Source organism: Aphelocoma coerulescens, chromosome 3 (assembly GCF_041296385.1).
Source record: "Aphelocoma coerulescens isolate FSJ_1873_10779 chromosome 3, UR_Acoe_1.0, whole genome shotgun sequence".
Taxonomy (NCBI): domain Eukaryota; kingdom Metazoa; phylum Chordata; class Aves; order Passeriformes; family Corvidae; genus Aphelocoma; species Aphelocoma coerulescens.
The window spans coordinates 112846101-112918189 of NC_091016.1; the positions used below are offsets into that span (position 1 = coordinate 112846101).

General features: G+C 37.0%; 1 long non-coding RNA gene across 1 annotated transcript; it reads right to left on the minus strand.

Moving 5' to 3' along the window:
- Positions 1–28578: 28578 nt before the first annotated feature.
- On the minus strand, positions 28579–37191 carry LOC138107407 (uncharacterized). The gene is made up of 4 exons (XR_011149497.1): positions 37004–37191; positions 32630–32695; positions 29299–29381; positions 28579–29202 (listed from the first exon to the last, which is right to left on the minus strand). It is a non-coding gene; the product is annotated as an uncharacterized lncRNA (long non-coding RNA).
- Positions 37192–72089: the final 34898 nt, after the last annotated feature.

The window sequence follows — 72089 nt, forward strand, 5'->3', positions numbered from 1 at the left end:
TCTACCCTGTACAATTTTGAATTCCACCACCTCTCCATCTCCCAAGCTTGGGATGCATTTTTCAGGGTTATTCTTTTTAATAGCAGTTCTATGCACGAATATGTCTTCTTGGTTGTCACATCTTGTTATAAAGCCATAGTTTTATTTAACATTATACCATTTTACTATTCCTAAAGACTTAGCTACGGTGATCTTTTCCTTTTTCCAAGTGGCTGCTGTTTTCTGTCTTGCTGCGTTCTTGCTTTCTCTTTCGCTTGCTCCCGTGTTGGAATTGCCAGGGCTGCTAGTGCTGCCAGGGCCACTGGAGCTGCTTATGCCTGCACGCTCTTCCCAGGGTTGCATTCGGGGCCACACGGGCCGGGCTGGGCCGGGCTGCGCCGCTCCGTTCTCCGTGCGTCGCTGCTTCTGGTCGCAGCTTCGCTGCCGATGCCAGGTGCTGCATCCACGTCTCGGCCAGGCCCCCGAGCGATGATCCCCCTGCGCCCTGCTCCAGTGCACATTTTGGCTGGGCGCGGCTCCACTCCACCACCGCCGCCGCCTGCACGTCGCCCCTCTCAGTCGGGTGTTCACGGGGCTCGCTCCACCACGCGCTGTGCGGGACCAGGTGGGCACCGCTGGATCGCACCACTCCCGACACGCCTCACTCTGCCGCTGACACTGCGGCTCGCGTGGCTCCGCCCGTGCGTGGGAACTGCCTCGCTGCTGCTCAGAGAGGGCTCGGTCCACATGGCAAAGGCCGCACGGTCCCTGAGCCAGGCTTCCCTTCACCAAGACACAGCTGACATTGCTCAACAGTCTTGGTAATTAAATAATATTCGTGAAAATATTCTTCCATTAGCATATATTTTGACTCAAAAATTAACTGTGTCCAAAAGTCTTTGGTAAGAATTAAATCTCAAGAAACATAGAAAAAGTTCTTAAACAACCATGAAGTGTTTCAGTTCCTTTTGAGCTTGAATTAAGCTGAAATTTACAAATCGTTGTTCAAGAATTATTTTAAGTTTAATATAAATGCCCACATGCAGCTCTGAGAGCCAAGGGTCTTTCCACGGTTCCTCCATAGTTTAGATATGGAATAGCAAAACAAAAACAAGAAGAGGAATCCAAAGTTTCTTTACTCACAAATCAGTCGCTGCCCTTAGGGATCGGGGATGGTTCTGCCTGCATTATCCACCATATGCTACAGTGGGGAACACTGTAACACAATGTATCAAACAAGGAGGCTGTGAAAAAGAAATATATATAGACCAATTCTTGATAGATGTTTCAGAGAGATGTTTATTTCTCCAGCCGCATGGCCGGGATCTGCCGAGGAACTGTCACACTCATGGGACCCAAGGGTCCTTGCCCGCGCAGGGGAACACAAAACAACCAGTGGGGAATGAGGCTGAGCAGGGGCAGGGAAATCCCGTGTCTCTCTCCCAGGGTCCCTCTCCCAGGGCTACATGGCGGGGGGAAGGGACCCCGACACAGTATCTTTCCTAGCAGCCCTCGTGGTTAATAAAGAGGGTCTGATGATTGCGTACTGAGTCCACAAGTGTTAGCTCCTCACACTTTTTCCAGTACTCTGAGAATTTTATTTTCTTCTGAGTATGAATGTTTGTAAATTAATGTTCTATTTTCTTATATGTCCATATTGAAAGTTGCTAGTTTTTCAAGATTCATGAAAATGGTTCATGAAAAGGATTAAAGAATTGGTAGAGTGTCTTTGTGACTTTACTCAAGGAACAGTGATGTTTCATCAAACCAGATCTTATGTGAGAACCACAGTCAGAAAGACCTTGCTATAAAAATGACAAAGTCTTCCAACACTTCATTTTAAAAACTGTCTTGTGGTTTGGCATTGAATGCTGAAGATTCCCTCCCCATAGTAAAGGCCACTGTAATTTTCTATAAGGTGCAACACCTGTGAAATTGAATGTTTTCGGTATAACAGGGCATGGGTGGATTTTGCCCTTAGTGAATAATTTTGTACCTCTGGATCCTCTGCAATTTTCTACTCTCAGAAATAAGGCTTTTAAGCTTTGATCAGCCAATCAAGATATTCTGACCTACTGAACTGTACGTCTTGAAAAGAGAATCTGCAAGACTGAACCATGGAGCAGTAGGCCAACAGAGCCACCCTAGTGGGAGAAAGGAGGTAGCATTAATTTTTGAAATTATTTCTAAAAAAAAACCCCAGAACTAATCTCAAGAGTATTGCCAGAACAATCAAAGCCATGTTCATGCTCTTGAGGTGTTAGGATGGATTTAAGCAATTCTTTTCTCCTCTGCAGCAGTTCACACAAAGTGGTACAAAGACGGAATTCAGAGCATAGCTGCATGGTAATAAATGCCATGGAAAATAAAAAGAGCTAAAGTGGGGGGAGAGGATTAAAAAAAAAAAAGAGAGAACCAGAGAGGTTTTTATGAGAGAAACATGTCAAGAGAAGACACAATAGCTTTCTGCAAGTAATTGAACTAATATGAAGAGGGCAGGATTCAATTATTCATATTGACTACATAAGAATTAAAGACAAATAAAGTATAGAAATGTTTGGATGTAAGTAAAATAAAGGAAAATTATTTGGAAAAAAAATGAAATGATAAAATTAGCACTAAAAAGAATATTACAGTGATAAATAAAACTATTCTAGGGTTTTCTTAGTAGGTTTGTTTTCTTATCATGGAAAGAGTAAAATGAGTTAAAGCCAGTCCTGCCATTAGAGAAACGGACTTGATAGCCCTGATGGATCTCTGACCTAATGGATTGCATGGTAAATTCAGGGTGAAGTTAAAAATAATGGTGTTTGCATTATCATAGAACTCAAAGACCAGTGACAAAGTGGAAAAAAAAAGTTGATTTGAGTCATTCTGTGCTAGCCATGTGCCCTTTTAAAATGTTACAATATCTAGATTATGTACTTGGAATAGGCAGCTAGATTATCATCTACACAATTCTTCACTTTCTTTGAGGTAGGTAAATCATTATCAAGAGAACAATAGAAGAATTGTCACACTGGTTCAAGGGAAAAATCCATCTCATAACAGGCAGTGTTAGAGGCACTGAGAAAGAACGTCTAATCTGCAGTTTCAGTAATACTCAACACAAAGTCTTCTTGAGGTAGTGGTTCAAGATATTTGCACCTTTATGTTTAATGGACGGTGTATTCAGAAGGGATTTTTTACCATTCTCTTTTTTAGAAGCTGACAAGTGTCCTTGTCTCATGAAAATGCTCTCATGTCAGGGCTGACCCACAGAACCTGAGTCTGAGGTCAGTTTTGTTTCTTTGGGCTTTTCAAAGTCCTTTGCCGTTATTCTGTTGTTTCTTCTCGTTAGTAACATGAATACTATAATTTCATGATCACTTTTGCATAAATTATTTTACCTCCATCTCAATTTTTCAATCAGTCTTTGGGACTTAGTCAAAATCAAATTATAATCCAATGTAAAATAACTGATCTGTGTTACCAGCCCTTTTTATTTCCTTTATTACTTCTGCACTTTACAGAAATGTTGGATGTGTCTCTTTTTAAAAAAAAAAATGCGATTTGGTTAATGTTTCTCCAAATTGTAATCAAGGAATGAATGTTTGTTGCTGTTACCAATATATTTATCCTATGGCCAAAGAAAAACATAATCTACCTGGTAGTGCAAGGTTCTAGGATAGACTTCTGCAACATGAGTTTCCTTCCGGGAAAAATCTCACTGTGCTTCCCATCTCATATCTCTGGAGTGCTCTATATACAATGTTTTCTCCTTGATATCTTTGCTGATCAGACTCTATACTAACATTCCAGTTCAGACGTTATCTCACTAAACCTAAGTGATGCCAGAGGGCTGTTTTTATATTTTCAGTTTGTGTATACTAACATTAAGATTTCTCTTTGTCTTTTTCATATAACATTGCACAGATAAACAAGATTTCTACAACTTATATTGCTATGTCCCCTTGTATCTCTGATAATCGTGGAGCTATTTCTATTGTCTTTCTCAGTGAGATTTCATTCTATGAGCCATACTGTTTCTCTAGTCCCCTACCCATTACTTAAACTTTAAACTGATTCATAAGTCAATGACCTTCCCCTATCTCAACAGATATATGACCATGTTTCCTGGCAGTCATCTTTCATGGAATATCACGCAGTGTAACACAGGAAAGAATTGTCATGGACATACCAGTGAAAAACACCTTTGGTGGTTCCTGAAGAATTTCTCTTTGCAAGGGAAAGTAAAGTTCCTTCAAAATGTTACTTGTATTGTTGAGCACATGATGACAATGTCACCTTTTCCAGTATCTCATTTGCTAAAAATGACCAAAAAGTGAAACTTTCCTACTAATTCTTCATATTTTCTTAGCTGACTTTCAAAAAGTTCTCTCAGGGACTGTATCGAGGTTTTTACATGAATAACAGTTTGGAAAGAACATCCAGTTCATAGAAAAAAAAAATGTAATAAATAAATGAATATCTTTAAAGCTGCTCTGTGCTTCTGCTGGTCATTTCAATAAACAGCAGTATTTGTCTTGGGAACTGTGAAAGTCTGAAGTAAAAGTTACATAAAACAGTCTACCAGACAGTTATAAATAAGCTAAATGGCTATGAGCTGTTGAAATTTGGTGGAACTGTGAAAGTCATACAGTTTCTAGACTTATCTTTGAACTTCATATGGAATAGCCTACATAAAAAATGAACACTAGAAAACAGAGGAACCAATAAAACTATAATGTTCCCAGTGTTAATGTAAGAGAGAGAAGTAAAGCTCTCCCACAAGGAGAGGAACTTTTAGACCGGGAGATGAGAAGTAACTTCTGTCAGACTGTGAAATGGATGCCACCATCCTAAAGAGGACAGAACAGTAATGTGGACTTGTGACATTACACACAAAAAAGGGCACAAAAAATGTACAGCAAAATCCCAGGAAGGCTCAGAGCACATCTGTAACATTCATCACACTATATGTATGTATCACATACTGTGAAAGCAACAGATTATGAAATATTTTATGCCTCACTTCAGGAAATGACTGACCCTCTACCAGCCTACCTTCATTAGAGTGAAATGATGGCAGCTTTGCAAATGTATCCACCTGATATTCCTCTTTTCTTTGTTATATTCCTGGATAGTTGATACTCAGCAGGGTTGAAGAATACCTGAACTCCATAACTGTCTTGGGGTGACTTTATGATGTTGTATCCCCTATCGCTGCTCTATGCCCAGAAATTAATTTTGTGTCTACCTGTGCCTTTAAACTGAGCCTGAGAGGGGGGAGAGGAAAAAAAACCGAGCGAACTTTTCAAAACAGTTGTTCAAGGACACACATACACACTCCTCTGCGTTCTTCTGCTGCGGTAGCAAGAACAGAGGAAGCACCCTGCTTGCTTTTCAGCCAGCCTCCTTTTCTCTGGAGGGAGATGGAGAGTTGAACTTTGTTTTCCTGGGACTTTGGTGTTTTCCCTTTGTCTCTTCTGGACTGTTTCAACATCAGAACACATTGGGAGAATTTTCCACCGAGGCCCCGGAGGTGGGCCCACGACCCAGCTCCGAGGAGGAGGAGAGAGACCACACCTACAGAAGGACTCTGAAATCTTACCAGGTTTCTCTCCACAGAGAGAGGTTTTATTATTTAGCATTATTATCCTTTTTCTGTGTGTTTGTTAAATAAATAGTTTTTATCTCTTCCACTTTCCTCTGAGGAAAATTTCTTTTTTTTCCCGAACTTGGTGAGGGAGGGGTGGTTGTAACCTGCCTTCTATCAGAGGATATTTTCCTCCAAATTTGTCCAAACCAGCACAATAACAAAAAAATCAAACCAATCAAATTAAAAAAATTCAAATAAATAGGTAGCTTGTTCTAAACAGAAAAGCAGAGCTTGTTTGTCATTCTTTACAACTCTAATTCCATATAAAGGCGATAAGTTACTGAATTCTAAATAAATATAAAAATCCAACTCATTGTCATCTCAAGACTAAGTCTTATTTAATGACAACAATATATTTAGCCTCATTTTTTGGACAATCTTAAAAGAATATGGAAAAGGTTTTTCTGCTCATAATATTAATGAATCAGTTTTGGTCAGATGTTTAAAATATTTTTTAAAACCCACATTTTTTCAATCAGTAAAAAAGATATTAATTTAAGCAAAATATTAGTTAGCATCTTCTAAATCTAACAGGATGAAACTTCCAGGGAGCTAGAAATTTTGTGACAAATAGAAATTATTTTAACTTTTCAAATAGTTCTGTTTGCAAGAACAGAGAGAATAGGAGACCAGATTAATTTTTACAGAAAAAGTTGGGACAGAAATCATGCAACACCTACACAGAGTAGACAAAAATAAATGCTACTGTTACATCTCTTATGGGACCAATTCTCTCCTTTCACACCAGATGTGTGCAAAGAATACACTGCCCAGCTGCTTACTCTCGTGAATACTACCTCCATTAATCTGACACTGTTTAGTCATCTAGCAGCCACACAAAAGGCAAAAGTAGAAAAGAAAATTAAACTCTATCTCCTGGAAAAGTCTAGACAGCTCTGGTCATTCTGCAACTACATTATAGCCCACAATTCCAAGATTTCTTCTTACAGAAACTAAAATATATGAGGAAGGCTGAAGAGGAGGAGAGACCTGGGGATGGGCAGGTACAGTTTCTAGACCTTTGTTTCCAGTTCACATGGGATGGAATAGCTCCACTGTAGGATTGGAAGGGGCCAGAATACTCACTCAAGACTAGGTATTTAAAAGTGCTCCAAACCCATCAGTTTACAGTATATGCCAGTGTAAGCTGGGCTCTGGGACTCCATGAATGCAAAAAAGAAAGGAAACAACAAAGATGGTCTTTTTGCCTCTGTTTGGCCATGATTATACCCCAAAGATCCCCCCCCCCCCCCATGGTATTTCTATCCTGATAACTTAACTAAAGAAGTGCAAGAGCTCATGGTGTCTTCTACACATCATCTCCTTCTTCAGGGACATCTCTTCAGGTATTCATGCAAAGCTCCTGGAAAGAACATGTTTTATTACCAGATCTTTTGAACAGCCAGTGCCAAGACAAATGGGTGCAAAATGTAAATTGCTCTGACAGCAGAGTGTTTCTCAGCAGGGTTTCCCTTTCCATTCTGTAGTCATGGCTATGAAAGACAATGAAAAGTACAAGATGAATTGGAGGCTCCAACATTCTTTGTCCATTTCAGCAGTTGAGGAATTGTTATTTCTAGGGCAAACCTGAGCAGAGAGCTGAAATGGCAGCTTCAGCAGACCTGGGAATATGAGCCAGCTGCCTGCTTAAAACAAACAAGAAAAGGGGAAAGCAATTTGGGGAGATCAAGGAAATCTGAAGGCAGATTAACAACCTGTGCATAGTCCCTCAAGAGTTTTACATGGTCCTCTGTATTTTGGGACCCATGCTGCTTATGATCAGACACCTACAAGTACAGTAACATGCTCCTAACATCAGGGATGCAAGGGCATTTTGCAGTGCTGCCTTCTCTCAAAATGATTCTCCACATACCAGCTGCAATTCTGGTAGTAACCTGTATATTTTTAAAACATTCCTCTGCATGACACCCTCTTCAAATGCCAAGACTATACCAGAGAAACTACTACACAGGGACTCTGAATAGCTGATAACCCACAGCCTTGAAGTTCACCTCTCTGTGACCAAAAATTCAGTTTTGTGAGTCACAGCTGTGCCATATTGGCTCAATTTTACAAAGAAATCTGTTTCCTAAGCTGTAAGACAGAATATAAGGTAAAGCTGTGCAAAATAAGAAAAGTAAAAACACAGAAAGAATGCTGAAAGACTCATGGTTATCAACTGAAAATGAGAATATAAAAAAGATGTAAAACTCAAGGACAGAAAATAATAGTGAACCAGAAAAAAAAAAAACAAGTTCAAGGAGGAATTGCCCCAAGGAAAAATGGAGGTTGAGTCTACTCCAGCTGGCTGCTTCCTGCCAGCTAACAGGGACTCATGGGGTGGCTCAGTGGGAGTGGGGAACATATTAATGTCAGTAAAATGACAATCCTTGCCATCTGTTATTAACAGAAAAAAACTTGCCATGCATTAGCAAGTTATATGAATCTTGCTTGTAGAAACTTTTTGTACGTGGTGAAAGATGGGCAAAAAAAGGGGCTGGTACAGGGAAGATTATAGGCCTGCACATGAGTAAGTAAACTATTAGGCAGAGGACACAGCTTCAGCAAGACTGTTCTAATTTGGGTGGGAAACCAGCAAAGGGGGCTGAGATTGATGCTGTATGCATTCAGTAGTGATTATGATCAGGGTAAAGAAGTGCATTTTCAACATGAAGTCACTGCCAAGCCAGTACTTATTCCAGCTTACTGCAGGAAGGTTCCTCACTGCAGGATGCTCTTCAGGCCCAACCCAGGCACAACTCTGATAAGGAGAAGCTAAGGGTTGTTTACCCTGGACAAAAAGAAGCTCAGGGAGGACCTTATTGCTCTCTGCAACTACCTGAGAAAAGGTTGTATCCTGGTAGGGTTTGGGCTCTTCTCCCACTTAACAAGGAGTAGTACAAGAGGAAAAGGCTTCAGGTTGCACCAGAGGAGGTTTAGTTTGGATATTATGAAAAATTTCTTCACAGAAAGGGTTGTCAAAACTTAGGGCAGGCTGGTCAGGGAAGTGGTGGAGTCACCATCCCTGGAGATATTTAAAAGATGTGTGGTAGATGTGGCACTTAGAGATGTGGCTAAGTTTGGAAGTGTCCTGTTAGTGGTTGCACCAGATGATCTTAAAGGTCTTTTCCAACCTACACAATTATATGATTCCATGATTCTGCTAGTTTTCTACATTCACATCACCTGTGAAACCCAATCTTGGTTTGGCCTATGATGTTCACTTGAAACATGTGGTTGCAGACATTGTCAATAAAAGTTACTGAGTTAAGAGTTAATGAAGTTTTAACATTATGACAGGTTGCTGGACTACCTTGCATGGTACATACTCTCCTGTGCATTTTTTCCAGTCTGACTAGGATTTATCTGTAGTTGAGGTAGTTTCCTTCCTGACAGCTGTGGTCAGGTCAACAAATAAGAGGGAAAAAAAACTACCTGGACTACAGAGTTCACAGTGGATAAATATAAATTAAATTGAAACAAGATAAAAGAGTTCATTTTGGATTGCTTATGCATTTTCCAGAATTGAAGTTTTGTTTACCAACAGGGTCTCTGCCTTGTTTTATCCTGCAAATGATTTCTGATTCCCTTAAGCTCTAAATAACAGATTTGCATAAAGTGATTTAATTTATAAACTTCTGCACTGAAACTGCTTTCTTACAGTTTTTACACAGCACTTAGAAAAATAAAATGCTAATTTCTGATATGGTTTTAGATATTTTCCTGAATTAAAAGTCATTACAATTAGAGTTGTACAGTACATACTTATTTACCTATTGTTAAAGTCAAGCCTAGAAGGGTACCACGGAAAAACATCTTATAGTCTTCATATACATATATATGTATGCAAAATAAGATCATCTCTCTAGAGGGCACCTGAGCATGCAAATTGTGGAAGTGTTGATCCAGTTATCTTTAGTAAAACAAGGACATGAAGTGGGATACTTGGTTCTTGAACACTCATATTCAATTTCATCCCCTTTAGCTTTGTTTAAAGTATAATTGTCTTCAGTAACACTCTTGCTCAAAATAAAGGTAATCGTTATAGATAGAGTGCAAATAAAAAGCTGAAAAACCTTCAGTTGTTTAAATGTACATCAAAACTTTTTACTTTCAAACCACTCATCTCTCTCTTGCTGGAGGTTATTTTTTTGAGGCAGTGGGGCAGTGATGAATGATGCACAATGATAACTGAAGAAACTATTGAATCAGGTGCAGGCAATTAAAGACAGTCCTGCAACAAATGTCTGTCCAAACCTATAAGCCTGAGGCTTGTTCTGATTACAGACTGAGAAGCACTAAGCTTGTGGGGACTGTATGATTTCAGACACTTCTTTGCTATCATTTATAAATCTGCAAGGTTTCTACCCATCAGCCTCAACTTTTCGGTTCATGCTTGAGGGGGTTCCATTTTCTCTTTGTAGTTCTACCTTTTTTTGCTCTTCTGTCAGACCTGATGATGTGCTTTTTACTTGCATATAGCTATCGGAGATCTCCAGGCATTCCTTAATCTTTATCACAAACAGAGGGACAGATTGGAGGACTGCTAGCTTTGCAGGCAGCATGTTTGACAATCCTTGCAGAGCTGAGGGATGTCAGTACAAACCACAAGCTGGCACAGAGTTCTTGTTAGGTGTACCTGAGTCTGGCCAGGTTCAATCATGTGATGCATCATATCTTAAAATAGAAAGCAAAACCCAAAAACGATCAAACTTTAGACCCAAAGAATGGAGTTTTTAGGGTTGAAGCCAATCACACTAAGCTCCGCTTATGGTGATTGTGAAGTTACTTCCCAAGAAGATAATTCATCTCATGTTTATGAAGTATCTAACTGAGATATCTGGCTTTATCATTACAAAGTTTAACATAAAAAGTGTCAGTCAGAGACACATCCAATGATGGTACCCTTTTCTGGTTTTAAGATAATATTCCAATGTCCTCTTTCTACAAATCTTAAAGTCCTGACTGCAGAAACAAAATATCTGAATAATCTTCTTCAATTTGAATCATTTGTGAATCCTTTAGCTAAAGGATTCACACCTCCCACTTTACAGATTTAAAGGAAGAGGATGACCCATACCTTGTATGCTGATGCTGGGTTTTTAAGCAGCTGGCAGCACCAGAAGATGCAGGTGGGAAAAAAAGCAAATTACAACACAAATGTTGTGTAAATTTTAGGTATGCAGACTGTCTTGGGGTGACTGTGACACAGCTTTAATCTAACACTAATGATGGCTGAACTCTAGGAAGCACTGCCATCATTATCTACTTGATTATGATGTCTTAGACAAAGTATAGATAAGAACAAGGCCAAAATACAAAGTCCTGGGGTTCTAACCTCAGATGTCAGGCACCAGCTCTGAATCTGCAAACCAAAGGTCTCCCCTCCTACATCACAGAGAAAATGAATTTTGATAAGAATACACTGGGTATGAACATTTTCTCCAGAGCAAATTTTTCCCTGAAATGACTGCATGGGGACTGGTCTAGTTGACTGTGGTCCTATATCTGTGTAAACAATGCAGATCCAGCTGAATATGTCAGATTGCATAGGATTTGAAAGACTTGTTTTTTACTGACTGAGGCATGCAAGCATTTAGCATCCTGTCTATTTAAAGTCCCAATACATAAATAAAACTTCTACAGGAGCCGGGTGTCAAAGGCATCCACTCCCAGCACTGAGTGCCTGTATTGCAACACTGTAGTGCTAAATATCGTAATGCTTAAGGTTTAAAGGGGAACTAGTCTTAGGAACTTAGCAAGTTATGGATCCTACAAAACTTAATAAAGTCTGAAACCTGAATCATCTCCTGGCCAAATGTGTAGCCAAAACTGCATGTATAGGGCACAATTCTTCATGAAGGAGTTCTAAAACAGTGTCTATCATTGCAGAAGCTAGAGTGAAGTACAGCCAATTCAGACAGCTCTACGTCTCACCACCTTTCACAAGCTCATTTTATAGAAATAGAAACTAGTTCTTAGGGAAGAATCTCCTTAAGGTATCAGGACAAATCAGTGGGTCAGAGGCTGACGTGACTATGATATTCTGTTCCCATTGGTCATGGGCAAGATTACTGTTGAATTCAGTGAACACTGAATCCTGGGAAACATTAGTCCCAAATATCTAAAGACATATATTTTGTGGAAGTATTAACATGTTATTTGAGTTTGAAACCCCACATTTTGCAGTCTGCACTTTCAGATATAGAATCGTAATGAATGAAATCGACTCAATATGAGCAGCCAAGGAAGCAGTTTTTCTTGTACATAATTTTAATATATTGGTCAGCAAGTTTGCCATTAATGCTGAAAAGAGATAAGCTTGGGATTTCATTTTCACATGAAGGCAGCATTGTGCTCTTCCATTAGCATGTGCAGGAAGGTAATAGGAAACTAGTAATGTATTTTATTTTTGCTTGCCCTGCTGTAAAATAAACTGTATAATGTAAATGAAAACAGTACTGAAGGCAAGACAGGAAATTGCATATTATTGCATTGAGGAAAGAAAAGATCAAAGTTCAGTGTTTTTCTTTTCTTTTCCTGACTACATAGACCTCCAAAACAGAGTTAGTTTTCCAGCATAAAGCAACAGGTCCAAAAGAGTAAGGAAGTGGAAAACATTGTATGGTGTAAAAAATTCAAAATCCAAAAAACTGCAAAGACAGAGGAAAAATATTCCACTAACAAATAATCTCCTTTTCAGACAAGAATAGTTCTTGTAACATTGAAGAGTGTGTTAATAATTTTACCTATAGCTGTATGGAAAATGTATTTTATTGCAAAATGAACACTGAGCAGATAATGGAACAAATGGCAGGGCATTTTGAACACATGTACTGTGACTAGTTTTGCTCCAGATTTCTTGCTTTTTTTTGTCAAATGTCAGATATTTCCATTTTAGAGCATTTTATATTTACTTACATATCATTTGACCATCCTCTTGTTTAGCCAAAATCCAGAAGGAAAGAAGTGTGAAAGTTTCTTTGTTGCTCCTATCCACTGTTTTAAATATTTCATTCCAGTGACTCACTGCACAGCTTTAGAGCAATTTCATGAGTTAATGAAGCAAATCACCAGGTCACATGTGTTTTTTACACTCATGAATGAGGACTGTGGAGTTAATCTATACTAAATTTACCTATACAGTTTTAACTGGAGGTTTCAGTGTTTCAAACCATGTTGAGATAAAAATACCTAATTTCTATTTTCTACCTGTAAAGTTACCTACTTGACCATAAGAGCATTGCACTAGAAATGGAGGAAGATTTTTCACCCACTTCACATGCAATCTGCAAACTAGAGTACTTTGGAACTAATCCTTCAATTAATCTCACATTTCACAAAGTTAACATAATAATTAATATGTCTTATCACTTTCCACTTCAATCATTTAGAGAAACTAATGAATATAACACTGACTGAAACTGCACCAACACTGTTACAGCATCTGTTGAAGTGGCAGCTAACAGTAGGTTTGCATTTCCTGAGTTGATGAAGAGCACGAAAGATTCTCGTTTTCCGCTAGTAGTGTGAAGAACAATAAAATATTCAGTAGCATAGTACATATCTGAATAATTATTTCTGATAAACTCGTCCAGTATTCAATGATATAAAGTGTGTTTTGGTCTTATTCAAACAATTTCTTAAGACACAGGTGAAGGAAAGACTGAAGCAATGTAAGGATCTTCAAAGAGGGCTGGAATCACATTGAAAAAAAAGGCAGGGAATTTATTTACGAATGATGTGGCAAAGATAACAAGGAGGAAACTCAAAATTTGGAAGAATAAAGTGAGGTTCATAGAACAATGTGTATATGAGAGATGGGCAATCACCAAACATATGAAGTTCAACAAGGAAAAGTGATGGATTCTGCACCTAAGATGGGGCAACCCTGGATGGACAGATAGACTGGGGAATGAGAGGCTGGAGAACAGCATGAGGAAAGGGACCTGGGGGTCCTGGTCGATGGTGAGTTGAACAGGAGTCAGCAGTGCCCTGGCAGCCAGGAGGGCCAAGAGTGTCCTGGGGGGCATCAGGCACAGCATCACCAGCCGGGCAAGGGAGGGGATTGTCCCACCCTGCTCTGCACTGGGGCAGCCTCACCTCGAGTGCTGGGGGCAGTTTTGGGTGCCACAATACATGAAAGACATTAAACTATTAGAGAGTGTCCAAAAGAGGGTAACAAGGATAATGAAAGGCTTTGAGGGGAAGCCGTATGAGGAGCGGCTGAGGTCACTTGGTCTGTTCAGCCTGGAGGAGACTGAGGGGAGACCTCATTGCAGTTACAGCTTCCTCATGAGGGGAGGAGGAGGGGCAGACACTGATCTCTTCTCTGTGATGGCCAGGGACTTGAGGGAATGGCCTTAAGGTGTATTGGGGGGATTGGGGGAGGGGGTTAGGTTGAATATCGGGAAGAAGTTCTTCCCCCAGAGAGTGACTGGGCACTGGAACAGGCTCCCCAGGGAAGTAGTGACAGCACCAGGCCTGACAAGAGTTCAAAGACCTGACAGAGTTCAACAACTGTTTGGACCATGCTTTCAGGCACATGGTGGGATTCTTGGATGTCCTGCACAAAGCCATAAGTTGGTCTTCATTATACTGATCTGTTCCCTCCATCTCAGCTTATTCTATGATTCTATGACTCTATATCTACAACCATACAAAATTATTTGAATGAATGTGTAAGTTCTACAGGAGCCTCTCACCTATATCTCCATAAATACTACATTCATATGAAGAATTCCTTATGACTGTGATACAGAACCTGACATGCCATGTTTGGATTGTGACAGGAATTATTAAAGAACAGGAGCTCACTATAATTAAAAAATACAGGCATCCTATCATTAGGCCTAAAGGGCTTCATATCAACTAACAATTTTTGCCTGATTTGGCTTTTTTTTCTCAGAAACTATGAACTCTAAAGAAGGAAAAGCTTTTTCTTTTTTGTTTTTACACCAGTAATGGTACAGTTGGAATCAACATCAAATGCATTACCAATAGAGCAGCAACCTGTGGGTGATGCTTAACAACCTGGACTGATAGGTATATCCCTTTAGTTTAGTAGTTTCATGATGAAGTGATGCTCCCTGAAGCACTCCAAGTAGTAGCTTTTACTTTTTAAGTTACAAAATGCTGTACCTTGAATCTCATTTTTAAAATAAAACCTAGCCAGAGGGAAAAGGGTTAGCTAGCAATGGGTTGTGAAAATAAATGGCTGCACATCATTGTCAAATGGCTGAGATTTTTATGAGTTACTAACTGCTAGATCCTCTTTCCAGTATGATTTTTTCAAAATTGGTTGTAGGGATGTTCTTACCTGGAGACGTAATTATTTTGCTTGTTGGAGTAATTTCATGCAGAAAATTCTAAATAGCTGTTGTAATACAACATGATGTAAGTAACACTGCTGCTCTCCATGAAATTACTGGTTTGAAAAATTATAACTGGTTAGGATTTTGATGGAAAAACTAAAACCAGATTTTTGCAGACTCTTCTGCCACTCACAGATTCTTCAGTAATATTATTGCTCTATTTGAAATTTTAATCAGAAATAGAAATATAGATGCCAATGAAATTTTTTACAGAAATCTTCACAAAATGCAAACTGGAAAATTATTTTGCTTTAGGCATCTAGAAACTTGTTTCTACACCTGAAAAATATTGGTCTCACAAAAGCAAGAACACATTTAGCTGTAAAATTTAATAGATGAATGCTCTGCAAGATGTAAAACCCATTGGAGAATATGTCAGGATTTTGGTAAACACTACCAAATTATATATCTTTAATGTATCTTTAAGGCAGCAAAAAAAGGAACATCTCAGGCTTGATATTAAGACTGTTCAGAAAAACATGCATTTTGTTTAAAAAAATAAAATTTTTGTGGAGTGACAAGAAATAAGTAATATTCTGAAATAGTTACATAAACTGTGGGTTTTAATTTCTAAGACAATATACTCTCCATAGGTGATGTGAGTTGTAAATGTCTTCCTTTAGCTCCATATTAATGTTATTCAGCCACTGGGCTCTGACACCGACCTGAAATTGACTTGTTTCTGGCAAAGTAAGAAATTCTTTTAGAATCACATACAGCTTATTTCTGCTGTCCTTTAGATCACTGGCAATTTTCTACTCAACATCAGCATAAAGAGCTTTGCCACTGTTGCTATGGGAATGTCATGTTTCTCTTCATTACACTGTTCCCCCTCAACCACTGACTTACAGACATCTCTCAGCAATGCATTTGTGCTTTTTTGCATATACAGCCATGTCAACATGGATACAGTAAAGAGAGAGAGAGGCATAAAATTAATGCTGAATGTCAAAATGCCAAATCTGTTCCAGTACGGCAATCGAAACCAAAAAAGACACACTGAAAAGATTTATCCTATTCTCAAGCCTAAAGCAACTCCTGTGTAGTTATCTAGAAATGAAGAAACAGTAATCTGAAAGCAAATCTCCTAAAGCAGTGGAAAAGGGAAGACTGTCACAGAGACTTGTAGCCAAAGCTGGTTTTTTGTCATCCTTCAGAGGTGATAATTTTTTATTCAAATTTTATTTATTAATAAATGTTTTCTTTTTTTATCCTTTTAGACTGCGTAGTAAATAGAGTATCTGTAGATTGATAGTCAATCCAAATGCATTTTCAGCAAATTAAGTTTATATCTTATTGATGCAACATTCTGAGAACTTTACAAGTGTTATTGATTAACCTTCCAAATATACCCTGAGACACATTAGAACTTTCCCATCAATTTTATAGCTGGAAAAATCAAGCCAATAGTTAAATGGCTCACCCTAGGTCTGGCAGTAGGTGGTGTCAGGAACAGAAGATGAGAATTACAGTTCCACTTCTGAGATCATAATGGTCTGCAAATTATTGTCATGCAGTTTTGTTTCATGTGTGCCGTTAATTGTACTATCCATAAAGGGATTTGGAGACAAGTGATAAAAATACATTTGAGTGCAAAGGCTCTAGACACTTACTAATGTAAAATTTTTTATAGCAGGCAAATCAAACTTAAAAGCTGCCACTTATATTCACATTCATTTAGGTTTTGAGGATCCTCCTTCCCTATTGAGGATGCTTAGAGAGTAGCTGTTTCCATTATTTTCCCATACAGCTGTAATCATGTCTCTGCTTTTTATGGCTGTCTCACTCCCAGAGGTCTTCCTAACCACCTCTAAATGATTTGGATGCAGTTTCCACATTAATATTAATACTTGACTGTGAACATCAAACCCTTTAATTGCTTTCATAGTGAATACTTGATGTGCCTGAGTAAACATTCCTTACTTAAAGCTGTAGCTCCATTAGTAATGATACAAACAGTACAACTTAGAAATAAATCCCTGATTTTAATATACTTAAAGAGTGCAAGATATGAATAACTAATTATGTTATAGAGATAGAGAGAGTTGGGAGGAACATAAGAGAAAATATGAATACACAGAGATAAACTGGTAAATTGTTACGTTGTAAAATACAAGTTCTTTTTAGAGGTCAGAGTACACATTACCTTTTATAAATTTACCTTTTCCCCTTAGATTTCTTTGGCGTGAAATCCCTCTAACATGACTTCTGGGATGTAGCCAGAATTTTTTCTTTCTGAAGTGCAAGCCTGACTGAAATCCATTTCTTTATCATTTTCCATTAGAGTAGTTCTATTTCTTTTATGGCTTTCCAAACACTGCACTGCAAACTACACAGGCTTGCAAAAGTCATTGCTCCTTCAGCAAATGCCTCCCTTTTAAAGTCACCTCCATCAACGTTTTCAGAAGTAATTTTGTAGACAGGAATCAGGCCTTTACTCCCCTGCTTTTCTACTTCTGCTGCGTGCAGTGTGTGAGTTCTGGGTCAGAGAATGGGGAGGACAAAACCACCACTTCTGGCCCATCCCCACTGTAGCTGCCTTATGCCCCAGAGCAGTTCTGTTCCTGAGAGTAATTCATGTGGATTTTCTCTGCCCATGCAGTCTAACTGACCAATAGTGGCACAAGTGGAAATCCTAGTCTTCCTTCCAAAGAATTTCTAGTCTGACAAAAGCCAAATATCTGCATAGCAGTACAAAGGATGACTGATTAGGTAAAACCTAATTGTGGTTTACTAATTATTGCCCTTTTCCTGCAAATTTCCAGACGCCTCTTGATAAATCAATCAGAATGGAAATCACTCCATTTCTTACTGACTTTTAGGAACCACACCTAAAGAAAGTGGCAGGAGAGAGTTCTGTCTTTTTAATAAAGCCAAATCTCTGCTTGTTCTTAAAATCAGACATGTCCCAGGAAAGAGTCAGCTATTAAATATAAACTAGTTCCTTTTTAGTCATCTGTCTACTTGGTGCGATGCTAACTTTGTACTTATGTATCTTCTCTCCATATGTTTTTCTATTAGCCTTCTCTCCATATGCTTTTCTATTAACCTAAATATTCTTCCATCTCTGTAGAAAACACACTGAATATATCCTTTGCCTACAGGGAAGAAGAAAAAGAAATGCTGCCTTATATATCAAAACACTTTTATAATTTCTCTCAGGTCATATTTTTGAGAAATACAAAAGTTATGATGAGACCAAACTTAACCAGAGCTAAGTTAGTTTGGATTTGCCTCAATTTTATCCTTAGGTTCACTATCAAATCCAAAGTCCGTTAAAGTGCATTCTCTGCCCAAGTTTTATTACAGTAAAAAAGTTAGAATAGTTAATATTTAAAACAGTAAAAACCCCAAATGACCAAGGGAGCAAGTACAGAAATAGAATGAAGTTATGAGGAATTCCCTCCTTCCATTTGCTCTCTTCCAAACAAGTAATTTTTTCCAGGTAATTTTTTGATACAGCAGATAGAGAAATAACTAAATGTGAGTCAACTGATATTTCCAGAAGGAGGGACTGGTCAACAATGTTAACAAAGACAGAATTTGTACGACAAAAAGATCATCAAATGAAGGGAATTCATTACATAAAGAATATGAGGAAAATAAAGACAAAATAACAAAAAATAGGTTTTAGAAACATGCATTTAAAAAAGAATCTTGAAAGTCAGCAAAAAGGAGAAAAGAAAAAAAGTAAAAAGAAAAGGCAGGAGTTTGATTTAAGGGACACAAATACTAACGGGTTGCAGAGGAAAGACAGAAAGTACAGGAAGAGGTTAACATTTAAAATGAGGAAAACACTACATAGAAAGTTTAAATTACAGCCTGTTTATTGCACACAAGTGCAAAAGAATTGTTTAAGTAACTAAGAAAGTCAGAAATACCAAGAGAATAATGATATGGAAATTTAAAGGATTGTTAACACTAGAAAAAATCTTTCTGCAAGTACGTTTCTAAATAATAAGAGAGAAGGATCTGGTCTGTAAAAGACTGAAGTGTTTAACACTTTTTCTTTAATCTGTTCATATATCTTCACCTCAAATAATGCTCATAACCATACAGCCATAAAAACATTAATGTTAGTAGTAAGGTAATAAGAAATGGCTGTGAATTCAGCTGAGTAAAAGGAAGGCACGGTTAAAATTCCTTTTAGTTTAGAAAGCTCTTTTTAGCTTTTTATATGTTTAGTTACAAAACTGGTTAGGAAAATTTTGCATCTCTTGACACACTTTGAACATGCTTATAGGATACGTGATGCACTGGATGACTGGAAAAAACAAATGTGGTGTGCATCAAAAAAGAAAAGGATCAATATAGACCAGTTCGTTTCTACTTACAGAAAAATACTGTAAAAAGTAGCTAAACTATTCTAATTACGTACAAGAGAATATGGAGATGAGTAAAAGCTACAGAGTCTTTTAAGAAAAACTTGCAAATCAATCTAAATGACTTCTGCAACATGGAAGCTAGTCTTGTGAGCATGGGAAAAAAAGAGCATGTATCATTTATCTTGACTGCTGTGTGATTTCTTGGCAGTGTCTCAGATGTCCTTCTCAAAAGCAACTTGACCAAATAAATATAGTTGAAGATAAAACATTCATGTATTTTTAAAGAAGGATGACTCAAAACGCATTCTTAGAGCATAGTTTTTAGTGGCTGTCTATGAAAATTCAGCACTCAATACAGCTCTTGAAAGATCTGTCCTAGACCCTGGATATGGAACAATTCAATATTTTAATTAATAAAATGGATGAAAAAACAGAGAAAATTAAATTCTTGTGCCAATCTTAGAGGTATGTTTGAAGACAAGATTAGAGTACTGATCAATCTTAACAAATTAAAGATACACTGAGGTAAAAATAGGGTTCTATTCAGGGAGACAAGTACAAGATAAGGCTCATGGGCACAAACACAGGATACAAACCTGGTGGTTAGGGTGCAATGTTACAAGGTATGGGAGTCACCGGAGTCCCAAACTGAGAATGGCCAACAAGGTCATGCAGCTGGAAAAAACACAACACACCTTCGTGCATTGTTGGGGTTTCTCCCCACGGCATGGGGTCTGGGGGGAGGGGACCCTGGAGTAGAGGCACGGCCTATGGGGTTTCCCTACTCCCTGGTCAGTCTTGTTCCCCACTGGTTGTTTTGTGTTCCCCTGCCTGGAGGAGGACCCTGGTTGTCCTGTGATTGCTCAGTTCTTCAGCAGTGCCCGGCCATGTGGCTGGAGAATAAAGATCTCTGAAACATCTACCAAGAGTCGGTCCATACTTCTTTCCACGGGCCTCGCTGACTAATGCATGTTGCAGGAGACCCCACTGCAACAGTGCATGAAGACTAAGAATACATGAAGCAATCCCTCTACTCTCCTCAGCACTGGTTATACCTTGGTTGCAATGCTTCCAACAATTTTTGGACATCAAATTTCAAGATAAGAGTCTAGGAGAGAATTGAGAGACCATCAAAACCCGGCAACAATTTTAGCAATGTTAGCTATTTAGCTGGTAATTTTTCATACTACTTTTGCCAAATGATAATGTTTTGATTAATTTCACCAATTCTTGTATGCACAATAATATTTTTATATTATTGTATAACAGATCTTCCCACTAATGCACAAGAACAGAACTAGACTGCAGATGAAGCAGAACTGTGCAGGGCTATGTGGAAAGGGAAACTTATATGGTCCTGTGCTATTTACTACAGAAGCTGGAAATATATAGTACTTGGGGAAAGGAAAGCAGTGTTTTTATCAAAGAGGAAGTGTTGCTTTGGGGAATTGAGTTCTGTCTATTTAATGGAAAAATCATTCTACTCAAACACTTAACAGGTGATCGTTGATTGCATGTTCTTCATTTCCTGTGTTTTTAATTAAAGGCTTTGATTTTTGGTTTGAATATTTTCAGCTTCAATTGAAATTATAGGAGCTGTGCTATATTTAAATACAGAGTGCTGCACGATGCAACATATGCTGACATAAATCAGATCCAGATTTTTAAACCTGGCCTCCAAAAACAATGGATGTTTCTGTCTATCATGACTCTGTTTCCAGATTCCCCATATGTGAAATTAGAACAACAATTCTTCATATTATGAAGCTGCTGAGAAAAAATAATAAATAAATCAGTGTTTGTGAAGCACTTGCATATTATATTAAGGACTGCTAAAAAAACCCTGTAGGGAATATTATCACTTTTGTCTTCAATGTAATAAAGATAACATGGGACGACACCAATATTTGTTCATTAACTGCACAATAAATGAGACTGAGCCCTGGAGGAAGGGTGTGCTCTAATGTACACACAAAGGTCCAAAAGTGCAAGCAATCCTCACAATTATGTTTTGCAGCATGATATTTCACAGTCAAACTCTCTAAAGCTTTTAAAATGGCTTTTAATATTTAATAAATATCTATATAAACAGGAAGTACCAAACAGGATTATGGAAATTATAGCAAAATCAAAATAATAGTGATTCCGTAGTATCTATGAGTGAAAAAGACCCTATATTGCATTCAAGTATATTTCACCCTTTTCAGCATGGCAGTGTTATTTTCTCTCAATAAATACTTTGGATATCTCTGAGGTTACTCCTGCTGGTGAGGTAAACACAGCTGCACTCCAGAGATTTAATTCAAACCTGAAGATAGCTGAGATTGGGATAAACTGTAAAATTCTTGTCACTCTTCAGTCTGAACCCGTTGCTCCCAATTTTGGAGAGAATGTCCTAAGGGGAAACAAAATATCCAAGGGAAAGAATCTGTTGTCATATACTCAGGAATATTAGTTTGACACCAGAATAAGGGCAAATATGGAGGAATTTGATGCTGCACCTTATTGCTTAAAATACTTGTGAAGGAGTCCTACAAATATAGTTTCTTTTTCATGGACTGTTAAAATATTTAAATTTGAAAGCTGTGATAGAGGAATATTCATAGACTTCATAGTCAGAAGAACCCTTGGATATTGCAACCCAAAAAACTGAAGGAGATAGGTGTTTATAGGGTCAGTTTATCCAGGACAATGCTAATTCTGGGCATGATCTAGATCATAATATGCACTTAAACAGGTTTAATCATGGAGGAGAGAGTCTTTAGAAGTCGTTTTAATGATCTAAATCCCGCATAAGCCTCAGTTGCATAATCATTTTGGTCTTCCCAAAGTACTGTCACAGGTGACAAGTCTTATTACTACCATTTTCTCAGGTAAATTTATATAAACACAGATTTGGATTCAACTAAGCTCTACTCAAACATGTCCAACATGACCTAGCACTTATAATTCAAGCAAAACATCACTGTATTTTAGCCATAGAAATAAACCATAACTATAGAGAAGAAAAAAAGGGGAGTGGGGAGAAGTTGTTGATGTCACAGGTATTTTCATGCACATCAGTGATCTATTATTATTAATTAATTAATAGTATATCTGTAACTATTCTTTGTGAGTTTGCTACTTTTCTGGTTTTTATCATATGTGACACAGTTTACTCTGCCATCGATACACAATTTCAGCTTGGGAAAGTCCTATATTCTGGTCTTTGAACCCAAACCCTTTGCCTGTCATAGCTCAAACACAGATATTTCATCCCTGCTATAAATCAAACACAGTGTGTTGGTCACCACCATGACATGACATGATCACTAAAATAATCAGCTAAAACAACTCTAACTTGGTAAAATACTTGTCTAAAAATACAGGAACTTATAATTTCTTCAAAATAAAGTTATCTTCATACAACTTTTGTGCATTCACCCTATTCTTAACGTGTTAATTTTACAGCAACTTGTCTCTTCTGATGCCATGATGACTTTTTGCTTTTTCTTTTATATACCTTTTATATATACCTTTTATATAGCTTTTATGTATCCTCAGTGCTCTTATCATGCATACTTGTAATTCCTTAAGTCTGATAACTCAGCATAGCCCTAGTATTCTGTTAAGCCAGGAGACCAAACATCCTGGAGGCCTTGCAGTTGGAGGCCGGAAAGCCCCACGCTATCCTGAGAAACCAAGGTCCTCTCTAGAACACATCCTGTAAACTCAGATTAGGCCCATCCAGGGGGGAATTCCTCAGGATGGGGGGATAGCATGGTATCCATTCAAGCCTCTCATTGGGGAATCTTTGTAGATATGCTAATTTGCAAGGTCTATAAATTGTATACACGATCTATCGTGTGTGTGCATTTCGGCGCATTCCACCTTGGTGAAGGGGTGCACCATAAGGATCCTTATTAAATACCAAGGTAAAAAAACCTTTTTCCTGTAACCGTGTCTGGCTCTTAACTTTTAAGACCAGGAAAAGGCATCACTTCCCATATGAAAACATTTGAGATATCACAGTTTTGTCAAGTCATTAACTTCCAGAGGTTACCATCTTAATAAATCTTTGAGACTAACTCATAATGGACCATTCTACTCATGTATAAGTGAAGATGTAAAATCTGGTTTACTATCATTCAAAGTGCATCAGCTGGAAGATTTCTATTTCTGGAAGAGAATGAAGGAACCCGTGCATTTCAAATTGAACTGAACCAGTTTAGAATTCATTGTTTCTTTTTTGTATTTTTAAAGAAATTACCGCATTCTAAATTCTCTGGATGTTACAGTGTTCCAAATCTAAGTTATTGGAGGCTGCAGTAAGTAATAAAATAAATTGTGTGAACCTAATATCCAATTAGTTTAAGTTAAACAGGAGCTGGAGACCAGAAAATACTTCATTAAGAAAGCTGAGGAATTATGTATATGGCTTAGAAAGCATGGAGATAAACTAGTACTTTGGTGAATACAGAGAATATATTTCTACATTTTTTACTGAAATAATATGTTCTGAATAAAATGGGATTTCAAATTTGGGAAAACAGATGGAAGGCTGAGGGTTGAGGTTGTGAAAAATGTACCAGATCTACAATAGTAGAAAAGACAAAGAAAATAGATTGATTTAGGATTTAGGAAACAGAAGAATCAGATCACCAACTCTCAGTTGAAATTGGACTATTTATGTGGTAGAGTTGGAACTCAATTTAGGAATGAAATATTGAAATTTAGGTTCTCTTTCAGCTGTCAGTGAATAAATGTTTATTTGTCATTTAAGTCAGAGAGACACTGCACTTGGGTGGGCAAGAGGTTGGCACAAACTTAGTACATATAACTATTGTAGGAGACATTAATCTCTTTGGATCTTCAGCTAAAGGCTGTACAGAAGATTTCATCTTAAATGGTGCTCAGTGTCTGTATAGGGACAATTTACTGTATATTAGCATCAACTGTAATTCAAGCTTCTAGGTCTCTGTTGTCTGCTATAGACCCTCATTCATCCAACATTTTTCTAAGCAGTTGAAGATAACCACCTGCTGCTCCATTCAGTGGGTTCTTTGCAATATTATAAAATCCCGGAATAATCCATACGGTACAGTGGATATGACACAAAAGCTGTGGGAGGCAGCTGACCTTTTCAACAACAGCAGGATACCAGGAAGCCCAACCTACAATACATCAAATGGCACTTGATGCTTGAATCAAAACCTGAATCAAGCCCCTGCTGTTTTGGTTCAGTCCCAGTGGGATTGCCTGTATAAACTTGCCATCCAGAGCTAAGGAATTTTCTATAATCCTTTCTCCTGCAACTGCACTTAGTTTGGAGAATTTAGAAAATATATTCTGTTACAATTTATGTTTCATATATTGCTTTATCATTCTTCTATATGCTCTAATTTCTTCTGTGAATTTTCATTATTCATTTTTCCTAGAGAAAATAATATTGATTATCAAATAATTTTAATATATATTTTGGACAAATAACCATTCATTTTAAATTCCTCACTCAGCATCTATGAACATTTCATAAATACTTGGAAGATATTAAAAAAATGTTTAAAATACAGTACATAACTTAAATTATTTGCAAAAAACATATATACAAAAACAATGTGGAGATTTTTCTTTCTATTTGATCAGCTTTCCCTTTATAATTAAATGCAAACTCGAAACCCTAGAGAATTTTTAAATCTTCATTTTTAGCATTCATAGGAAATAGGAAAGAAGTGAATCATTGATTAATGTTAAAAAAGGTTCTGCAACTGTCTTATTATAATCAGAAAACAGAACTGATTCACCTACTTCATTTGAACCTCTTGGGTGCAGATAAATACTAAGTCTTTGTAGTTTAATATTGCATTAACAGCAGGATTCTTTTTATTGAGAAAATATCAAAACTTATATAGTCTCTGATTTCTAATGGCAATTACTGTTGTTACAAAAACAATATTTACAATATGGAAAATATTGCACCCTATTCAATTTGCACAGTTGTGACTCATATTAGCATATTTTAAGAAACTGATTAATTACAGTCTTCCAGTTGAAATTATGGCATTTGCATTTGAGAGAGGGTATCATCTGTGCAAAGGGTGGCAAGTTCTTAAAAGTCACTTTCATTTTGAAATATGAACAAATGAGATCGTTAAATGTCTTTTTAGATAAGTGTAAATTAAATCTTTTTTCGCATACTATGTACATGAATTGAGCTACATCAGATTCGCAACATACAGTCATTCCTACTTCTAAACAACAAGTAGTCACTTTAAATAAAAAGTGAAGCAATTGTTTTCCCCAAATCTATCAGGGTTGTCTTCCCACTAAGCAGCTGTTTTGGGGATTTTTTTCTCTTCACCCTCCTCCACTTTTTTTTCCTTTTTCCTTTTATAAGATACTGAGGCAAAATATTGAAAATTATCGTCATGACATGGATAACAGAAAAAATTTTTCAGCTTTTTTCAGGTGATTCTTTTTTTTTAACAGAAAGTTTGGAATAACTGCATATTTATCCTAAATTTTTACTTAGATACAGGGAAGTCAAGGATAAAATAATAAAAATTTAGTAGTAGTGCAACTTTAGACAAGAAGTTGGCAGAGGGTAGCTTTGGAAGCAATTTCAAGAGATCATCTGTTGGAACCCTGGGTTCAGAGAAATTAGGTTTCTGGGATATAGTAGTATACATGTAACCAGATGGAGGATTTTGGGTGTAGGTTAGTTCTTCTTTCTTCTTTTTCACAAGCCTGGGTGGTCTGGTATTGGTTCAAAAACCCCACAGTGCGGAACATGAATGATTAGTTACTGGATTATAAGTAAAAATAAATCAGTTGGCATTCCATAATTGGGAATTTGGGCTTTAAAAGACCTTGGAAGGTAGAACTCTGGGGCCATTTCCACCTTGTTTACTTAGAGGCACATTCTGTGCAGCTATACCATAGTAAGAAATAATAAACATCTGAGTCCGAAGAACAACTCTCCGTCTCCTGCGTTTCAATCTGAACTCTGAGTAAAAGAACCACAACATAGGCAGAGAAAGAAAAGGAACAGAAACAGAAAATTTAATAATTATCTGATTTTTCCTCTTCAGGGCAAGACCAACTATACCTATATTTTTCTTTGCAAGCATTTAACTAACCTGTTCTCTGAGACCTCTGATAATTGAGATTAGTTTAGTTTGTCATTTCATTCTTTCAAAGGTGACACACATTCATAAACAGGTTACTGCTGAGAATGGAGCTATAACTCTATTTCTTATATTTGGTTTGATACTTTGAAATCTAGACTTTCAAGATAATTATTGTAAAATACTTATTAATATTAGGGAAATTCAGGAGATAATTTCTGATTAATGACATGTTATGCCAGAAATTCTACTTAAAATAGAAAGAATTTGCAATAAACTTTGGATTCCTCTATTCTGTCTTCAAAAAGAATGAGATGAAGAATTTTCTATGCTGATGTTGAAAAATGGTGTGAGTAAAATGAAATAGTTGACGAACAAGAACAAGCTATGGGCCCTTCCTCTTTCTCACTACACTGGGAATCTTTTAGTGCTTCCTTATGTAAATTTAAATAGGACCATTCGAGACTTGTCATTTGGAAAACTGTCCTGCTTACCCACCTCTGAATTCAACCCCTTCATCTCTAATGGAGTTTATGCATATATAAACATATCAACAGAGAGAGGTTCTCAAAATGTAATTTCTCCTTATCGAATTATCCATTCACAAAACACTGGTGTTGTATAAATGGTGTTCATCAGTAGTTAAAACATTGGTGTGTTATCAATACTGTTTTGGCCACAAATCTAAAACACAGAACCATATGAGTTACTATGAAGAAAATTACCCCATTCAAAACCGGTACAATAGGGCACTGTTTCTATCCTAAATAGTCTCTAAGCTAGACGGACACTAATGCAAATAGCCTCTGTAAGCAAAAAAGCAAAACTAAAAATTGAAAGTAGGACAGAAAACATAAATGTCTGTTTTTCTTTTTAATGACCGGTAATGAAGCAAAATAATAGGCATAGTTCAGTAACAGTAAAACTAGAAAAGGTTCTTTAAAATGTCATACTTTTCTTCCAAAACTAACCTTCCACCAAGGACAACATTGAAGTTAGTGAACAGCATTGTGGAAAAGTGGGTGTTTTTCTATTTGGCATTATCTTCTAAATGGTTTTCTTTTTCACTCATTTTATTTTCTTTTTCTTCCTTTTAGTTTTTTTCAGGAGATAAATATCAGGAAAAAAGTGATTTCATGTCAAGTGTATAGAAAAAAATCTCAAACCAAACGCCATGTGCCAATGTTTTAATCTGCTTCTCCTATGGTCTTCATGTGAAATCTCTTTAGCTGCCAATTTTGCAGAAAAAGGACATTTGCACATGTACAATTCATGCTTGATTTTGCAGTTATGTTTTTGAATCCTGTTATAATCTGAGTAAAAATTCAGTTAAGTCAATGGGAAACAATAAAGGAGGACAGATTTTTTCCTATATAGCTTAAGTGAATATTTGTGTTGTTTTTCCGGTATTTAATTCATAATTTCTGATAGTATTAAAGGCCCAAATTTATCTCTATATTTTGAATACTTCATCAGACCTACTCAACCTGGAATTGACCCAAATGAATGTTGTCCTTTTTTCAAAAGACATTTCTTACTGAACAGCTCTTTTTAAGTACTGGAGAGGAAAGCAGAAGTTGATGCTTTTCTTCCCCCGGTGTTTGTACTATTTCAGTTGAAGTAGCTGATGTTCCCTAAATTGCAGGAGCTCAGCTCTGTCGCAGAAATACTATACCTCCTGAGCTTCCCCCATACTGCCTAGATCTTCATATTGCCTGTCCCTGGCTCTGGGATTATCATGAATTTCATCTCTTTTCTCTTGATCTAAGTGTACATTTTTCTCTTCAAGGTCTATGACCTTGTAAATCTTGCATTTTTTCTTCTCTGCTATGGTCTGTGGATTTTAACTACTCTCACTGTTCTATGGGACACTAACTTCTGCAGGTGTATCAGCAGCAGATTGACTTTGGTGACATGCTATTTGATTCCCACTGGATGGCATGAACTTATCATTTACAGACTCTAGATGGTAGACATTCTAATGAAATCAACAGTGCATAAAATACTTGAAGATTTGTATTAAGAAACTAATTTTGTGAGTCTGCTCACCATCAAATTGATTTAAAATTGCAACAAATGCTTTGGAAATTTTACTAGGACAGCTTTACTGAAATACTGTAAATTTCCTGTTGGAAAAAATTCCAGTAATGAAAACAGTCACAAAAATTAAGTTCAAACTTTTGATAAGATTTGATCGCTCTGTTTCAAGTTTTTCTTTATCTACAGCAATCAAAATATTAGTTGGGTTGCACATTTCCATCTTAAGATAAAATTTACTTTCAAGGTTATTAAAAGAATTCCAATAAGCTTTTATGAAAACTATGCCGTGATAGAGAAGAGCACCAAATATCAGGCACAAAGTTAGTTACTTAAAGGTATATTTACATAAAAGATTGCTGCACCATGCACAAATATCTAAGCTAGAATACAACCAGCCAGCTCAGGTGACATAAGAAACAGAGAAACTGAATTCCCATCCGCTCTCTTTCGGTTTTTCATTACTACCTCCTTGAGTTTCCTGTTCTCACACTCACATGGGGAGTCACACTTGTTTCAAGGGTCTAGAATTACTTTCTCTATAAGGTGTTTCATTACCTCAAGATCTGTTCAAGTTGTTTGTTTACATTCATAGCATCATTTTGAAAGAAGTAATTTTCCTCGACAAGATTTCATGAAGTGTATTCCCTGTCTACACATAGCATATGGGTCAACATCCTCAATACCAGATCTTCAATTGTGCAAATCAGTGTCGTTTAATTGCTGAATGTCTCAGAAGTCTGACAAAACAGAAGAGTAAGATTCATGAACAACATCACCCAAAATTATGAGCCAAATACTCATCTAAAGTGGATATAGATTATGCTCCAAAATACCTGGAATCCTGTATGAACAGTTCATCTCTTTTGATTCAGTCTAAAATGTTGGAAAAGTGTTAGGAACAGCTCTTATTTTCGACCTCAAAGACAAAAGAAAAAAAAATTAATTAATCTACTGAGATTTCTGTCTTTTCACATATTTTAAAATAAATCAACCTGTCTGCAATGATTCAGACTGGGGAATTAAAAAAATAAATCTTGTGAAAAACACTCTAAAAACTCTTTCTAACTTTTCCAACTCTGCGTGAAGTGAGAATTTTCTCAGGAACTAAACTTTAAAATACTGTTTTATCAAAACAAATCATCAGTAGATGATGTTCTGAGTTTACTTCAGGGAGTGAAAATGTTTCAGATTAATCTTCTAATATATGGCATGATTTCCATAACACCACCTACAGAAAAGACTGCTTTGAGAGAGACATTGTTCTTGGTAGATATAATTTTAAACTAATCAGCTCGTGTTTTGAACTACAGAAATCTGCAATTCCTTCTTACATTCTAAAAATAAGTATGTTTAAGTAATACAGTGTCACAGCTGGTAATGTGCTACTAATTACTTCAGGGGACATAGAGATCTTGCTACAGTAACAAGTAAAAATAAAATCTACTCATAACCTTGAGGTAACAATATTGAAATAAATTGTTGATTATATTCTTCATTTCTGCTGTTAGAGATTAAATATCCTTCCCATTTTATTGCTAAGATCACATAGGAGAATAATTAAGCCAGTGTTAGCAACCTAAAAAAATTGCCACCCTATGATTTTATATGTGTTAAAAACCAAATTACTTGTTATTCCAATGTTAATTATATCTGAGTTATATCTACAGTTAAGAACTTCTTAGCTAAATTCCTTTGTCTACACGTAACTTGATCACCCCACAAGCACAATATCCATTGCAATCCTAAAACTTTTGTTTTCCACACAGCTGCGCTGAAACTTCCAAGATGACACAGCCTAGGACAACCTAGATCATATTACTGTTGAGGGCAGAGGAAGAACCCTGCCACCCTTCCCTAGGGAGACAAACTGATTGAAAAATGTCTCAGCACTGAAGACTGTGCACGAAATTATCCAGGTGGCTTTAAAGATATAGGACAGCTTATTTCTCTTCTGAAATTCAGTTCAAAGAGCATGAAAGTATGTGTGCATGAATGATGAAACATTTTCTCACTGGGTACATTTTTTGCTTGTTAAACTTTCATTTTCTTCACTTTAGGTTACAAAGAGTCAACATCTAAAATACTTCAGTCTCTTTAGTGGCAGTGTTTTTCAACATAGAGTGTTTTTTAATTTCAGTTATAGTAGAGCAACAGTACAGACACAAACCCAGTGTTTGCAACATCTTTTATGTCTTAAGCCATATTTATTCAAGTTTGTTGCATTATGTGAGAAATGCTAAATTTAATTTGTTGCATGGGAGTTCTCAGCGTTCAGTTCAGCTTAGGGTAGTTGCTTTGCTATTGACTACATTGTTCTGCTACACTGCATTAAAGACAACTTGAAAGACTGTTCTTGTACTAATGTTTCCAACTTCTCCTTTAGGATCTCAGTAATTATTTTTTTGTAATTTAACAGAATGAAGCTGTGTCCAACAGATAGAGAAAACCCAAATAAATAAAATCCACTTTAAAAGGTATTTCAACCAACCACAGAGAGTTCAGTATTCAGTACTCATAATTTCAGGTCACAATACCTAAAATTCTGTCCTGTTCCAACTCATTTGCTGGATAAAATGAATAATTTGAAATAAGCTTCACAATAACCTTTATATTAAGTGCAGATCAATCTGACTTGATAACTTAGCATCTGAAGAGTGCAAATGCTGCAGTTTACATTCAAGATCAATATCCTCAATGCAAGGATAAAATATTAATATATAGCATGACAGTGAATCCTTAAACCATCATACTTCAGGAATAGGAGGGAACTTAACAGAGGGTACAAATTTCCTCTTTGTACAAATATCCACTTGTACTCTTAAATTGGTTATAGCATTCCTGTGTTTGTAGTAAATTCTCCAAGGAGATGATCTTTCTGTAGCTCTGAAAGAATAGGTAGACGAGCCTTTAAATCTCATTACAGTTTGTTGTAGCCCTCAACAGCTAATATGGCTTTTCATTAAGTGCTCCTCTGAGAAATCTCATTATACAGTTTTCCCTTCAGTAATACAACTATTGTACTGTTTGGATGCTTTACCACAGAGTTGAGAAATAATACTGAATTTTTTGGGGCCTATCAATCTATTTAAATAACAATAATAGATAGATTTAAACTAAGAAAAAACAACATAGGAAACATTTATTTTACTTTTTAAAATACCCTTTGAAAGTAGTCAGTTAACTATTAATTTGCCCAAATGGGGTAATGGTTTTTTATTTTACTTTGTGCTGTCTCTCGGGTTTGTCAGAAGGGTACAACCAATATTTGTCATATCTGTATAGTGACTGCTCGATAAGGAGATGAAAAAGACTATTTCAGGAGTGGATTTATCAGAGGAGACAGGTAATATTGGCCATGGCCTTCCTCACCAAACAGTTCTTCTTGAGGAAGACAGAGGACATGCTCATGTCAGAAGCTACATCACGTGGTGGCAACTCCTCATAGAATGAGGGGACAGACCAGCCTTACATGGGGCCTCAGTCACCAGCATTTCCTCTGCTCCACATTTCAAAAGGTAGAAATAAAGTTTAAGGTTGCATGAGAAATAAGTTTCATGAGAAGCTTCATGCATGAGAAGTATTAACATGAATCCAGAGGGACTTTGCCCCCCACCAAACACAGAATCTAAAGTACTTGAAAGCCATAGCCTGTACTCAGGCTGAATCTAGAAAAAGCAATGGGAACCCAGAAGTCAAATTCACTGCTGGCCTTAATACTTCATATGAAATTCATGGAGCTGAACATGGACAAGATGCTGCAATATCAGAACCTATATTTGCATTACTCCCTGTGCAAGTATATGTTCCCAGAGAGAGCTGGAAGAGAGCTCAGAAAATAACTCACTTTATTTTGAATTCCCATCCTTTATTTTGCTAAAATAATTTTTGATTTAAAAAGGCCTCATGAAATTTAGTGGAAGTATTCAAAAAAATCACACTAAACTTCATTGAAGTCACACCTTGCAAGCTGCAATGAAATTATATAGGTGAAAGTCATCAAAAAAATTCATTTTCCTAAAACTGATTATTTCAAATGTGTGGTTGATTACTATTTCAACAAAATAAATGAGACAATTACAGAACACTTTTGCTGGACACTGATAAAAAGAGAAGCTGAAAAAACAACATGTCAAAATGATCCCATAAAATACAATATCCTCATACCTTTGCTGATGTAGTAATGTAAGCATCATTGAAATTCATGCCAAAAATATTTGAATGGCTGATGCACTACAAAGAAAAATGAAAAGCAAACAGAATAAATTGCAAGCTCTTAAGAATGATCAAAAGCTGCTATCAGGTAAATGAAACAGGTTGATATACCATTAAATGCACTTTACAAACTCATTTGTGGCTTAATAATGATGTACCTGGCTGTGGTCCAGGACCTGGGGAAGCAGGCAAGTTGCCACATGTCTTTTTTTTCCACAAACAATACATCCTCACATCTCTCTGAATCATAATCTATCAGTGTATTTTTTCAGAGATTTGACTGTGATCTCTATGTATTTGCTTGGTATGATCCCAGCTGATTGTAAGATGATTTTTACCTCATTTGGCAGGATTTCCGTGAAGGGCGTACATACATTTCTATGGGAAAAGCAGGTAACTGCATTCTTCTAGGTCAGACAGCAGCAGGTCTCTTGATTGCTGAACCCACTCAAGCAATTCTGTGTATAGTCTCCATCTACAGTCATCTCAGAATATGGAAGTTAAGAGTGGCAACTTTACTTAAATCCAAAGGATTTAGACTCTGAGGACTAATTTTTAATACCAAATGTATTAGAATATTTAAAGCTCCTGACTTCTTAATCTTTCTGTATGATGCGTATTCAGGAGTATTGTGGATAAGATAAGATGAAAAAACCCTATCACAGCTCAAAGAGACCAACATAAACCAATTATTTCCCTAGCTTCAACTAAGGGACCAATTAGCAGCAGCTGACATAGAAGACTGCAGCCCAGTTAAAAAAGGAATAGCAGCCAGAGGGGTTAGGATCTATTTTGGAAAAGGGCCTCAGATCATAAATGTAGTTTTTAAAGAAAAAGTAGGATATAGAACACAAAAATCACATCTATTAGAGATGAAGATAGGAGAAACCCAGAGAGGAGGAAAGCAGAGACCCTCATATGCTACTGACTCCTCTGACTCATATCTACAGGGGGCCAGGAAGGAATTGGCCTTTAAATGTAAAGGACAAGATGGGTCAACCTTCTGCAGTTGTAAGGGCTGAAGTGTGGGAATCAGACCCAGCAGACATTGCACTTTGTTTGTACTTTCTATTACACTTTGATTTCCCTGTTTCTCTGTCGTTTGAACTGGCTGGAATAGTTCTAGCATGTCTCTTCAAAAGAAAGTGAAAAAGGATCCTGCCCCTGCAGCTTTGAACTGCTGCCTCTGTAATCTACCATCGCACTGACCAGCTGAGCTGAATGATTTAAAACTTTCATAAGGTTAAGACTGCACAAAGAAATGATGAACAGAGCAAGGTTCTCTCCCCAAATTGTGAAGTCAGTAAATTTGCTACATTCCATTCCATTTTGTTTTCTTCAATGCAGAGGTATTGGTATAGTGTTTGAATCTCATTTTGAAAAGGAAAACAGAGGATTTTTTTCAGATGCATCTTTACAGTTAGAAGCATTCCTTGTCCTGCAGTTTTCTACAAGGGAACTATTACTGTTTTTACTTTTCTATATGGGAAAAAAAATCCAGCCTTGAATTGCTGAATTGGTCTATTCATATAAGTTTCTCCTTATTTATTCCTTGGGATTTCTTTGAAATCAGGACAGCAAATCTGAAGTGAAGAAACCCACGAGGATCCCTTTCCCTGTTGCTAGGTTATTTCAAGAACTGAAGTTAGCTTATTTAAAGGCAATTAGAAGTCCACTAAAACTCTGTATGTGACTTTACAGGGCACATGTCTCTTTAAATTTTTTTCCTTACTTTGACATTTCTGCCAAAAAGTGTTAACTGTTATAAGAAAATCTGTGGGTTTAATTATAGATCCACACATAATATAAAATTGTCTATTAATTCTTGCAATAGAAAACTAACATTTTGAGAAGCAAAAGTAGCTACTGTATATTGGACTGTGGATGTCAGGTGTTACATTTCTAAAACAGCTTTGTCAAAATCAGTGTCAGGAGTATCCTTAATACTAACTCTAAAAATCATGAGGTTTTCCAAAACCAAAAATTTCTATCTCAGTGTTAGCTTTTATTTTACTAATGTTTTCCTCTCTAATTTTTCTGGCACTTCCTAGTCTGTTACCTTGAGCATGGCATTGTAGAATAGATATCAAAATATAAATATCAATAGAAATTTAAGGGATTAACTGTTACACTGGTATACCATTAGTCACTCTTCATTTTTATTACCTAATCATAATCTCATCAAGGTCTGTTTGCAAAATAAGATGACAACATAACACGGATCATAAGATAACCTTGTGTTTTGTGCTTACTTGTGTAACGAAGACAGTTGCATGTATCTGTTGAGAAAGCAAGTGTAGGGACAATGCAGGTAGCTCAGTCTTTATGGTGGTACAAAAAATGACCTTTAATAAGTAGACAAAAAGTATAAAATGACCACTAAAAATCCAATGGTGACTTTTGTTCTCAGGTACACTAATCCCACATATTCACCTATGACTGTAACCACAGTGAAGAACTTAAAATAAAAATTCTGCTCTTCTTGAGGTGATAAAACAAACTGGTCACACTGGTGATTATGCAGCTTGTTGCCATTGTTGATTTTAAACTTTTTTTAACACAGCAAAGCTAACCACTTTTCATGCAGCTGGATGAAAATGTTTATGTTTCCCCTGAAGTTGACTGTGGACATCAAGACTTTTTTTATTATTTTTAATGTGGTTTCAATTAAATAAAGGTCACAGGAGTTTGTGATGTCATGCATACCTGATTTAGTTTGTTTGATACCAATATTAAATACTTCTGCAAAACTGTGGGTAAAAGCTGTTCAACTTGTGAGTGCGTGTGTGCACTTCTCTATCTTGCCTTTTATGTCTTTTAAAATACTGGCTCCATTTAGATTCCTTGATAAGAATGTATAGTTGAAATGACTGAAAATAGAACTTGACATTGGAGCAACTCTATTAAGCATTTTAATTCTGACTGTGAAGTCATATTATTCATAACACAATTTTACCCATTTGGTATTCTGCAATTATTAGCATTGTATTTAAATGTATTAGTCATATAGAATACTTCCTTATCATATAGTAGATTCGTATATTGTCAATTTTATAAAAATAAAGGAAAGTTATGTCTCATATTGTCAAAAAAGAGAAAGTGTTCTTTTCTCTGTAATAAATTTCCTTGGGAGAAATCTTGTAAGATACTCATCTTAATTACACTAGTATTTTAGTAATGCTGCAAGGGTAAGATAATGATGAGGGTATGAGTCATGCTGAAAAGACCTACAGTCTAAATTAAAGATGATTATTTCTAACTTACTTAAAGCATATTTCCCAAACTTTTAAACTACAAAGGGCATCTGTGTACATAATATTCCGCCTAAGGCTGAGTGAATTTGCCAGAATGTATTTTAATGTAGAAAGTATGTTTTCTGAGGTGTACAACCAACACAGATTCATCCAAATTGCAACTACATTTTTTCTGTCAGTTCAATAAATGGAACTCTCAGTTTGGAACTCTCACTTTTTAATTTGGACAAGAAAAATTTGACTGCCAAGCTAAACAAAGTACTGTCCTCATATCTTTCACATCTACAACAAGCAAGCTTGTCAGAAAAACAGTCTGGAAAAAAAATCCAGAGCACAAAGGGTTGTGTAAGAAGGGTAAGAGTCAATTTGATATTGTTACCTAAATACAAGTGACCATACTTTAAAGTTTTACTAGGTTAGTCCAAAGAAGTGTAGTCTGTTTGGTTCGCAGAGTCTAAAGAGATACCTGTTTTACCGACTGTTAGCATGTGGTGTGATTTCAGATTCATAAGTTATGAAAGACATGTGCATGCAACATCTCAGACAAGAAGCAGAACATACAGGAAACTTGTCCTTCTGAAAAGCCAAGTGCCCCCCCCAGTAGTTTGTATGTTGAGATGCCTACGTATGGACAAGTCAAGCTCACAGTTGCTGCTCCTGTGCTTTAGCCCTGATTTAGGCAACATAATCAGTGTACATTAACAGTGTTTTTTAATTATGATGTCATGAAGAAATTCAGTACTTATGTCATGTTTTCAGGGATGTTTTTTATAAATCATTAGTAACAGGTACGTATTACATTCTATTCCAGGCTAAACTCAACAGTGCTTGAAACAGTGCTGCTTTAACCTTGGCAAACAGCCAAAAACTCACCCAGCTGCTCCCTCACTCCTCATCTTCCTCGAAGGGGAAGAAAATAGAATGAGAAAGATCATGAGATGTGATAAAGACAGAGAGATTGCATACCAAGTACTGTTGCAGGCAAAGCAGACTCAGATTGGAGAAAATTTATGTATAGTCAATTAAAAAAAGATTCAGGTTGTGAGAAACAAATACAAACATTAAACAGCACCTTTCCTTTTACCTCTTCCAGGTTCAGCCTATTGCCCGATGAAGAATTGTTTGCACCTGGTGGCTTAATACGATGCTTATTCCTCAAAAACTACTGGCATATGGAACCTCACAATGCTTTTTCTGTGGGAAGAACTGGAAAGTAACTAGCCCAGTTCTGCCAACTTTTACCAATTCACCAGGAGGTCAAGTATGACTTTGGGGTGCTGACCACCACGGAGCACCAAGGAGACCCCCAGGACAGAAGAGCTCATGCTCAGAGGGGAGGAAACATATGCTAATAATTTTGAGGAAATGATTACGCTACGTGTGTTTATTCCAGCAAACTCAATGAATATGTATGTAAAATACAGTATATAAACAGGATGTTTTTCTATAATCGGCATGTAAGCTCAGTGGTGTTATCCCCCATACATCCAGCTGAATGAATAATGCCAGCTTCTTAATGCTACACTGCTGCTAAGGAGTTTTATTTTTAGCAGGTTTTGGTAACAAGCCTCACTCCTTCACTCCTGACTTCTCTGCTACCCCAAGCAGTGCAGAGGGAGAGTGGGATGGGGGATTAAGGTCAATACTCATTGGTTCCTCTCTGCCACTGCGTTCACATGTTCTTCACCAGCACTAGCTTTCCCATAGAATGCAGCAGTGCTCAAAAAAAACCCCCTCAGTTTTTGCATGAGTCCTCCAAAGGTTGCTATTCCTTCAGGAAATGTTAATCTGCTCTGGTGTGTGTTCCTCCACAGGTTGCAGTGGATATTCGCTCCATGGAGCACCTCCCTTCTGCTGCTCCCCACTATTTTTGTGTTCATCCTCTTCTGCCTGACAATCCCTTTTTGCCTTCTTAAATACTATTTCACAGAAGTGCCACCAGCTTTGCTGATGGGCTCAGCTGTGTCCTAGGGTGGGTCCATTGCCGTGTCAGCTGGAACCAGATGGAACCAGCTGTGCCCTGCATGGTGTAGGCCCCCGAACTCTTCCCATGAAGGGCACCCCTGCAGCTAATTCACTGGCAAAGTTTTAACACCTATATGCAGTTCAGAAGCCAAACAAAACAGGAAAAAAAAGAAAAAAACCCACAAATGTATTATTTACATCCAAATAATCCCTCTATAATTTGAATTCAGCAGTGAATCTGTCCAAAAGGCATAATGAGAACAGAATTTAATCAGCTCAGCAGTCATACCCACACCACTCATACCATGTTCTTATAAATGGTGATGAGAGAAGCTCCGATCTTCCTGAGATGATAACAGGGAGATCTTTGCAAGTAACAAATTATAAACTGATCCTGTTGTTAAAAAGTCAGAAATTAATTCTAACCATTGTACATGTCCAGGACCACATTTCTCATAATTTCCTGCATATCACTACTTATCTTCATATATATTAGAATGGAAGCAGAATCATTACAAATTTCACTTCTTACCAGCAAAATTATTAAAGCATATATTTGTTTTCAATACAGTAGTGAGGTTCAAATGTATGGATAGAGTCTTGATCTTATTTACTTGTAGATCATTTCAGTTGAACTTGTCCAGCAGGTTGTAATGGTAAGGCTATCCCAAGTTCCCTTTATAATTACTGAAAAAATTACAAGTTTCCAGATGTTGATTTATCCCATCCTCAAAGAACAATATGGAATAGATTTTATGAACTGCTTTCTGAAAGTGACCAGGCTAGATTCAGCTGCCTAAGAAAGGCACCTAGTGCTGTTTTAAGTACCCCAGTGTATCCATTTCGGCCTCCAGCTGCTGTTCTAGAGAGGTCTCAGCATCCCATGGACTCCGTTCATATTTAGTTTATTTGTGTGGATTTCCTATATTCTCTCTGCCCCCAGTCTGTGTTCAGTGACTGATGCCAAATCACTCTTCACAAAAAGATGGATAGGCACCAATAACTCTATCAACTTGATTTTTTTCTGTCCATATTTCGAGTGTAGATAATCAGCATTCATGTGGATGTTTATACTCCAACAAATTAATTTAGGTTTTCTAACCTACAGCTGAATCTGATTCCCAAAATCAGTGAGAGGAGTTCCCTTCCAAAGTTGCATGTGCACTGAAAAACTAAGCAATGAACAGACACACTTGAAGTAACAGGAATATAACTACCTGCAGTGTTAGGTTTTTAGAATTTCAGTCAAGGTCACATCTCCCAAACTACTTCTGGCTATGCTTTAATAGTCAGCATAGGATAGATACCATTTCCAGTAATCAGTTTGGATATGATTTCCCTGGCCTGAGGTCTAATATATTTTATTAGTATGTATGTGGCCAGACTGTTCTAGCTGGAATAAAAGGGAGAAAACTCTGGCATTGTATTTACTTTGAAAGACATAGCCAGAAGGTGCCACGATTAGTCAGCTACAAAACCCCCTAGTGAAGAAGCAATTTGCAGCTAGTTAGCTAAATGCAAGAAAATTGTGTCCTTCTGCATTATCCACACACTCCTACAATCACACAGAAGACAGCACGGGTAGCATTCACATATGAATATAAAGAAGTCATGCTTAGGTTGTCCAAAATGCACATGTACCCTTTTTTATGTGCTGTGTATAAAATGAACCTGTTACAGCAGCACCAGTGGGCCATAGACTATCTTAGAGTAAGATAGTCTTCGTCTTCTCTGCTTCACCTCACTTTGGGGCATCCACTTGCTATAGCTTTCCTACAGGCAAAAATCATAGAACCATAGAATGGTTTGAGTTGGAAGGGACCTTAAAGATCATTTCGTTCCAACCCTCCTGCCATGGGCAGGGACACCTTTCATGAGACCAGGTTTCTTGGGATGAGTAAATATGTTGGTTCTATAACCTGACTTTTAAGGTCAGAAAAGTGCAAGTCCCATTTTGATATCATGTATTCCACTGAGTCTTTCAGGAACTCTGGGGTTTTTTTTCATGTTTCTTCACATCTCTGTGTAAAGGAACAAAAATAGAAAAAGTAGGCACTATTTTTGTGTGCTGAGGGTATATTAAATTATTAAAACATAAAGCTATTCAGCAGAAAATACATGCTATGCTTTTCCCTTAATAGAAATTGGCAAATGCTCACTTTTTAATGCCATTTATATGCAACATTTTTCTGTTTTAAAATGCCTTATACTTTGTAAACTGTGCTTTAGAAGCCTCTAGAGATATGATGATGAAATATTGATTGTCATTTTCTTGACTTTTCCCACTCCCCAAACCCTCTTCACCACCTGCAATTGTTCTGATTTATATTTTTTATTATTTTGACAAATTAAAAACACTTCATACTGTGAAATAACTGGTAACAAGGGAGAATTTCATATACACATACCTAAGAAAGAAAAACAAACTAGCATGAAGCATATATATTCCTATTACTGCTAGATGAGCTAACTTTTCAAGCCCTGAATTCTAGCCTTGACTTTGAATTTTTGAGTTGAATTCAGAACACTTAGTTCTTGATTCTGCAGACACTTGAGGGAATGACTAACTTCAAACTTATGAGCAATTATATGGAAGTCATATGTTAATAATTAAATATAGTGTTAAGTTCTTATACGCTCTTTACTGTGAAGACTGACCTAAAAGCAATATTCTTGTTAATTTATTTCAGTCATCCTAAGTTTGATCTGGATCATCTTTTTTCTTTTTTTAGCTTACTCCCTGCCTCTTCTAAACTAGTCAAAATTATGACCTATAAATTTAACTAGAAGTGATGTATTCTGGACTATGGAAATCCATGTAAGTTAACAACTCAGGTTAAAGCTGTGAAATTTTCCCTCTAGATAAGATCTAACAGGTAAATGTTTAAGAGCAGGCAGACCTTCAAAAACCGGAAGGACATAAAATTGTACCCACACATACTGTAAGTTTTGTCTGCAAAGCTACAACAGCAAAATTATGAGTGAAAGGCTCATGAGGGCTAGAAGCAAAATTTGGTCTAACAAATCTGCATTCAAAATTTTGTTTTGCTGACTAGGAAACTGGCTCAAACTGTTGGTGACCAGGTTTAACTTCAGCCCTTACCTTAAGGTGTCCCAAGAGGGCCTGTATCTACCTAATCCATGTTGAATCTTTCCTAATGCCCCTCAAAGTAAGATGGTTCACTTCCACATGGCAAGAGTGTAAATCTCACCTGAAATCTACAGAACAAGAAAAGGTATGCCAAAACCTGTGAGGAAACTTGTTTATTCATATAAAAAATCATTTTACTATTCTATCATGATTAGCAAATAGAAAAATGCAATACATTCATGAAAAACATAATAACTTGTTGTGTTTCAAAAAGCAAAAGGAAGTAGAAAGTCATTATATAACAGTATCTGGTGTCTTTTTAATAACATGGACTGTGAGAATCTATGAATATTTCACAGTCTGTCTTTCTGCTTACTCTGTTTTAAAAAACAGGTCTATATGAAGGATATGGACATTTTTCAACATTCCACTTTAGCACAAAAGGTTTTCCCATTTTACAATTGGCTGTTATATTTCCATTGCAAATTCCGCCGTGTTGCAGTAAGAGGCAGACTAGCAGGTCAATGACCCTTATCATTTTCACTCAGTAACTGATAATTAAAAAAGCACTGTACTTAAAAATAGCCTTTTGAATTACAACAGCAGCACAGTTTTAGGTATCACTGCTAATGCAGAAAAAGGGAAACTTGTACAGCTGAGTGCTAATCCTTCATACATGCTGTAAATTCAGTTCCCTTTTCAGACCTACCCACAATGACATTTCTGCAGTACAGCAGAAACAACTCAGAATAGAAACGATAGGACTGGCAATTACATCAACTAACCAGAAGCATTAGAAACAAGGTCATTTTTGGTACAGTAGTTATCACACACTGTTAATTCTTGACAATATACCACTTAAGATTGATTAATAGATCATAGTTTTACATGTTGATCTGCATTGTTGGTGTCAGCATATAAAAGATTTGCCAATTCTTGCTAAGAGGTACTTTGAAACTTTTCTTTACAATTTGATCTAAAGGTTTTTATTGATTTGACCCCTATCTCTCTGCTGTCACCAGCTCAACCAAACACTTTCAGTGGTCCTGATTCTTAACCGTGAGAGGTCAGAGCCATCCAATGTCTTCCACCTCTGCAACTTCTGTGAATTGAATTAAACACAAATCCTGGCTAACTACTGCAAGCACATTTTATTTTTAGAATTGACCTAAAGACTTCTGAGCATTATGGAAATTACAGCTATGGAGATAAAGAGCATGCCTTTTTTGATTTTTGCCCTACAGGTGATGCTACTGAATAGCTTTGACATTCAGTAAAGCTTTGCAGATACTTGCTTATCTTCTGCTACTTTATATCATTGTTCTAATTACAGATATCTTCTTTTCTTGTGTTTTACTAGCTATAGCTCTAAATGTCACAATAGCTGAATGGCAAGCTGATGTTGCTCGTTTGCGTAGTCCAGGAAGCAGACCTGTTAACTATTTCACTCCTTGTTCACCATCCAATTACAGCTACACCCAGTGAGTCAATATGGGTGTAGCTCTAGGAGTTAAATGAGGTTTCTTTTGGGACATGAATGAAGGAGATTATTTTAGATGCTGACCTCTACAGAGAGTGTAGGGGAGGTAATATTAAATTTACCTTCCTTTAACCCATTCTTCAGCACTGATCAATTAGATATTGCATGCATACATGACATTCGTGCCTCCACAGCATCGTCTGTGGAACACATCATGCACCCCTGTTGTGATGATATAATACAATTTTGTGGCAGACTATAGAGCAGCCGTCTCATTTTTCCTTGAATATTAAAAATATATTTAAACATTTCTTGGAACCAGAGTGATCGCCTCCTTGAAGGTCACAAAAATGTATGAATGATGGAATAAAACAAACAAATAAATCAAATCTCTGACAACAAATAATAAGATCTCTGATGAGGCTCCAACAGGAAATGCACATGGAATCTGCATTCAGTAGTAGTGTTATGTTGCAACAAAGTGGAACTTTCTTTTGAGACACTGGTCTGTGGTCACAGAGGGAAGTATTGAAGATTTTAACCTAAAATTTTGCAAGCAATCAGGCTGGTTCTGCTAGAGAGTAATGGTTCAGACTTGAAATTATACAAAGGTCACTGTAATTCTCAGAGCATTCAGCCTTTTCCTGGTCAGCTTTTTCCTCAGACATCTTGGTCATTCCCTGAGTGCACACTTCCCAGATGCCCTCCTGTGAATTCTAGGCTTCATTAAAACATGCATGTCTTCTGTCATTGTCTGTGTATGTCCATTAAAGAGACCAGGAGCTGTGAAACAGTAACTCTTGAAACAATGTAGACTGGCACTTTGAACCACAGAAGCTGATGTCCAATGATGGGGAAAAAAAGATTTATCTATTCATTCTAGACGAATAAATATAATAATCTTGTGAACACTGCTGAAAAATGTCATGTTCCATTTAAGATACAAGGAATTCAGGCAACTAATTCCAGTTGCCTAAAAGCTGGAATCTACCACATTTTCATATGCCTTATTTTATTTTTCCTGTCCATTCAATGGACATTCTCATTCTCAGGACTTTTGCCACTGTTACTAGACCCATTGGGATGTGTCAGATACTCTTAAGGGCCCCAGATGACTACACACCTTTATTTGCACAATAAAAAAAAATTGAGCCATGGAAGCCAAGAGGTAGAGGACTAGAAAAGACTGCCTCTCCATCACCTGCACAAAGAGCTGTCTGGATAGTTTTGATATATATTTTTCTTTGCGCAGTAAAATTACCCAGTACTTAGAATAACTAGAACCCAAAAATTCCTATTCAGGAAGTTCTACTCAAATGAAAGACATACTGCCTGGGGAGCATTAAAGCAAGAGTACGGCAAGACTAAGCAGGATCAGAGGCAACTCTCTTACTGTATCACGAGCTGTGTAGCTCTGAAGTATATTTTTTAAAATTCATGGAAAAGGAAAAGATCAGTAAAGCTTAATGAGTCACTCTAGGAACATCAGAAACACCTTTTTATGAGAAGAATAAAAACTATTATTTCTATTATTTAAAGTTTATGTTGTAGTTTTATAAGATAATGGTGTAAATCCACATGACATCTTAAAGCAAAAAGGAGGACTTTTTACAGTAAAAAATAGTAAGACCTTGATCTTTAACCCATCTTTCAATCTCAAATTTTTAGATGTAATTATTTTACTTGGGATCATCATTTTACAGTTTCTTTTTCTTGGTGGCAAAATGAGACAACGAAGCACCATTTCTAGAGCTGCCTATCTCACATAATATTTAGCAGATATTGATTTCTATTTTGTTCTTTAAAATTTAATTTAAGGATTGATAAATGAAATAAAATTTAGTAATCATTAATACGTCTTGGGGGTATGATTGAAACAAAGGTATATTATACATGCAAAAATCAAAACCATGAAAATCTGAATTATTCTATAATATTTTATTTGTAAAACATCAAATGGCATTTGTCAAACTAAAATGCAAAGCCTTCCTACACAATTAGAGAGTTGGTTTTAAATTTAGCAATCTTGTCATTCGGTATTTTCTTCTTGAAATTTCCCATGATTTTGATACAATTTATTATGACACAAACTCCTTTGGATAATAGATTTAGTGCAAAAATCTGTTTCAAAAAGCTTTAAAAAAAAGACTAAATTCTGAGTTTCATTAGCTCATTCATCTTTTGTATTATACTGCCTTTTTCTCCTGTTCTGTCTATGGCTTGTACATATAGGAGCACACAAATGATACTTCCATTGTATTCTGAATTTCTTTTCATTACTGTTCATGTGTTTTCATTACTGTTCCTGTGCGTCTCTCCCACTTTGGTGGTAATGAGATCAAGCTGGATTTCTACTAAGACTGTGACAGTTGCGCTGTCAGCTTTTAATCTATCAAGTCCCCATGAAACCTTCTTCAAGTGCTTTTGTGACTTAGTAGGTCTTTTGTAGTGTCCCTTTTTATATAAAATGTTTTGATCAAATTCCATCTCGTGTTCCATCCAGCTGTAACATGCATCCAGTCATTGTACAGAAATTTGGAGGACGACATTCCTTGCAGCTGACACACAACTTTGTGTTTGGCTGACAGCTCAAGAAATTGCCATTCAGGAACTGGAATAGAAATCAGTCTTAGTCAAACAGACAGGAGTGTTGGCACTGCTGTGAATTTTACTCACTCCTTAGCAAGCTTGAAATGTTGTGACAAATGATAAGTATGTTTAGAATGATTGAAAAAATGGGTCTGCATAAAAAGATATTTCTTTATTAAGGATGTTTTATTGACATGACTGTCTATGTCAGTCCCCCTGGCAACTCCCTTCAAGACTTGCCCCTCCATTTGTGCCTGAACTCAGGCTGTACACAGAAGGAGTGTATAAGGCTTGCATAGAAAAATAAGGTCTTTAAGAAACATAAGGTCAAAAAACCACAGTTTTAAAAAGGCATTTGACAAATTGACTTGTAATTCACTAGATTTCTGGGGCATCTTTGCAGTCATATTCTTTCCTTCTTCACTCCCTTGCCAATGGCTGGCATGCAAGTCCAAATCACTGAAGTCCATTCTAACCCTTGAGTGATGAAGAATATCTGTTCCTTCTTGGATAACTCATTATGTCCTCTAAGGGAGCAGATATCTATGGTTAAAGATAACATTAAGATTAGTAAAATTAAAATTAGTAAAATTGTTTGAATTATCTATGGAATCATTAGACAGATAAAGTGACCAAAAGATCTGGAGAAGGATTTAGACTGTACAGGGCTGGTGGAACAGGTTTGGTACGCAATTAAATACATATCTAGGGAATCCCTGAGGACACAATGGAGAAAAATGCAGAGGATTTAACCCTAGACTGTTGTTCCTTTTAAAATACCAAGTGTTATCATAGACTTGGTGGATAGAAAATGGCATTCAAGGAACATGGACTTCAGAAAGTTTATTTTTTGTGCTTAGAATCTCTTAAGAGGTGGTCATAAGAAATTGGTTTCCTTCAAGATGAGGAAGTAAAACAAAGAACTCTCCACAGGAGAGAAATAATGTCCAATTTGAGCTGGACAGAAAAACATTTTTCAGCAAGACTGGTTTAATTCTATTTATGTAGCAAGACATGAAACTACTGAGCTGGCTGCAAGGCTGACTGTAATGCAGTGTCATAGCAACAGATGCTGGCCTCACGGGCATGACAAAAGTTGGAAGTCTCTGAAGGCATCAGAAGTCCTCCTTACACATTCAGCTGTCAAAAGCTGAATGGGGCACCTGGGAGCCTTGTTACATGCAGATCTCTGGGGACTACAAGGTCAACATGGCTAACAGTGTCAGAAGTGCCTTGTAAGCATGAAGTGTGGGATTCCTGGAATCCCTAACCTGCCCCTAACCTCTGTAAATTTTGTTCAGAACAAGGCTTCCCTACAGGCAGATTCAGAGAAGGGCAGTAGAGGAATTCACAGTGCAGTCTCCCCGTGAGTCTTCCTTATGAAAGGCACCTTCCAAGGGTACCTGCATTAGCCATGTGAAGATTGAAAATGCCTTCACACCCTCATGTTCTTGAAGCCCTTACAAAGTAGAATGGTGTGAGAGGAAATCTTCATAGGTCATGAACCCTGACTTATTTATTTGAATTTTTAACACTGCATCTCCTAACTTCTCTGGGTTTTACATGCTATGCAAGTATATCACTGAAAGATAATAATGGAACACTACTCAGGAATACCCCAAAGCACTAACCACAAGCATTCTTTTCTGTGAAATTAGAAACATATTTAAGTAGCAGGGGCAAAAGCATTCCAGGGAGATACTTATAATGCAATCAAATTTACCACCTTTAAGTACTCTGGCATGAATTCCAGAAGCTATTATGCTCATTAAGAATCAGACCAGGAGGAAATTTCTTTGTATACAATTTAAATGCAGCCTGAAAATAAAAACGAAAATGTGAATATTGTCCCCTTTGTTCCCTATGGACAACAAGCTATACCACATTATTGCCCCATATCATTATGTGTGATGAGTAGGCTGTAGAACACAAAGCCCTGGCCTAAGCTTACAATGGAATTGGAAGGAGTTCATTATTACTTGTTTCAGATACAAAGAGAAGAGGCAGAATGAAATAAATCACCAAAACACACCTGCCTGTGCTTGAACACCTCAGTTTTCTCTCAGAATCAACACAAACACAGTTTAGTTTAAACAAAAGGGAAGGAATCACAACCAGCAGCATTAAATCATTTTAAAAATTATCAAATAAATGTGGAAGTATTTTACATAATCTTTATTTTTCACAGATAATTTTTTATTTGTTCAGTTTTAGAATATTTCCACAAAGAGACTCATTTTAGGTAATCAAAGCATACTGAATTTTCCCATTGTAGATCTTTGACTCCTACTTCTAAAAGATCTAGACATTTAGTTCTCAAAAATATGTATGGCACCTATTTCTTCTTTATGTGTATGTGTGTAGCTGTCAAATTCTTAATTTCACTGAACTCCTTAATTCTCAGACACAATTTATCAAAACACAGCTTCAAAATACATCTTCATTAAAAAGGTAGTTGAAGAGCAGGCTTTTCCAATTAGGCAAAAAATGAGACACTAATTTTTTGATGGCAAGTCAAGAAATTTATTTCAGAGTTAGGAACCTGATTTTCTAATGTCTAATTTACATGATTCAGTGTGCTCTAATGCCAGATCACAGGCTAACAAGACACACAGTTCTCTGAAACAAATTGCAAGTTCTCCTTGTGAAGCCACATCATCTTCTATAAATAATTGTTAATTTGGAACACATCTAGGATGTCTGCCTAAAAAAAAGATGAAGACTGGTTCAAGTGACCCATTCAGATGATATTTGATTCCAAAAACTTCCGTACAATTAACTGGCTTTGGTTTTGACAGCTGCCAAGAGCTGACTCTGAGCCAGCAGAACACCTTGGAAGCAAAGGAAGCCAACAGCATCCTGGGCTGTGTGAGGAAAAGTATTGCCAACAGGTCCAGAGGGGAGATCCTTCCTTTGTGTTCTGCACTGGTGAGGCTACATAGGAGTGCTGGGATCAGTTCCAGGCTTCCCAGTACAGGAGAAACATAGAGATGCTGGAGAGAGTCCAGTGAAGGGCCACTAAGGTGATTAAGGGTCTGGGGCATCTCTCTTCTGAGAAAAAGCTGAGACACGTGGGACTTTTTAGTCTGGTGAAGAGAAGACTCTGAGTGCACTTAATTAATGTATATAAATGCCTGAAATGGGGGTGAAAAGAGGACAGAGCCAGACTCCTCTCAGTGGTGGTCAGAGAAAGGACAAGAGGTAATGGGTTAAAGAAGAAATACAGGAAATTCTATTTAAGTATAAGAAAAAAAGAAACAAACAGTTTTTACTTTGAAGATATCAAACACTGGGATAGGTTACCCAAAGGGCCATAGAGTCTTTCTTCTTGGAGATATTAATAAATTGACTTGACACAGCCCTGAGCAACCTGTTCTGGCTGACCCTGTTTTGAGCAGGGATTTGGAGTAGACAAATCTCCAAAGGTCCCTGCCATCCTCAACCATTCTGCAATTCTGTGAAATTAAATCTAAATCACAGAGGCCAGACTCTTAACTAGGACATTATCAGGTTAGGAAGATACTTTGAATGATATTATAATTTTTTTTTAGTGAATTATTTTATTTTATACACAGATTTATTAACAAACAGAGATATTTTTTCTATAGTGTTTCACAATTACTTATTTTCCTTGAGTATCATTCCAATGTTATTGCATGTTAGTTTTGTCTAGGGCAATACCCTCTTCAGCCCTGAAGCTGAACATACATATCACAGTAATACCATATGACCCAACAGGTTGGGTTGTGATCAAGTGACACTACATTAAATGGGATCTATAACAACAAATAAGAAGTTTCACACATCAGGGTGGAGACAGAAAGTAAACTGCCTGACACTAGGAGAATAATTTACCTTTGGTTCTTGGCAGATAAATACCTTTTCCCTTACTACGTTTCACACTGAATTCAGCAATACTGTAAAAGGCATTGAGGGAAAAGTGTATCAAAACTATGGTGTAAGAAAATTAGCATTTCCTTAGTTGTCGTGGCAGTGAACCTACATTACAAGGGACAGAGAGTTCGCAGTAAGAAAAGTGCCCAGTACCACAAGAGCCACTTGAGGTTAGAGTGACCAGAAAGGCTTCTCCCAGGATGCATTGTACTGTTATGGTAATCTACCCCAGTTTGGCTTCCCCGGTTGGCTGTCAGCCTTTACCCCCCCTCACCACTCCCCCAGAGCTTCCCCATTGGTCCCCATTCCCCAGTCCTGCCTTTTCCCCGCCCCCGGATAAAACCCCAGTTCTCCATTGTTCTCTCGACTTTGCCTCTGTAACCTTTGACAGTGTAGAAGCAATAAATGCTCCTGTTGGAATACACGCAAAGACCCTTCCCGTCTCCTTACCCCTGACTCTATACTGAAGCTAGCCGTGCGTTTGTGCATGCATGCATGTGAGCTACAGAGCTGGACTGAGACAGTAATACTTAGTATTTTCCATTTTTATACCTACAAAACCTAAATATCAGTTTTTTAAAACATCAATTGAAATGCTACGACAAGAAGCATGAGCTTGATTTTGAGCTGAAAAATTTCATATTAATAATACGTCTGTCAATCTCATCAGTTTTTTAGTCCTGATGACCTTCTCTTAAATAAGCACTCAGAGACAACACTGAATCCAGCACTCTGATGAGCATTTTCCCTTTCCTGCCAATGGGGTTTACAGTTCTCTCATGTGGATTCTGATACCACTGCGGATTCACACTTCCTATATGGTAACATCAACGTCAGGCCAGGGGTTTGGCAGCTGTTGTGATCCGGTTTAAACCCAGAAACACAAAGCAAGCTAAGTCTCTGTGCATAAACCAGAAAGAACTTAGAAGGTTCAAAATATTCCCAGAAACGAGATTAAAACCAAATGAGGTTAGATGTTGTTGCCAAAAAATTTATGTACTTTATTTAATAGTAGAGAGGCAAAGAGAAGAGAAGAGAAGAGAAGAGAAGAGAAGAGAAGAGAAGAGAAGAGAAGAGAAGAGAAGAGAAGAGAAGAGAAGAGAAGAGAAGAGGAGAGAAAGAAATAGAAAAAAGAAGTGTGCGTGGGGGGTGGGGGAACAGGGAGAGGTGACAGGGGTTAGGTGGAAGCAGATCACCCATCTGAGGGTCCCAACAAAGTCTCGTTGCTCCCCTCCATCTGGTCTGATGGTGGTGAGGGTCCCCTGTCGCCGCCGTGGCCACACTGCTACATGCTGCCACACACCATGTCACGCCACCACACCACACACCACCACACCTCACGCCACCACACCACACGCCAAAGAGTGCAGAACTCCGTGGATTAATATACACTTTGGGCCAGGTGGGAACGCCCACGTGTCTTTCTTGCAGGGGCTAGCTTGACACACTGTCCCTTGCAACACCGAGGGTCTGTTGCATCATCTCTGGTGCAGGGTCTGGGGGCCCCTGTGATGGGCCATGTCACCCCCTTCTGCTGTGGATAAGCCCCCCCGGTGAGGATCCCTCAGCTGGGCTCTGCATAGCAGAGGATGGGCAATCACTGCACCTCTGACCAGAAGCTTTTCCAAGATACCCAGAGCCTCTCTTCCCCACGCCCTTTGGTGGAGGGTCTATTTGAGCCTGGCAGCTGATAGCCCTGGGGCGGTGGTCTCTCCACTTTGGAGGTGTTAAGCCTGTGCTTTGTGAATGTCCCCAGCCCTGAGTTGTTACTTTATCTTACCTTCATCATCGAGCAGTGTCAGGTCTCAGGGCCCCATTCAGGGTGTGGTAATCTCTGCAGCTTTTGTAATACAGTTTTAAAAGTCCTTTAAGAAAATGTTTAAGTCATAAAATATAATATTTCAGTCTCTGACAGCAGCGTAGTGTAAAAACCACACAATCTCTTCCGGAGTTTTCAGACACCCACTGCCAGTGCAGTTGCCAAGAATTGTTTCTTGCAGAATAACACCAGTGAATGATCCCTGAAAATAGGAACCTTTGCCCAACAGAGCCATACCTGAGAGGAGTGAGCCAGCCAGGTTAAGGCTATTCCCCCTGTAGAGCTGAGGCTGCTGTGGGGGCAGTATCCTTGACCAGCTGTGTTCAAAGGTGCTCGTTGAGGGATAACCTTATGAAGTCCACCAGTTCAAGCAGGTCTAAGTGAAACAACATTCATACAAGAGAAAGAAAAAAATGACATTACTGGAAAGATACAAAACTACAGAATTAAAAAAAAAAAAAAAAAAAAAAAAAAAAAAAAAAAAAAAAAAGTGAAATGTTTTATTCATAACTTATGGTCTCTTTCTTCAGTTGAGTAAATGTTGAAGTTCAGTGTAGTGTTGTCTGATACTGCCACATATCTGAGTTCTGTGTCATCACAAACATTATGTCAGAAGAGCTGATTTACTGCCAGAGTACATATCTGGTGAATGCCAGGAGATAATTTCACATTTACTTACTGTTATATAAAAGTCTCTTCCAAAATACTATTCTAAACATGGCATTTTATTAGGCAACTATTTACCTAAACTTCCTTTTATGAAGTAGACAGGATAGAGCTGATGAATAATGTGGTTTATCCAACAAATATATTCTGAGATCTGGTTCGTTTTTTATTTTTAGATGTTCTTGATTAGTAAACAACTAGAATGATATATCAGAAGAGTGTGTGAGGAGGTTAATTGCACTAAGACTACAATACAGCCAAAAAAAAAGTGACATTATATTGCCTTATGTGCCTTTTGTATAATAGTGTCTTTTAATAATACATTTTTAAAGGATACAAAAGCTGAAATAGCATCCTTACATATGCATCCACGTACAGAGAAAAACAACGTAATGCTGAAATGTAGTGCTGGCAAAACTGTCAAGGAGTAACTTTTGGGTCACAAAACCAAATTATTCTAATGCCAAAATATTTTGTGTATCTCAGACTGTGATATCTGTTCAAGAAACAGTAGTTCCTACAGTAGTTTCCTGTGTCAGTGCATAGGATACAGGGAATATTTAATGCAACAGAGCAAAGTACGGAACTACCTCTTCAGTAATGTGTCTCCACAGCACAGCCATTCCATGTTTTATTTCAAAGAGGTTTTATAGTTGTTATTATTATTATATTTGCATTCTTCTATTCTAGCTCTGTAGAGGAGTTGACACACAGCAGAGAGCTTGGTGGGGCTGTGACACAAGTTTTACAAAAAATCCCCCTTTACTCAAAAGCACTAAATAGACAGAGTTGAATAAATAAGAGTTTCCAGCCCCCTGCTGTTTACACCAGGCTGTGCTGATGTCTCCCTAGGAGCAAGATGATCACCTCCTGCTGCTCAAAAAAATTTCTTGCCCAGCAGAATGTGGAGAATTTCCTTGTACAGAAGAAAGTGCTACAGAAGGTGTGTTTAGGAAATGTTAGAAGGGGGGTGGTTGATTTTCCCTCACCTGCAGACAACTTGGGATATTCCACTGGTGGCTGGTTAATATATAATTTGTTAGCTACCTTTCAGGTATCTAAAAGAGTAACACTTGACTTCAAAATTTATGATTGCCACTTTCTTGTTCTGTCAGTTTGATATAAGACCCAAGTCTATGTTCTTTCTCTATAATCTATTTTGGTTAATTTGCACATGAAAGAGCTGTTAAGTGCCCCATCTTTTTTAGGCAGTAAGAATATTCAAGGCAAGTGTATCCTATATTTAATTATTTTTCAAAGAGGCAGAATTTCTTAAATACTTGTAAGTGCCCTGTCTGTATCTCTGGAATTCTTGAATTCCCAGTCAGTTCAGCCTAACTTTAAAGAGAAAAAAAAATGGATCATGATCATGGAAAAAATTCCCATCTACTAATTACAAAACTGAATCTCTGCTGATCTTCAAGTGGTTTTATCTTTGATTTAATGCCTTAATTTAATTCACTGTTTCTTTAGAAAAAGATAACATTCACATCATTGTCTTTCTCAATAACACCTAATAACACTTAATATTCACCATTCAGATACCCAAGGACATCACAAATCATATCTCCCATGGAGATGCAGTCACTCTGCTGTGACGTTCCTCAGTAACCTGTAGTCCTGCTGCACGAGAAGGAATACCTCATTTAAACCAAAACCTAGGGTAGTTGAATAAAAATGAAAGTCAGGGCTGAGCACTGTCTGTCCGAACCTGAGTGCCAAAGAAAGAAAATAATCTCCTAGATAAATCCTCTCATTATTTGACACAGATTGGCTCAATGGAACCATTTACAACATGAATTCACAGGCAACTCTATAAGTACAGTGAAGGAGACAATAAAATGGAGAATAAGAGCAAACAAGTGGCACAGAAAAGGGAGACCAGGAATTTTCTAATTGTCTTTGTCACTGAATATGGCATTTTCTACTATGACAGCCAAGTTGTGCTCATCTTTGTCAGTGTTTGATGCCCCTCCCTACCCTACTTGAGAGTTTGGCACACACATCAGGTATGTGTATTCTCAGTAGGGAGCTATAATCTTATGTCATATTTAAATCTGATTAAAAGTTAAACATTTCCAATCTCCCTCTGTCAGAACATTGCATAAGTGTGATATAAAGTCTACATCTATACTAGAAAATAATATTGTCTTTGGGACACTTTCTAATCCTGAGGCAAAATAACAGTGTCATGCATCTACTAAGCAAACTCCCTTGGTCATTAACACAGAACACAGGGATGTACTGTGGCCAATGGTAATTCCTTAGGAATTGTCCAGGGAGTGATTGCTAACTTAGGCAAAGCCCATACCAGGGACTGAGCAAACAACCCAGGACCTTATAAAGAATGTTTGAGCCTATGCCTTCAGTGTATATTTTAAAACTGTAGATGTAGCTGCCTGGTTAGATCTCCCATCTCAGGGTGAAGTTCTCTTACTGCCAGTGAATTGCAATAATGCCCATTAGTGCTCACTCTCTATTCAGTTCTAGATCAGTATAGATTCCTGGGACAGAGATAAAGCTCACCACAAACCTCCACTTAACTTCTCTGCCTTCCTTTTCTCTCCATAACTAGCCCCAGTGGAGCAAAGAAAAACAAACAGGTTTCAAGAACAGGAGCTGGATTCCTTTTCTGATTTGTGGTCAGTGGGAGAAAAGGAAGCTCTAGGACTCCTGGCAAGGTAGATGGGAGCACATACAGGAACCAACTGCAGAAGATGGATGGTATTCACTGAGCAGAAGAACTGCATGGACCTTTTGCCCAAACAATTAGCTGAAGCAGAAGGTAGACAATATTCTTTTTTAGATTATATTTTTCTGAGAAACTCTGAGTCCCCAAACAGCAAAATTCCTCTTCCACTGAAAGGAAGGGAGAAAAGTGGAAGGGGGAAGGGCTGGGGGGTGGGGGACAAGGAGAGGTGTAAATGTATTTTTTCTCTTAGAATGCTGATTCTTAGCTGATTAGGTATTTATGTTTTCTGAGTGCTCATCCAACTCGCAGTGCATTGCTTCAACACTGTCTTTACTCTGGGTGGTTCAGTTTAGGTGGATTTGCAATTCAGGTGAGTTGAAAATTTAGCCACAATTTTTAAATAAACAAACGAAAACGTTTTTTACTGAGCACAATAATGAAGCAATTTTTCAATTTTTCATCAAGTTTTGCAACTTAGAGGACATTTATAAGGATGACAAATCACTTTTTTTTTCCCCAGAAAACCAACTCCTGTAAATTTCTAGTTCTTTTTTTCCAAATGAAGATGCTAGACCTTCTTTAAAAATGTTTGCAATAATTTTTATAGTATATGAAAAAAATATTTTTCTATGTCCTATTGTTAAGAAATGGAAGAATTGATTTTGTTCAAGCAAGCAAGCAGGAAATCAACCTTTTGCAGTTGTTTGGTGAGTAAATTTTTACCCCCTGTGGTTATGCTTTGTCAAAATTACAGGCCTTTGAAAACAAGGTGTTATAATAGAAAATGTCAGTCATCCTTAATAACAGATTGACTTAATAACTCTGCCTATGATGCAGAATATTGTAAAAGAGAAAAGAGAAAAAGAAAGAAAAACAAGATTTTAAAAATAATTCAACTTACAGATCTGAGGAACAGTTTGAAATTCACACAGGACTTGTTTAGCCTCTGGTAAAAACTGCTACCAGAAAAAAAAAACCACTACTCTTTCATCTCTGTAACACTATGAACTAAATTTTTAGCAAAATCTTAGACTTACAGAAATGGATGGCTCTCAAGGGGATGTGAAATGCACTTTCAAACCTCTCATTTTTCAGATGAGGGGCTAAAAGCAGAAGAGATCCATGAAGACTTCAAGATTTTTACCTTGGTAGCTATAACAATATTCAGTGTTTCCCAAACATTTTTCATATTCACTTTGCTATGTCATACATGCAAGACTGTCTTGGGGTGACAGTGACATTAATAATGTTTGGAATATGGTAAGCCATGGAAACTGAAACATATTTCCTTTTTAGAGAAGTAGAGAGAGCCTTCAGCTAGGAAAAAAAGATACTAGCTAATTTTGGAAAATATGGACAATTACTCTCCAAGCCATCTTTTCAACGGACTAGAAGCCCGTGGTCTCTGAAGTTCTTAATCTGGAATAGGACAACATTTTTGTGAAAAACTAACTTGAAGATATTTTTGGAGGTTGAACTTTTTCACATACTCTTAGCTGAAGATGGTCTTAGGGGATATAACAATAACCTTACTTAAGAACCCAAAATTCAGATCAGTGGACTAGATATGTACACTTTGACTAAGAGAATTCCACAATTAGAACATATGCCCGAATGCACAACTATTTTGTACAGTCTAGGAAAGTACAATTAACAGTAATCAGAGGTCTGAAGACATGGGAAAAATGGAAAATTTCATATGATAACTGTAATATCCAGTAAGCTGTCGATCAGAAATTGAGAACAATTCTATCACTGGTCTTTTATTCATAAAGTGAACATATATTGTTCAAAATTGGTTTGTATGAGCCTCATGATGTTTGCATGGACCATTGTTTGATGTTTGGTAAATACATTGTTTGATAAGTATGAAATAAAGAGTCACATACAACAACAGGACTTCTGGGTGAATAACTATCTGAAAAGTACAACATATAAATTGTAAGGAATTCGGTTGAAACTGGACACACAAATTAACTTCAAGGAACTTTAAAAAGTGAGTTAAAACTGTTGAAGTGTTATGAAAAAATGGATAGTACAAAACAGGGATATGAAGTTAGTAATGAATACAAGGAGAGGAGATAGTAATGAAAGAGGGGAAATGAAGAAAATGAATGGAGATATATGTAAAATCAGATAATTTCATTTGTAAAAAAAATGAAACTAAATAAAACAGAAAAGTGTTCTGGGATTTCTAACGTCTTAAACAAGTATGAAGTGTCATCCAATTAATCTAATGATACTGCACAGTCAATTTGCTGCTGTAAACATCAGTGAACATTTTGACAGCAGAAATCATGACTGACTGCTCAAGGACAGCAAATACAGCACAAAGCCTATCTTCTTTCCAGCTTACGAATTTACAAGATGCTGAGCATGAAAAGTGAGAAGATAAATGAAAGACAACATCTTTTAATATGCAACGTCTCCCTCTGCCAAAGTAGGAGAGTGATTAGATTAAAAAAAAAAAAAAAAGAGGAAAAACAAATTCAAGATGTAGTAAAGTAAGCATAACAGCATTGCTGGTTTGTAATGGCATTTCTGCCATCATTTATCACTCAAAATATATTCGTACACCTCTGCTGCATCATTGCACCCCAGTGCAGTTGTGGCAATGTATTCATAATCACAGAGGGCGTGCTGAGGGGAAGAGTGGAAAATTTAAACAAGAGTGAAAATCTGAAAAAGCATCCTTTGTTCCTATTCAGTATGCAGTGAAAAGAAGAAATAATAAATGACATATAGAGAGAATAAGAAATAAGGACAGTAATAATCTTCTTATAAGCATTGTATCACAGGCAACCCACAACCCTGACTGGCTTTTTAACATCAGGACAACAGGAGACATAAGGAATTTCATGTCACCTGAAAACATCAGACAAGAATTTCAGTCATTGTGTACCAAGCCCTACAGAGTTGCTAACCTGAACTTCACATAATAAAGCAGCCAAAAGTCCTATATATGAAAAAATGTGTCCCCTGATGTCCCCTGTTACCTAGTTCTCACTCACACATTGATTCATCACATGATCCTGAATGGACAACTAAGGGAAGCTGTTTTCACTATTCTCAAACATAGTTTATCACAGATGAAACCCATCTGATCTTTCCTTTTCCCACATCTGTCCTCTCGAGGCTCTGTAGAGGTAACAGCTTGGATTTTGATTACATGGCACTGTTTTATTCAAAGTTATTATTTATTAGTATTGCGTTCATATGAGTACAAAAAAAGTCACTTTCAGAAAATTGCATCTTTTGACTCAGGTAGCTCCTACCTTCGCAATCTCTCAAAATAAATAAGAATAAACTTACTCTTACTTCTCTTTGAAATCCTGTTTGACAATTTTGATTCCTACAAATAAAACTTAGAGCCCTTGATACTAAGTAATGATTAGCAACTAGAGTTTAAGGAGAAGAAAAAAGAAAAAAGTAGACTTCAAACAAAGGCATAGGTGAGGAACATACTGCCTTTGGAAGTATCTCCATGGTGTTATAAGTGGCTGAGCTAAATGGTTCAAAATTTTTAAGTGAGTGAAGTTAGGTCAGAAGAATTCCCACCTCTACTAACTCGGTTACAGAGTAGATGATAGACACTGACAAGATCTAGGTGGATGACAATCTTTTAACTGTCTGCTAAAATGAAACTTTTTTGTCCCACTGATAAAACTAGCTAGAGAGAGGAAACACTAGTCAATTCTAATTTATGGGCAAGGTGTTCAATCTCTCCTCAAAACACTTAAGTCATTGTTGATTCCCTGTTATTTAACTGGAGGTAAACACTTTTGTATCTGTCAGTTTATCTCAGTTGTAAGGGGCCAAATTATAACAAAAGTTTTCAGATAAGTGAAATATTCTCCTAAACTTTTTAGTACTTTGTCTTATTACCCTTCTGAATGAGAAACTGGCCTTTAACTCTCTAATTGATAATTGATAAATTGTTAATTGATAAATTGATAGTTTAAATGAATGTACCTAATTCAAGTCACTACATCAAAGTCTGTTCATTTAGAACAAACATGCCAGGTTATAAAATGCCCACATATAATCTTGGAACATTGTGAGCAGGTGAAAAGTTAAGTTATGGACAGCATCTTAGAATTAATTTAATTTTCCTAAATGAAAATTTTAATAATAACTTTCAGAGTCCTGTGTGACCAAAGAAAACCAGGTGCTTTCTGTGAAGGCTGTGCTGTGGGTCTTGCCTTTGCCAGGCTACCATTTCCAAAGTCAGAAAGAGAGCATTTATCAGGAAAAGGCACGAAGAGTGCCATGATTTCCTTGTGCATGCAACATGTACATTTCCCCAGAATACTTAAGACAGCAGGTTTTAATATGTCTCTAAAGAGAAAACAGTTCTGCTGGATGAAGCCTGTCTTGTGAGAAACAGAAACATGCATATGAATTAATGAAAGACAAACTAGACCTATAAAACAAGGTTTATGCTGGTGGTGAAAGTGCTCACTTGTCACAACAGATGCTGGGATCATCATGAAATGGAGACTTGGTCACTGCTGACTTTGGTCCGTGAGTCAGCTGCCCTTGCCACACAAGCAGGGTATACCACTTCTACTCTCACATGCTCAGTCTTAGAAAAGTAGGTGCCAATATTTACTACACTTTCTGTGATTTTTAAAGATATGAAACATGGTAGCTGACTATCTGTAGAGGGATTCCTTGTGGAACATGGGCATATGATACCCCAGGAAAGACTGGCCAACCCAGGGCTGCTGAGGAAGAACCCCTGAACTGGCCCCTGGCTGCAGGCAGGCCTGGAAGACACCTGGCAGCAGGCCTTGAAAATCCTTGGCAAAGTTATACACTGGTTGGCTCCCCCACTGCTTAGAGGCTGTCTCGTGGGAATAGGGCGTGAATCTTTGCAAAGTAGATATAAGTTGGTGTAAGTAAACAATAAGGGGAGAATGATGCTCAAATCATATCGGTGTTCATGTCGTTACTCTGGCCGGCTCTCCTGCACTCGGGATCCCCCGCCGCTGCTAAAACTATCCATGCAGCTCATCAATAGAGATTCACCAAAGTGGGATTCAATGGGATGTTGTCAACAGCAACATTTTCAAAGGGATTTTTAGATCTGGACATGATTCCATCCAATTTACACTATACTTGAAATAACGGCAAAAAACAAACACAAATCTCTATTTTTACACAATTCCCTTATAAATCAACAATCCTTCAATTAATATACACACTGGTACATTCAAATGTGGACTGCTCACAACCTAAAAAAGCAATTTTGGTTGGAAATATGATACCAGTATGAGTAAAATGAAACAACAGTACTTTTGATATCACTGAATATTTACCTGCCCTTAATTGCATGCAATAATAACATCTGCTTCCCAATAACTTCCTAATAACAATGAGGAATTATTTTGTAAGAGGGGAAGAATCAATCTGTCCTTTATTAAAAATTGTAACAGCTTTTATGCAAGAAAAAATTAAAATCTGGTTTTGTACTCATTAATTCCAGTATGGAATTATGATCTATCCTTACCTGAAAAAGGATCTTTTATGGTTTATATTGAATTATAGAGAACAGTGTTTAAAACTCTTTGAACATTTAATAAAGCTTTACATTCCAGAAAGTATTAAGTAATTTACTAAGCAAAAAATGCTTTCTAAAGTAAGAGGCAAAATCTGGCTTGGATAAAATGTTACACACTGAAGGTAAAGTATCTAAATAATGGTATTAAGGAAATGTCTTATTTTAGTTTTATTGAATCAGTCTGATGCAATTTATGTGTCAGACCACAGAACAACTTAACCGTAACTCAAACTGGGTTTGTTTCTTTTGGGAATAAATTACGGGCATGTGATTCAGTTAAACAAGAATAAAAAATGCTTTCTCCTGGGCTTTGACCTCATCTCATGCAACTCCCCACAGAAATTGGAGGAAAAGGTGTGACTGTCATCTACTCTTTCATGCAGGTCACATAACCCAGGACCTCTCCATATGCACAGTCACTTTAATGATTTCCAGTGTTATGCTTGCAATCACCACAGCTGGATTTTGTTCTTATATTCTTGGAAATAGAGAAATGGATGAAAGTAAGTGGCTTCAACTCTGTCATCAGCCACAGGAAGCTAGGCAGCAAATAAAATTGTCAAAGAGCCCAAGTTCACAGCTATAGCTGTATATTTGGGTTCCAGATGCCCCTTTCATTCTCTTGACAGCCATTTCCACAACCTGCTCATTTCCCTGCAGTGAATTAATAGCTTCATTTCCTACAGCAGCAGCGATGATGACACATTTGGCCAGCCAAATTTTCCACAAATTGGGCAAACCCTCTCACCACCTATGGTTACAGTCCAGACCAAGGAAGCTGCACTACGTGCAATAAAGAAGCAGAAATCAGAGTGCCTTTCTGGACCATTGCTTCCCACTTTGCAAAATTGCCTTGTACTGCAATATCTTGAAAACCAGACAGCAGCATTTTATATCAATTTCTGAAATCATTTTATTTCAGTTGGCAATAATTAGTTTTAAAATTGAGTATGTGATGGATGTTAAAAAAGGTACTAAATCAAAGAATAAATAGCTCAATAAATATTTACCATTAAAAGCGGTCTTTGTTCCACATCATTTCCAAAGTTCTTCTAATCAGCCTCTGATTTATAAGTCAAGAAGAAAAAAAAAAAATGTACCTTATCAGCTCTCTCTGCACCCAGAATGTCTCTGAAGAGAATGTAAAGAGTGCTCATTTAAAATTGTTCTTTATTTATACACCAAATGAAAGTACTTTATAGGCAGTTGTATTTCACTACAGGCTTATTTCAGGTCACCTTAGACAATATCTTTCAGATCTGATGAGGATATCACACTGCTTTTCATACTTGAATAACTTCACTGAATTCGGGTAGTCCTTTCTGATTTACACCCATGTAACCGAGCATAAGATCAGGCAGCTGTTCTTTCCCAAGAGACTGGAATTAACATTCCAATTTCAGGGAAGGTCTATTGCAAGGCAAGTAAAGACCTTGCAATGTCTTGATGTTAATGTGCTGTATCCCATCCATGCTAATCATACCAGGACAGAGTCTCAGCTGCTGCAAACAATTGTAGCTTCAAGATTTCACCTGAGTTATAACCTTCTCACTAGCTGAAAATCCAGCTAATCGTTCTATAGTGCAGTCTGCAGCACACCAGGAGAGTATAATAAATTCTTTATGTAATTAAATGGGGAAAAATACATTAATGGGGCATTATGGCTGTGGTGTTATGCACACAAAAGACAACATATTTAAAATTATATTCCCCCAAGCAATTTTAACTCAGCTGCTTTGTATAAATGTATTAAAGCATTAAAGTTAATATCATGTGCTGAAAACCAAAATGCAACATATGTGCCAAGGGATTGAGATATCACCACAGTGGGAACTGTAGCTATTAATTTGCTGATTTTAGTGAAAATAAAGACTAACTTCTGCCATTATTTTTCTCTATTTATTTATCATTTTACCTTTTTGGTTTTCCTACAATTATTCCTACTTGACTAGGTAAAAAATTATACAGTATGAACATAGATGATAATTCACAAATCAACTAGATGTCAAATACTGAAACACAGTTCTAGGCAGAAAAGCCAAAGTTATATGGACCTCTTCCAGCCAAGGTCTTAAGAGCAGCAAAATTTAATTCTTAAAGATCAGTATTAAATGTTTTGTTTCTAATTCTTTATTAGACCCTAGACAGCCAAAGTAGGGGAAATTCTCTGCCAAACTAAAAGTAATTAGAAGCCAACCTTTACAGTTTTCAGAAAATATTTATAGTGCACAATGTTATGCTAATTCACTAAGTCTTATTTCCACTAAGAATGTATGAAAACATTTATGAGTCAACAGGATATAAAGTTATGTGGCTGCCATTTATGTTGAAGAAAATAGCAGTAAAAGTTTCTTTTTTATTGTGGAAAGCAAGAAACATGGAAACTTATAAAGAAGGATTTGTGGTTTGCATGCAGAATAAACTCTCACAGAATCAGAACTCTATAACCTTTCAGATATCCTTCATCCAAAGTAGCCTTAAGCAAAGATAAAAAACCTCTTATAAGTTAAAAAAAGAATTGATTCAGTTCAGTAAAGTGATGGATGATATAGGACTATAGGGTACCTAATTATTAACTGTAACATTAAACAAGTAGTTAACAAAGATTAATCTTCAAGATAGCTTACAGCAAGCACAGATAGCTCATTAGATTTTTTTTTTGCCTGAATAATAGAAATAATGCACAATTCTCATTAATGAGGATGTTATTTTCTCTCTGCATGAAGACTTTGGCATTTTTTTTGTTTAAACAGCATGTTTGATATGCACAAAAAAGACTATGAGCAGGTAAATCTTAATTGGACAAGAAACTAGCACTTAAACAAGAATTCCTAATTACTTTTCTTTTTTAAGATTAACCTTTTCTATGTTGTTCTGCAAGGTTGTAATTTACAATTAGAATCACTATTTTTTCATGTTGATGAGATATTGATTCAGTGTTTATTCAACATAATTTGTTGTTAAATGTTAAGCATGGAAATCCACATATTACCACAGAATCTTTCAACAGTCCACTAAAATTTATGCTTTGCACCTGGAACAAAATACAGGTCTGAAAATATGTTGTCTTCTGAAATAGTGCACATTTTTAAATTAAAAAATTGGTTTAAAAATATAATTCCAATACTATTTTTACAAAACACTAAGTCTGTAAAAGCAGATATCTGGGAAAATCATCTAGATAGGTAATTGTTCTAGATTAAAAAAAAGGTCTTTATTTTAAAAGCTAAATAATTGCAACAGTTTAGTTCCATTACCCGGAAGGAAAAATTGCAACTACCTGTCTAAAAATGCAAAAATAATACTATGAGAATAGGACATTTCTGCGATGTTGAGCTATTTTTTGATGTTCAAAGAAGCCATTTTCAGCAGTATCCTTCTGCCATGTTGATGTATTACAATGCATTTAACCAGTATTCCAGATCCTTGCACATAGTTTTTTTCCTTTGCTTCACTGAACATTTTCAAGTTAACTGATGAAAAGACTAATTTTCTTCCTTTTTTTAAGTAACTTAAAGACAATTGTCATGCCTGAATTCCAAAACTCTAGGAATTACCTCCTATCAGACTCTTTATTGAATAGGTTTTAATTAACTATATTTTAAGATTAAATAAAACTATATATAGAAAGGAATTTCTCTACAGATGTATGACATGGATAATTCCATTTTCTTGGCTATTGTCTTGGGGTGACGTTATGATGTGTATCCCATATCGCTGCCTATTTTTTTCCCGAACCTGGTGGGGGAGGGGTGGTTGTGCCTTCTCTCAGAGTATATATTTCTAAATTTGGCCAAATTGGTACAGCTATATGGACCACCTCCAGCCATGCTTTAAATCTATTCTTGGAAGTGCCCCTCATTTAAGATTTTCCTGATTTCAGTCTTAATCTCTAGGTAAAGATAAGAAATATCAGTTGAGAAGAATAAGCATGAATAAATCATGTGCCTGTCAGTACACCTGCTATGTACAGCACTTGTTACAGCTAAAATCTCCCAAAGGCCTATGTTCTGCTTCTGTATCATGAGCAAGTCATCCAGACAAACAGTAATTTCACCACATTACTGAAAGAGAAATAACATGACTAATTTTCCAAGGTAAAGCTGTATCCACACCCATACTTAATGCCTCAGAACTGTTGGAACAAAAACCATTGCATCACATAATGTCATTTTACAGAGAACATGTCTTCTACTCCCCTTTATCTAGTGAAGGGCAACCACTGAGATACTACAGTTTCAATCTTGCAGGTCAGGAAAGAGTTCTGTGTACCTGAGTCAGAGAATACAGGAGAATGCATAAATCATCTGTAGTACATAAAAGAGCATAAGGAAGTTCAGAAAGGAAAAAGCAAAATCCTCTTTAACCTAGTGTTCTGGGGCCAACAGACGAGGCCAATGAAAGGGAACCAGTCTTAATAGCACTTAATAGCTCATGAACTTGTCAAATCTGAATTCAACTTTTGCCACACATCACTGTATATGTTTCTGTTCTTTGAACCTCAGCTAGTTTTTACCACCCAGGTTATCCTCTGACAAGCATCTCATCTTGCCTACATATTGTACAAACCAATTACTTCCTTTGTTTTTTCCAGATGAGATAAGAACTCTTGTTCCCTATTCACCTTCCCCATGCCACTCACAATTCTGTAGGATTCTGCACAAAATCCATCTTTTCTTTTCTTGCACCTTAAAGAAGGTTTTCTTGGATCTTAAAGAAAGTTCATACCATACTTTTGACTACCTTGATAATCTTGTCAGTACATTTTTTTTTTAATGAAGGACACAACCAGAACGTACCACTCAGGATGTGCACCACTAGTGCACATAATCTGTGCATTATATTTTCATTTTCTTCTTTGTTTTGTTACCTAAATAATTTGTGATATGTTTTAAATTACTGGGCATTGAGCTAACATTTTAATATTACAAAATTAGAATCCCAATCCTGTACTGTAATACTTGGAAATGAATGTTCAGTTCAAAGCTCATCTCTATGTTAATAGGTTGTTTCCCAATGCCTCACTTTCTAACCTATTTATTTGATACTATATCACTCAGTCAGTCTCCAGTTCTTCACTGTCAGCTTCTGTGTTTCTAAACAACTTGACAATCATAATAACTGTTTATCAGCATCTAATATCGTGAACACATCAAAGATCCCTATAAAATGCAGAAGTGCCTTCCCTTCAGAGTAAGGCTGAATATTCCCACAGTCTGTTTCCTATCTTGTAAATACTATTTATGGAAATACCATCTTTCATTTCTCACAACGTCTTTATTAAGAGATTTCAGCAATGGTGTTGCCTTGGAGAAAACTGTATATGTAATCTGCATGCCCTTTAATTATGCTCGTTCATTTATTCATTCATTCATTCAAAGTCCATAGATTCATAACAGATGACTTCCCATTACAAAACTGGTATAAACTCTTTCCTTCATCCATATGCCCCATAACACTGCTCTGGCTAACTGATTTGATGCAGATTACCCTGTCTACAATAGTCTGAATTCTCCCAGGTAACAGTTTTGGAAATTTGCATCATAATTGTCAGCTTCTGAATCACTGGTACTGAGTTAAATTTATGCAAGGGTTTACATACCATGATCTATAATTCATCTAGTTCACACTGTAATTCCATTAGATATCTTCAGATCTTTTTAGCTGTAATTGTTTATTGTTTTCATTTGTTGTATAATGACTTTACTGACATTTGCACATTAGACAAATCTCCAAATTCACTTTGCATGAAAACAAGGTCCATCATATGTTGTTTTCCCTCTCCAACCCCCTGAACGTAGGTGTAAAAATTAGTTTTTCTGCCATTATTTTTTCAAACTTTATATATATCACTTTATATATATTGATCTTGTTTTCCCTAAATACTCTCTGGCTTCCCTTTATCCCAATGTGTTTGATTTTTAATTTTTTTTAATTAGTTTTAGGCATTCTACATAATTTCCTACAAACAGCCTTGTTTTGACAGCCTTGTTACTGATTTAATTTTATCTGGTATGGTTTTTATTTTATTTTCCTTTTTTTTCTGAGGATTTACCCCACCATTTAACTGTGGGGGGAATTGGGGATTTTTTCTTCCTTCATTTTCTTTCTAAGAAATCCCCATTCTTAAATATTATTTGTATTGATTCTCAATCTTTTTTAAAATACTGATATCATATCATTATGGCACAACAGTCCACATGTAATGTGCAATCCTAGCTGTTCCTTCTAATTCTTGTTTAACATGATTTTCTATTTTAGGCAGATACCCTTCTTAAAATTAGGCATTTTCACATTGGGGGTTGGTCTCTGCTCATCTTTCTGGAATGTATGTACCCTGTAGCCACTGATTTATAGTATTTTGTTAATAGACACACTTGTCACCAAAGCACATGCACTGTTCAAAAGCAGTTCTCCCTTTGTGGGATACTAAGAGTTGTTCCATTATCTGTTCATTTACAGGGTTAAAGAGTTTTGTGGTTTGATTTTTATAGAGTATGTTTGTTAAGGGCAGCATTTTAATAGTAACTTATGAAGATGAATGGTATTTGATTACATTCTGGGGTTTTGGAGTTTTTTTCCCCAGATAGAACAGGGGTTTTTTTCTAAATATGTTATGGTCAGTATTTGTCAAAGCCTTCACCTCAGCTATTTCTTTTTACATTATTTTCTGTGAACTGCAAGAGAAGGGGCTGAGATGTATTTCTTAACTTCTACACATTCAAACCAATTTTTCTAAGAGTTTATTGTTTAAAATCATTAGGAAACTACTTCTCCTGACATTTATTGTGATATTTGATAAATTTTTGTGAGTACCATTGAAATAATTCATTATTACTGCTCTATTAGTTTTCACTCTTTTAGATGTCCCACAACACATTATTCTCCATTTGCTCTGATGATGAGGTCAACAGTGCAAATCTATTACATTTTCTATGCTCTCCTGAGGGTTTAGTTCCACATGTCCCTTTTTATTACCCATATCCTTTCCCTGTGGAATAGTTTAGGGCTAGATCACAATGTATGATTGATTCTTTTCTTTCAGCTATATGTAATATGTATTTCAATAGACAAGTTTTCTCATTTGGCCAGCCTTCCTTTTAAAAATTTCCCTTTGATGTTCATACACACAACACATGCTGCACTAAATTTGTCTCCCATTACTCACAATCACTCACTTGGCAGTTTAACTCTTTCTCTGGATTTTACATGGACACAGTGTATCCTATTGCTTTTTCTCTCTCTGCTTTGGAAATAAAATTGGATGGTATATCGTGATTAATTGTATTCAGAATGGAATTAATCAATGTCAGAAACTCTTGAAGACCTCTTCTACAGTTCTTTTCCAAAGGAGAAGCAGTACAGAATTTAGCAGGCTGTGAACTAATGTTTAAAACAGAAGCTATATACCTAAATAACAGATTTGTTTGCTTCACCAAACTCAGAACAGCATTTTTGCTCTAGTGTTCATTTCCAGATGTAACAGCAACTATCACAGTTTTAAGGAAGTTAATACCCTAAAATGAAAAAAAATCAATTTCTAATTAGGTCCATGTAAGTTTTTAATGACTACCACAAAAAAATAAAAAATTAAATAAACTCCGGCAACACAGGAGATAATTTTCTGGCAGATTCAGAGTACATCTTACAGCATTTAATGGAAGGACTTTTCTATACCCATGGCATAATGCCAAATGTTATTATGCCTTATTAGGTTCCTAAAAACTTGATGATCATAGTTCTGCGGAGTCGGATTCCCTTTTTACCTCTGCGCTGATTACACATTTATTCCTATTCATTTTCTATTTTTTAAAGCTAAAAACTATTATCATCTTCTGCATTTAGAGTTCTCATTTCACTTTACAATTATTGCTTTATTCTGGTATCTGGCTTATTTTCTTCATTCTCTTTTACCTTTTGTGAATGCAGTTTGTGAGGTTTTAACTGATGTAACAAACCTCACCATTCAATTTCTTTTATTTCTCTTTCTCAGCAACACCTGCTTCTTTTTATGATATTTTAGTTTTCAGAAAGACAGGAGATTGACAGGCTTGGAAGCAGAAGTCCCATTAGTATGTTTACAGGATTTGAGCAAGATGAAGCAGTAAAAGATTTTATCAAGGTATCCCAGCTTCCTTGGAAAGGCCACTGATGAGGTATTTAGCCCAAGTTCCCTCCTCTAAGTCTTTCCAGGATGTTGCTAGTTGTGAAGGGATTTGTTTTTTAAATGGATCACTGCCTACTGGACTTAGATAAATTGGCAATTTCTGCCTTAGGAACACAGAAGTTCTCTCTTAGGCCAGAAAACATCTATCAATTGCCTGGTTACAACTCCTGCATTCCTTTTTAAATCCACAGTACCTGTTCACCCTCTTCAACAACAAAGAGCTTCACAGTATGTTCCAGTGAAACTTTTGTGAGGTGAAGAAATGCTTCCGTTACCATTTAACAGACAAGTAAATCAGATAAAAGAGATTAAAAATGAAACTTCATATAGTATTCAAGCATTAGAGTTTATCCAGCTAAACACCTTTCTTTGATGATCTGGGTTTAAATGAGATGCTCAAGTGCACACAAACCAGCTACCAAATAGAGCAAAGGATTTAAGCCAACTCTGTCCACCATTATGTCAAGTCCTAAATTACTAAAGCTTTTTAATTTTAGTATTTCATGTAGGTTCAAGTCACTGAGATCAATGTTGTGCCCTGATGTGAAGAAGGAAACATTATTAGAAACAATCAAAAATAATTTTCTAAAATCACAGTTTTGTTTGAATTAGAGAAGTTTAAAATATTTGATCAACTGCATAAAAGTAGTCACAGTTTATGACATTTTCATTACCACAGTTTCCCTCATAATAAAATAATTGTTGTCTATGGTGGCCAGTGAGCCAGTGGTACTAGGGACAAAGAGAGTCCACTGGTGGGACAGCCCCTAGTACCAAAGAACCTCCCCAGGCTAGGGTGACCAGAAAGGTTTCTCCCAGGATGCACTGTTCTACCATGTTAATGTACCTCAGTTCCGCTTCCCTGGTTGGCCCGTTGGCCTCCTCGCCCCTTTGTACCTTATATGTCCCTGCCCTAGAAGGTTCTCCACTCCCTGTTCCCCCATTGGCCTTTGCCCCTCACCACTCCCTCAGAGCTTTCCCATTGGTTCCCATTCCCTAGTCCCACCTGTGTACCACCTCCGTGCCCTCAGATCATTGGTCCCTGATGCTCAATCAGCTCCCGTACTTAAACCTGGACTCTCCATTGTTCTTTGTCTTCGTCCCTGGAACCCTTTATGAGCGTGACTGCAATAAACCTCTCCTGTGGAACCCTATATGGAGACCCTTCCTGCCTCTTTGCTGTCGACCCGTATACTGGAGCTATCAGTGTGTGTGTGCATGTACGTGTGTGTGAGTGTGTGGTGGTCCTGCCGAGCGGCTTCGCTAAGGAGACGCTTTTAGGAAGGTTGCGGCACCTCACGCTCTGGCACCGCAAAGCCGCAGTGGACGGTTGTTACAGAGGGGATTCTGTAACACAATGTATCAAATAAGGAAGCCGTGAAAAAGAAATATATATGGACCGATTCTTGATAGATGTTTCAGAGATGTTTATTCTCCAGGCACATGGCTGAAGATCTGCTGAGGAACTCTTCAGTCATGGGACCCAAGGGTCCTTTGCCCGCGCAGGGGAACACAAAACAACCAATGGGGAACGAGGCTGACCAGGGGCAGGGAAATCCTGTCTCTCTCCCAGGGCCCCTCTCCCAGGGCTACATGGCGGGGGGGAAGGGACCCCGACAGATGGTTCACAACAGTTGTCATCAACTTTTACCTTGAAAGATGTAGCATTCAAGATGATCTTAACACTAGTTTCTTGATACTCCATGTCCAGTGGCTTAACATGGAGACTGGTATTTAAAAATTGTTAAAGAAACCTGCAGTCCATTCACAAAGAGGATTTTGTCATATCCGCCTAACATTATGTTTTCAAAGCACATCTCACTCAGATACAAAGAAATTCTCAGCTTTTCTGATGACTGGATTATTATATCAATATTTTGGTCATTTAAGAATTACGTAAAGGATGTGAACATGGTGGTCATGGATGAAACAATGGAAAGTACACTTTGTATGACAAAAAATATGAAAAAATAGTAATGCTTTTCTACATGAATTACATCCTGTTGTCCCTTCAGATGCAGAATTGTATGGGTAAGTCTCTTCTGAATTATAACCTTTGTATTTAAAACTTGTTCAATTCCTCACTCACTAATCAATTTTGTTAAGAACAACACAAAACAACTTTTTTGTTAGGAACCCACAGACCTTGGCTAAATTAAATGAGAGGTAGCCACCCAGCTCAGCTGCTAATAATTAACAGATAATCTTTTAATTTTGGAAGATAAGTCTTCTTGCTGATGTGCTGTGCATGACATGAACAGTACAAGTCCTCGGAGTAGCGTTGATGTATGAAATGTTTCTTTCTTAGCTAATAATAAAAAAGTCTTTTGATTGTTTTAACTGTTCTAGTATTTAAATTATGTGAAAGCCAAAAATTTCATAGGGTACACTTGTAATGGAAGAGATGAAATTGAGTCCAGCTGTCCACATCTTCATTGTCCCATTGATGCGTTTTTCCCAAAGGCTTCTAATCATCATCCTTTCACTATGAATATCAGTAACTCTGGAGCACAAAGCACAGTGTGTAGCTTTCTGACGTGCTATGGGAACTAAGTATCTATAAGCACTCTTGCTATTTCTGAGTCAAAATTCAAGATAGAATATAGTGTGGATTAAATATAAACTGGTCCTCATAGTGCTTTTATTTTTTTTGGCTTCATCTAAGTCGACTATCCAACTAAAAAACGACAAGTATTAAAATCATGTAGTACAATTTCTGATTAGATTCACTTCAACTAAAATTCACTGTTTGCGACAACTATATAGAAATTTAAATTTGAACTGAATATCTGCATTTCCTTTACAGTCAGTGGAAAGCAGCATATTTATTCACAATTCATTTACTCTATTTTAAATTTCTGTTTGAGAGTTTAAATTGGATGTTTTGTTGTATGCATTTGCTGAGATTAATCCTCTGCTTTACATATAAAAAAATCTGATCAGTTCCACACAAAGATATGGTGGGGAGGGAGGGTTGTGCAGGAGCTGGATAGAGAGTTCCAGGGTGTGACTTTAGAGACATTAGAGTGATCACAAGCTGGTCATAGCACCTGTCCATGACAAGAACTTCATTAGCAAGCAAAAATTCTTTGGCACCTTTTAAAGCCATTGTCCTTCATAGCTGCATCTGCCTAGGGACATCCCTTTCCTACAGATCTTTGTTTTGAGCTAACTGAAAAGAAGAAATTCAAATCTTTAGCAAAATATATACAACAGTCTTTCATCAGTTTATGTGCCTTTGAATCTTCAGTGATTTGTAAAAGACAATTTAAAGTAATGCATGCAAATTTAGGGAAACACACTTTTTATTAACTTTTTTCTTGCTGCCACTAATATACCAGTAACAACTGATTATTGCCACACTTAAAACAAGATTTGTCAGTGATACTACTTCAGCACTGGCAAATGCATAGCTTCTAATGCACTAAATGACACTTGAATATTTATTGGCATTATAGAACCATCTGCTTTCAGCTTTCCCAGACTAAAACATAATTTCAGCTCACTGGAATGTTCTCATTTTGCCTACACAAGAAAATCCATGCAAGCCAACTAACAAAGATAACAGAAACAAAGTGGAATTCAAAGAAAAAACAGCTGATTTTTTTTTTTCCATTTAGCATTAAGAACCGCTTTCAGCTACAGACTCCTTGTGCTGTGGTACTGAGGTCAAAGGAAGAATACTGCTATGAGTTTGAGGAAGGAGTAGTAGAGGCAACTGAAGCTTCAGCTTAATTCCCTTCCAATAAAAAACCTTCAGGGTTTTTTTGTTGAACCATCCTCACTGATGCCCCTAATTACTGGCAGAGGGCTCCTGTGATTTTGAGTCATCCCTGTAAAGCTCTTTGTTGACATATTTTTTGTTTTGTTCCATAGCCGCTCAGTATAAATATACAGCAAAGGACCAGGAATTGCACAGTTAGGATCCAGGCTCTCAGACAAGTGCCCTGAACTCTGGGATAGAATTTTGCTCTTTTTATTTGTTCTCCTTCACCTTCACAACTTGCACGCTTTTCTGCAAGGTAGTGCAGACTCAAAGGAAAAGTATAGTGAAAGATGCTATAGTGAAAGATGCTATAGTGAAAGACCCTATAGTTCTAACATCGACCCACAAAATAGAAGTTAGGGCTCAATCTCTCCCTGGATGAATTCCCCAGGTGACGACAGCCTGCAAATTTGTTCTGGGTGAGCTCTCGAACAGCCAGACTAGGTCAAAAAAAGGTAGATAAGAC